At 37.2% G+C, this 72,089-nt stretch overlaps 2 protein-coding genes across 2 annotated transcripts; one reads left to right on the top strand and one right to left on the bottom strand.

Moving 5' to 3' along the window:
- Positions 1-30,141: 30,141 nt before the first annotated feature.
- Positions 30,142-32,935, top strand: LOC113296662 (protein trichome birefringence-like 34). Its single transcript, XM_026544968.1, has 5 exons — positions 30,142-31,222; positions 31,294-31,465; positions 31,557-31,753; positions 31,869-32,030; positions 32,112-32,935. Exons 1-5 carry the CDS (start codon positions 30,876-30,878, stop codon positions 32,455-32,457), a joined length of 1,224 nt encoding a protein of 407 aa, XP_026400753.1. The 5' UTR covers positions 30,142-30,875; the 3' UTR covers positions 32,458-32,935.
- A 1,346-nt stretch (positions 32,936-34,281) lies between these two features.
- On the bottom strand, positions 34,282-37,426 carry LOC113296660 (serine hydroxymethyltransferase 4-like). The gene is made up of 4 exons (XM_026544966.1): positions 36,650-37,426; positions 35,327-35,717; positions 35,069-35,170; positions 34,282-34,861 (listed from the first exon to the last, which is right to left on the bottom strand). Exons 1-4 carry the CDS (start codon positions 37,325-37,327, stop codon positions 34,617-34,619), a joined length of 1,416 nt encoding a protein of 471 aa, XP_026400751.1. The 5' UTR covers positions 37,328-37,426; the 3' UTR covers positions 34,282-34,616.
- Between the last annotated feature and the right edge of the window lie 34,663 nt (positions 37,427-72,089).

The following is a 72,089-nucleotide window of genomic DNA, read 5'->3' as shown; positions in this document are numbered from 1 at the left end:
AAATACCAATTAAATCGTTGCTTATTCAACCAGAATCAATCCAACTGAAATCAACAACTGACCTCTAAACTGGCTGATAGTTAACCCTAAAAAAAAAAAAACTAAAACACAAAGAAATAACAAACGATCTATAACCACCTAAAATACCAATAATTAACCCTAAAAAAAAGAAAGAAAACTAAAACTCAAAGTGCTACTAACCTTGTTCTTGGTTCTTCATCGTTCCCTGTTGTTCCTTCTCACCCCCTGAATGCAGGATATTAATTGTTTGATTCTAAAAAAAAAAAAAAGGAGATAGACTACTTGATACATTGTCTGAGTCTGAACCTAAAAATTGGTGAGCTCTGCGTAGCTTATATATATATATATATATCTACCCTAAACTTCACGCAACTTCCTTATTTGTTTCGATTCAATAGAAGTGCAATTCTATCATAGTTTGTACGTAACCTCAGCATTAACCGCCAATTATAGCATTTCTTTCCATGGAATAGGCATGCAAACATACCATAGTTTGAATAGGATTTTCGGAAGCTTTTAGATTTCATTCTTGGTTTTCTGGATACTTACGTGAACTCAGCATTAACTGCTAATGATAGCATTTATTTCCATTGAGTAGACATGCAAAAATACCATAGTTTGAATAGAATTTTCGGAAGTTCTTATATATTATTCTTGGTTTTTGGATACTTCATTATTTATTTTTTTAAATACGGAAGTTTACAGATTTTTTTCCCCAAAATTTTCTTTTTTATAAAGACATTCACTTTTTTTTTTTTTCCGTTTTTTACAACAGCCAATCCGAAGGTCCAGATTTTATTGAAATCATGTAAACGCGGTGCAAGAATCTGCTAAGCTATCACTCAGTTTGGAGTGTCAGATCAAACCAATTATATCAAAATTTAACGGCCACGAAATGTAGGGGGTATAAGTTGTTTTTCAGCCAATCAGGAGTGAGGGTTTTGTTCACCGGCCAATGGGAGGGGAGGTTACCGCAACTCTCGACGTGGAGTGAGAGATGGCGTGGGGTTTTTAGGTTGTTGATCCGCGGTTAATCCGCATCCGGTCCGTATCATCCGCCGATCCGCGGATGTCAAATCCACGGGTGATTGGAGCTGACACGATTGGATTTTTCAAATCCGCGACTTTGACAGATTGGACGCGGCTGACCCTAATCTGCATCTATCCGTCCGTTGCACATCCCTAATTAAGAGTGTCACGGAAACTAAAAATAATTTTGAACCTGACAATAAAAATATTTTATTTTTTTTGGGTCTCCGCCTAATTTCCCCCTTTCATAGCCGCAGGCAAAGATGAAGCCCATCTTACGACGTAGGCCAGTATGAAGCCCAATATCGTGTCCATCTTAGTTGGCTCTTTTCTATCTGTCTTCTATTTTGACTTTGAGGAAATGATAGTTTGCGAGTTTTTGGCTGAATGCAAACCAACACGCATAATCACGAAAAAGACAGAATCGGAGTCATGAAGTCTAAATTAAATTGTATTCCAATCCATTACGGTGAATTTCAAGATCACCAAACTCATTGTTCTAAAGAAAATTAGTTACTAAATCATTACTACTTTATTTTGTGCATGGAAATATGAAGAGATTAATAACTACTACAGACGAACAGATATTGAGAGTCCAATGCCTGGCTACGAGGACTAGAATTCGCTTGCCGGTTTGCATGGGTATACTGAAGCAGTTTCTCCTCACTGAGTGATCAGTGGCGTTTTTCCTTTTTGTTGTTGCATTACTAAATGGCTTCTCTTTCTCCCGTAAGCTGAATAAGACAGTGTGCTTACAGTTCAGTATTATTCGATTAATCTAAGCAATTGTTAATCAAGAATTTTAGCGAGGTCTTCAGGATAGAAAATTCAACGAAACCAATACAACAACTTAATCAAAGATGTGAAAGCCTCATCTAATGAACTTCAAATGACTAGAACTAAAATAATCTCAAAAACTAGGATGAAACTTGTAAGAAACTTTCATGTATCAAGGAATTTTAGTGATCGCCCTTAACTATTAAATAATGGAAAGTGTGAATGAATTTCTTCCTTGACCAAGTTTCCTCCACTAAATGTCTTCTTCATTCACATTCCTTCTTCCTTCATCTCCATCAATACAACATTTCAATGGGGTTACCTATGCTAATCTCAATTATATTCTACGCGATAAGTTCAGCTATAAACCTTGTGTCTTTCATAATCTTCAGTGTTTTAGCACGGTTTATTGTACTAGTGATACACGGTCTTAAAGTGCCTGGTGAAGGATTACACAACTTGTTAGAAACTGTAACGGGTTTCATAAGGTCAGTTATTGAATATTTCTTGCATATTTTAATCGAATTCATCACAAGTATTGTCTCCACCGGTTTAGATTATCTTAAAGAAGCTGTTTTTGGGACCATAAGTTCAACGGGTGGGTCGATTTTCGAGTTGCTTGTCGCATCCAAAAAGGCGTTCCAAGGAATGACAGCTCCGGATTTTTCAGGTTTTTACGAAGGGTTTGCGGAAATGATTTGGTCTGTTGTTGGTGGTTTGTGGGAAAATTACAAGGGAGCTTTAAGTTATGTTAAAGAAAATGTTTGAAATATTTTTTTATTTTTTTTGTTCATTTGAGTTGTTTTATTTTTTTCATGGACATGATATTTGTATATTGATCAGGCGAAAATTTGATTACGATATTTGTAGTTACTCATGTACTAATTTACCCCAAACAAACTGGTACCCCTGTTAGGGGTGTAATGGGTGGTGGCGTGGTGCATCGGTTTTCCTAAAAATCTTATGAATTTGTGATAGCTCATTTGAGGATGCAGATTGACCATTCGTAAATAACAGCCAATAGTTAAAAGAACGTCCAATGGCCTTCCAAATTAACATTGCATTTTTACACCGCAAAAAGTTTTACCTGCTCCATAACCAAAATTTACTAAATAAGTGAATCAAGTTAGCTTTCACCACCATCATTATATATGGTGGGATAAACGTTCACCAATTAAAAATCTCATCCTAATATATACAACTCATAAACATATAGAGTTCCAAGTTTTCAAGAAACAAAGAGATAGGTACAATGGGGTTCTTCTGCAAATACTTGATCGTATCATTGATGATTAGCTTCGTCGTGCTTAACAGCAATGTCGCTGAAGCTGCTGAAGAAGCCCCTGCGAAGAAGTATATTAATCTCCCAGAATTTACTCAATGCGAAGGTCCCAATTGCCCCAAGAAACCTCCTACGCCCGCAAACGAGTATAGACGTGGTTGCCACAAGTCTCAAAGATGCCGCACTGATTAAAATGGTTGATCGACATTGTTTCCACACTGTGATTTTTGATATATTGTATTTATACTAATCTAAAGAAAGAATAGCCGATCAAAAATAAATACCAAGTATGATTATACCCTGTCCATCGGCATTGGACCTATATATACGTGATGCTATTTCTTAATTTTCTTAGCAATTAAAGTAACAATTTTTTGATAAGAAATAAAGGTATATTCCCATTCTTGTTAGTCCATTTACTTGCTTGCCAATTCTAGGTGATTTGTGAGAATAGTCCTGCATATGCTGCATTTTTATTACCTCATTAGGTGATTTGTAATTCTTTATCTGTCCTTACCATCTTGGTAAGTGATTGATCTTTTTTTTCATCTTGCCCTTTTTGAGTAAAAAATATGCTGCATTTTTATTGACACGGTTAGTAGAATTTGCGAACTTATATTCAACTAGTATCTCGCCAGTGCGTTGCACCGGAACGAATTGATCATTTCCGAACCCAAGCAACTTCTTTTTGAGAGTTCATCCTAAACCTCCACACTGAAGGCAAGCTCTAGAATGTTAGCCTGTTGTGCATCTAGGCTACTGATGTTCGACTTCAAACCTAGTCTCTAACGCAAGCAAACACCAATGAATTAGATAAAGTGCACACAAATATAAAATGAATATAGAGTCAGACTTTTCTTTAAATACAAACTAATATGCAAACTAACCTCAAAAGGGAGAAACGGAGCTGACCAATGATAATGTATTCAGTAATCCCGCTATTAATCTAGTTGCATAAACAACAACAAAATTGAAGGACAAACCCCACAATTAGATTATTTTTCCTTTCTTTCTTTTTACAGAAATGGGTTATATAGCCAAAACGACAAGTTTTTTGGGCCATATGGACTGGTAGGAATTAGGCCTGGATCAAATGTCCAAAGGAATCTTTTAATGGAGAGAGACTAAATTACCCTCACTTTTCTTCTTCCTCTCTAGACAATATTGATCTCTTATGGAAAGTTACAGAACAAAATCACTCTTTCTTCATCTTCTCCCTTTTTAACTTCAATTGAGTCCCTGATTTGGTTTCGATTACAAACCCACATCCTCCTGTGGATCTTCGTTTCAACACATACACTCTTCCATCTTTATACTAACTCCAAGCAAAACAATATATAAATCGAATTTCCATTTGGAAATTAGAATTAGGGTTTTCGAATTGATCTTAGTTCGATGTAACTGAATCTGTTTTTCACCGAGAAGAAGCTTTTGATACTTGATTTATTCGTTCTCGTTTTTGTATTTTTGGTCATATTGAGGTAAAAAAGAAAATCTGAGTTTGGATAGACCGGGTTTGATTTTCATCTGAAACTCGGATTTCAATTTCAATTACAACCCTAATTTTCTTTAAACATCAGTTTCGGTTGTAAACACTAACTTTTTTTTTCTTTAATTTCAATCTAAGACACTTTCAATTTCAGATAGTTGGTTGTTTGTTTTTTTAATTTCAATCAACTCTCAATTTAAATTCCAATCTTCTCTCAATTCAATCACCATTTTTTGATTTTGAATCTGTGTGTTTGTTAGTTTAACAATTATTTGTTTGTGAATTTGTTGCAGGTGAAAACGTGACAGGACAAAATCACTTTAAACGTTACAGAAATTTAGAGAAATTCTTCCTAACAATCATAGCATCCTGGTTAGTTCCCTTGTCACCTTTTTGATCCACAATGAAGCAAGTCTAGGTATTCTTTTCATACCATCCTTGTAAAATAAAACTTGATTCTGTAATAGTGGTGGCTATGTCCATGATTAAGTTCATTCAAAAATGATGGTGGTGATGAAATTAGCGAATTAGTTTGTTTTGAAATTGATTTCATCAATGTTTGATAGTAACATGAAATTGGTTTCATCTGTTCTGGATTGACCTGAAAATTATTTTCATCCATGTTATACTAGGATGAAACTGGTTTCATCTAGTTACAGTCTGTGATGAAACCAGTATCATCCTATTTTAAATTGACCTGAAAAATATTTTCATCCATCTTATACTAGGATGAAACTGGTTTCATCTAGTTATAGTTTGTGATATACTCAGGATGAAACTAGTTTCATATAGATCACTCATTGATATAACTTAATTTCGTCAAAATACTCAGGATGAAACCAATTTCATCTAGTTGTAGTTCTGGATTGACCTGAAATTGTTTTTATCCATGCTATACTAGGATGAAACCAATATCATCATGTTTTGGATTGACCTGAAATTATTTTCATCCATGTTATACTAGGATGAAACTGGTTTCATCTAGTTATAGACTGATATATAATTGTATTTTCGTCAAAATACTCAAGATGAAACTAGTTTCATATAGTTTACTCATTCATATAACTTAATTTCGTCAAAATACTCAGGATGAAACCAATTTCATCTAGTTGTAGAATGTAATATAACGGTACTTAAGATATGATAGAACCTTGATGTTGATTTACGTCTTCCACATGTTAGGTTTGTGTTTTTGTGATGATTTTAATAAAAGTTAAAGCTTACAGTTTAATTGTGTGTGTACTCTTTACTCTGAATTGATTTTCTTTCAATAAAACGGTACTTCTGATTGTTGCGTTAATCACTTATCTGCATATTCTTCACATTCTTATAATTTAGATGCCAAATGACAGGCAAGAAAGATAAAAAGATGAAGAATGTAGATTCAATAAAGCAGGGGTTGTACATGATTGTGGTGTTCTACATCAAATGCCACCTTTGACCAAACACATATAAGTATACAAATGATAGGTGTAGTTTGTCTTTGAGAACACTTTTACAGGTATTGTTGTCATTCTTTTCACATGTGCATAAATATAGATTTTGTATGAGAAAAATCTTGATTTTCCTGTCTATAACTGTTTCACTTGTTAGATTTTGAAGGAGATTGCTCTGTTTTTGCTGAGATTGCAGATTACTCTGTGTTTTTTTCCAATTGTTGTATGGTGTATCCATATACCCTGTTTTATGTTACTTTGTTTTATGAGATTACTCTGTTTTTTGCTAAGATTACTATGTTTTATGAGACTACTCTGTTTTCTGAGATTACTCAGTTTTATGAGATTTCCCTATTTTATGTTTCTCTGTTTTATATTGCTAAGATTACTCTGTTTTTTGCTGAGATTGCTCTGTTTTATGTTACTTCATATTTTCTTTTTTGCTGAGATCGAGATCAAGTAGAAGTTGGTGTTGCTGTTATTCATGAAGTAGTGTTTATCGTGGAAGTGGGTGGACTAGTGATGATATCATTTGGACTCGATAATCAACTGAAATGGCTGTAATTATGCGTACGTAGAAGGAGATTACTCTGTAAAGATGCATAGTACTCTGTTTTTCTTTTTCCGACATTTACTAACCTAGTAAAGATGCTCTATCCATTTGAAGAAGATAGGGACATATTTGTCTGTTCAGGTTAATTAATAAAAAATATTCTGGATGAAATATCCAAATTGACTAATTAAACAATATATTTCTGATTTTTGGTTATATAAACAGTATCAAAAGCTATAAATCTATTTCACCCAGGAATTATTTGTTTTGGTCTTTATGACCAATTTTGTGTTCTTTTTACCTTACATTTTTTAATGCGAAAATGTATATAGTTAGTTCTATTAACCGTGTGAAGCATCACTTCTCCTTATTGCGTTGTATTTGTGATTCTCAACGACTATCCACAGTGGCATGCATAAGGAGGAGTAGCATGTATTTGTCTTCATCGGCATAATATGAGGTTCTAATGGTATAATATAATGAGGTCTATATTCTGGTAGTAAATGTTATCGTCCATCTTAATTGAGTGAGTTGTTGGAACCCACCGAAATTCATACATTTTATTTGCTTCATTTGCTTCCATCCTATACCCTGATCCTATATTTTCCCTCTCCCCTCTCTCTCTTCTCTCTCACTCCTTCTTCTTCTCCAACAAAACCATCAAAAATAACCTTTTTCTGCTCAGATCTAGTCCAATCTTCATTATTCCTTGCTTTCTAGGTTAGTTAGTAGATTAGTTTATTTTTTATTATGTTTTCTACTTATCTACACCATTTTGACGGTTTTATCTATTCTTTTGAGGTTTATCTACGCTTTAATGGTGATTTTGGGTTATTGAGTTGGGTCCTAAGATCAATAATGATGCTCTCCAACGACGAAATCTCCATCTTTGTTATCTCTGACGACGAACGCTTCATCGGAATCTTCATCATCAACTTATCCGACGAAAAAATCTTCATTGGTGGTCTTTTTGACGATGGAAGCTTCATCACTATTTACAAGAGATTTGAGCAAATCACTCCTACTTTGGGAGCATTTCTTTCTAAAGAAGAAAAACAAACTAAACTGTTGGGATTTAATTCCGAGAAAAACCATCTTCTTCTGATTTAATCGGATCTTATTCATACTTGTATTTGTCTTACTCCGATAATCCCTCTCTTTGCTCTTGTCGGATTTCTCGGTATTGTACTTTTATGGTATATTCTTGTTATTTTTTATTCTCTTATTTTCGATCTTAAACTCATTGTAACCTTGAAATCCCATTAATGAAAAGGTTCCTTGTTTATCAAAAAAGATAAAATAATAATAATATCTAAAAAAAATAAGAATAATAATAGGCTAGTCATCGCTATTCAAAAAGGTGTAGGAGCTCAACTTGTCGCTCGGGTACCTCCCATTGATGTTCCTAATGACGTGTAATGAACCTATTTTTATTTATCATAATAATAATAATAGTAATAATAATACCCTGATCCGATGGAATTTTTATTCCTTTACAAAACAGTATGAAAAGGCCTTGGAACCATTTCCAAGAGCTTCTCATCTACTGATAATTAAGTGAGCATTTCCAGGGTGTGGGGTATTTTTTCGCCATGCTACACAAACCCAATGAACCTGTAAAAAGAAATCAATGTTCAAACATAAAACCCCAATAAGTATTTTCAAAACTTCATCGAAACCAAACACGCACGACGTCTCCAGTTGAAAAAATAATAAAACACTTGTTGTCGTTTTAATATACGACGACTTTCTCAATGATTTAGAATATTAACGTTCAGTTTGTTTTCATCATAAGCTTAACTGCCTCATAAAGTTGAACTTATTTTAAGTTATATGTTTGAAGCTAAGAACATCCTAAGAACCATGAAAGAAATAAATATGGGTAATGTAAACCAACAATTACCAAAAAAAAGGTCTAAAAATGAGTTAGGCTACGATTTGTCGTTGATCATCTAATGTTGGTAAGATCTTCTCCCGTAGATGAAAACTACTGAAAAGACATCAAAAAAGAGAAGTTTAAAATCATCTCATAAGACCCTGTTTCACAAAACTAAAACCATATCAAACTAGTTTTTTGTGCTACAAACTTTGAAAATGTCTAAAGGAAGAGAAGTTAAAATCATCTCATATGACCCTGTTTCACAAAACCAAAACCATATTATATTAATTTTGTGTGCTACAAACTTTGAAAATGTTTACAAGTGTAAAGACCAATTCCTCCACTTGATACTGTCCCAACTTAGCCACTGCGGTTATCCGGCAGTGTGGAATTCTCAACGGGCATCGCTGCGGTAATCCAGTAGCAACTTTCCGGGAGGTCATCCATCCCTGGATTGCTCCTGTCCGAGCACGCTTAACTGGAGAGTTTTCCGCCAACTCTAGAGCCACTTGTGTTGAAAATCCCTCGGTGATAGGAAAGGATAAACCAATACTTATAATACATTCGGCCAACCACCACCACCTTAAACTGGAGTCGTCTTCGGCTCCAGAATATATTCGAAATATCAGATCTCCGACGTTCCCTGCCCCTCATGAGAAGCACTTGGACCAACCCTTTCCAACGTGCCTTCCCACCCTCGGCAGGTGAACCGTCGTCATCTCTGATACCATTTGTAATGACCCGTCCCTCTATCGATACTGTCCCACTTGGCCACTATGGATATCCGACGGTGTGGGGTTTTCAACAGCAACTTCTCGGGAGGTCACTCATCCCTGGATTGCTCCCGCCCGAGCACGCTTAACTGGAGAGTTTCCGCCAACTCTGGAGCTACTTGTGTTGAAAAGCCCTCGGTGATAGGAAAGGACAAGCCAATACTTATAATCCATTCGTTCAACCGTTACCGAATATCGGGGTATTACAATACCACCACCTTAAATTGGAGTCTCTTCGGCTCCAGAATATATTCTCAATCCCAGGTCTTCGACGTTCCCTGCCCCTCATGAGAAGCACCTAGACCAACCCAGCAGCAGCTTCTCGGAAGGTCACTCATTACTGGATTTCTTCATCCCAAATACACTTAACTGTAAAGTTTTCTGCCAACTCTGGAGATAATTGTGCTGAAAAGTCCTAGGTGATAGGAAAGGACAAACCACTACTTATATTCCATTCATCCAACCGCTACCGAGTATCGGTGTATCACAATACCACCACCTTAAATTGGAGTCGTCTTTAGCTCCAGAATATATTCGCAATCCCAAATCTCCGACGTTCCCTTCCCCTCATGAGAAGCACCTGGACCAACCCCTTCGAGTGTGCATTCTCACCCTCAGCATGTGAACCATCATCGGCTCTCCCCACCCTGTGCAGGTGAACTGTCGTCGACTCTGATACCATTTGTAATGGCCCGTCTCTCCACTGATATTGTCTCCACTTAGCCACTGCAGATATCCAGAAGTGTGGGATTTTGAACGGGCATCGATGCGTTCATTCAGCAGCAACTTCCCGGGAGGTCACCCATCCCTGGATTTCTCCCGCCCGAGCACGCTTAACTGCAAAGTTTTCTGGCAACTCTGGAGCCAATTGTACTGAAAAGGCCTCGGTGATAGGAAAGGACAAACCATTACTTATATTCCATTCGTCCAACCGCTTCCGATATCGGGGTATTACATAAAGCAAGTAGAATCTGTTTAAGCGGGACTCAACAGAGCAAGGCTGTAGAAATGCCAAATGCAATACTATGGTATCCAACTTTTCTTTAACCGAGTCTCTCTGGTCTTCTTAAATCCTGTTTTGATCTCCATAGATCATTTTATAGAACTAAAACAAAACACAACAACTACGTACCATAAATTAACAAATTAGAGAACAACCTAATCAAAAATGGGAAAATTCCAGTAAATTATCATACAATTCAAGCACCAAAAAATAAAAATTTCATAGTAACATATAACAAATGGGAAAAAATCAACTTGAATTAAACTGAAAATTTACTTGGAATCAGATCCATTTTGAAATTTATCTTGTGCAAAAATTGATAATTAAGATCTAGTGTAATCTTACATATTCAACCATAGGAAAATATAAAAGAGAACACTTACCTTATTTATGGATCAAGACACTTATCAGTAACTCATTCTCGCCATAGTGAGAATTGAGAGCATTCGAAGCCATTTAATCCACATCAATATATTCTTGTAGTTCTGACATCTTTTCAACTATAGACTCTTATTAGATGCAAGATTCCGTTGAAAGCAACAGTAACTCCTTGTGTTTCCTTTATTTATTCTTAAGAAGCATTACTATGAGTATATACACTTTTACGTGACATCGGGGATATTGAAAGATAAATTAGGCGTTATACACCAAATATTCTAGAGTTGTTCTACTCTTAGTGAAACATCACATGCTTCCATGGCCAAATCATGTTCGTCCTTATGTCAAATAATAATATAAGAACTAATCTCCAACCAAAACAATATCATGAGTGCACAAATCAATATGAATACCCTACATGTTATTCATATGAAGTCGTGGGACAATCCAATTGCTAAGTAAAATGTAGAAAGTTAGTAAAAAACTATCTTAGACTCTGTTCTCCTTAAAATATTACCGTAATTTCAATCCAAATTGGATTATAGAAAAATTAGGAGAAATCCATTACTCGTAGTCTTTATAAAATCTCTAAATGTGTCATATTATAGACTATAGACAACCATTTCTGTAAGCCAATTAACTTCTTAATCCAATTATGGAAGACAATTCAAAAATAAGAGAGTTTATAAAGTGGGATATATTGGGATCTAGAATTTAGGAGGCTCACCGGATTCGTTTATGAGTTTAAATATTATCTACCAAATGCCTGAAAACTTTTCCCGGTTTTTCATTTTGCATTAGTGATTTCACCTGAAACATGTGAAGGATGATGGAAACAATCCAAGTTAAAGGTTTAAACCACAATACCAAAGGAATTTTATTATGCTCATTCTAACCCTTTGAAGTCGAAAAGAAACTTTTGAAACTGTATCCAAGCCATGCATAAACATCAGAATTTGGATTCTTTCATTACTGCATTACTACTCTGCAGTCAGCATTCCATTTTGGTCTCATCGTCTTGGTGTTGCGACATGACCCTAACTGATGAAATATATCATATTCTGTTGATATGTACAGAAGAAAATAAACAAAGGACTAAAGGAGTAGCAGTGATTACTTCCAAGAAGCAATAGTCAAGCAACGAACAAAGAACCAAAAATCACAAAACACAGCATCTAAACAAAAAGCCTTCATATTCTTACTTGTAAAAGGCTCAATCTCTGCACACTTCGATAGTTCATCTTCACTTGATTTCATTAAAACCTAAGTTCAATGCTATTTGATCTTTAAAACAACACTGAAAAACACAAATTAAAATAGCAATTGATAATCATTAACAAACTATATCGTTTGTCAATTGAGATTACTCATCGATTATTAAGCATATAATTTTACCCAGGGTAGCATATCCTAAATACCTTCTACCTCAATCTCAAATAGTTCCAAAACAACCACGAATAGCTCCAATAGCTTCATCTTTGTTCCGTTATTAGTAGTACCTTCACGAAATAATTTAAAAAAAAAAGACTTAAGAAAAACCCCTAAAAACCTGATTGAATTAACAACATGGTTTTATTGCTTAACCAAATTTATCACGTTTGTTATTGTAAACCCTTTGAGATTAAAAAATGAAAAACATAGAAAAATGGTCGACAGAGACTTATGAACAGAAGCGTCAGAAGAAGATGGTGGTGAAACATGATTTAGTGGTGGCGAAGGAGGTGTAAGAAAAGATGAAGAAGTTGGGGTTTTGTGTAAAACGAGGTTTTGTGTCTTGAAAGTGATTCAGTATTCATTTGTCTACCCACTATATTATGCAAACCCAGTTTTCATTCATGAATATATTTCACAGTTCAGTTTATAAGAACATGATCTAAAAAGTCACAAAAATTACTTTGAAAATAAAACAAAACAAAACAAAAAAAAAATAGTTCAAAAGAGCAAGGCAGGAAAACTGGAACCTTTGTGACGAAATTTCATTCTCCATCATGTGTTTATCTCGTGCAGCGTTAAAAAGAGCACAAAATAATAATGTAGAAAAAAGATCAGTAGCGAGGAAGAGGATATAAAGGGTTCGGTGGAAGAGAAACTCAGAATTTAGGGTTTGAAAAAAAAAAAAAACGTTTGAATCCCGAGAATACTAATGTATGCAAGTTTGCTCACCATTGCATGTGTGGCAAAACAACACCCGAAAATATTTCAAAACTCTCAATTTCAATTGGTAGGGAGCACGAGCTCTAGAATTCAAGCTTTTGACCTAACTTACAACCTGAGGCCAGCAATTTCCTCTCAAATTATATATACAATGCAAAATGATAATAGATCATGTATGATGTGTGATGAAGAGACCCCAATACCACCGAATACCGACGTCTAGTCTAACTGTCAACCAAAATGACACGATAATATCATAACTCATAAGAAAAACCAGCAAAAAAATATACATCATTTGTTGTATTTTTGTAGTCTATATTTTATAGTGCATGGCATGTAGTTGCAGGAAATCCTACACTACATCCCTCATATGATTTCATTGTTGATCAACTCATTTTTAGGTTTACACTCTTAATTTTATTGATTAATTTTTAAATGTTCTTACAAGAAAGATAAAGAAGTCAAGAATGATCTCTGCTCTGAACTTTGTCTCTCCTATTTACTTGTTTCTTACTCAAAAAGATCCCCCCTTTACAACTCGAATGACTATTTATAGGGAAATACATAGTGGATGAAAGCTAATCTGTCCTTTATTTTCGGATATGGTTTGCGACATTCTCGCAACCTTACAAATTTTAATTTCGCAAGCTCTCATATTTTCGCAGGACTATCACATATTTCTCATGATCCTTGCTGACGTCGTTTCTGAAATTGTTCTGCGACGCTATTGTGTTGTATCATTGATAATTTCGCTGAGACATAATTGTTGCGAGATTCTGATCCTACATCTTGCCTCTTCTCATATCTTTCTCTGCAAAGTAGAGAATGATGTGAGAAATGCCGCAGCTGCTTATCTTTTCATATTCCACATTTATCACACATACTCTCTCTTCCATTTATTTCTTGACACGTCTTCTGTAACCGCTACTTTTCAACCACTCACGTCTCTTCGTCTTAATGGTGTTTATTTCTTCGAGTAAAATTTTTTTATATACTCTTCTCCCCCCTTTTCCACTTTTCTTTTTACTTTCTCTTCTATTTTTATTCTCTCATCTCTGCAACTCTGTTATTCTTCTGCAAATTCTGCTGCTGTAATTTTTTCTTCCTTCAATCCTTTTACTTTCCATACATTCCCATACTCTATATTCAAACATGGCTCCAAGTGGTCATAGATATGAGAAGAATTTACAAGATGTCCAAAAAGATCTTGCTGATAAAGGTTTTACACTCTCCACCATTCCTGGTGAGAATGCCAAATCAATTCTTTCTGTCAAGCTTTTCTCTAATCAAAATTGTGATGATCAATCAATCATAATTTCGCTAGGTCAGATTCTCGCAGGTCTCCCTATTCCTCTTTATAACCCAGATCTTCCTTTATTTTATGAAATTCTCGCTCATCGGGATTTTCGCGAGCCATCTTCCAACTAAGTGGGGACTGCATCCGTCTGATGCTAGAGTTCGCTAATCGTGGTGCTGGTAGAGGATCTCTTTACTCCAAAGAACTTAGGGATCCAAAATTCGCAAACCTAGAGATAGTTGCTGAGAAGTATACAGTGGCGAATTTCTTTGAAAACTACGAACTTATCTCCATGAAGAAAGAGAATACTCGCTGGGGTATTCGATTAAGAAGGAAAGATAACATTGATGAAGCCAAAATTCTTATGCAAGATATTGACTGGCATTCTGGTAAAAACACAACTCCTCGCCAATCCAAAGATGATAAATGGTGTGTTTTTCCTTTAATGTTAAAGGGACCCTACATTGCTGGATCAAACGTTCTTCCTGCGAATCTCGCTGCATATCAACCTTGGGTTTTCTCTTGGCCCGAGAAAGATAAAGAGGTATGTTTTCCCCTTTAACTCATTTTATATTTCTTTATTGATTTTTACTATTCTGTTCGCTAACTCTTGCGACATTCCGCAGATCCAAAAACTAAAGGATAGTTATAACAGGACTGGGAAATCTAGTACTCTGTTAGCTCTTCGCTCATACACAGATGAGGTAAGAAATTTTCTCTTATGACTTTAAATAGTACTGTTATTCCCATGCTTCCATTTCTTATTTCTATCTGTGTGCGAAGATTATTGCTGAAGTAGAAGAATCTGCTGATGCTGCGAAGATTGGTGATAAAGGTAAAGGTGCTCTTCGCAGGGAAAAATCAACTGGTCCTCCTCCAAAGAAAAGAAAAGTTCGTTCTTCTTCTCCTTCAAATGTTCTTCCTAACGAAAATTCCGAAAGTGACAAGGATGATGATCTTGCTGCAACTGAAGATTCTCCACCTGAATCTTCTATGGCTAAGCTTTCTGGCCTCTTTTCTGATTCTCTACAAGGAATGGGAGATAGCCAATTCGCAAATACCTGCAAAGCTCGCTACCCTTTGTGATGTCCCTTTACTAGATGGTGATAGCTCTCTTCGTGGAGTTTCTAGATCAGTGACTCCCGACTTCTTGCATTCTCTCAATAGTCTGGTATACTTTTATCTTTTTACTTCTTCATTGTTATAACTCAAAATCTCTTTCTATATTAATATTTTTTATTTCTTTTCGCAGGCTGGAAAAGCTTCTTTTGCGTTGCCTCAGATCTAGAGAGAAGACGCGAAAATCTTGAAAAGAAGAATCTTCAATTTCGCAAAAGAATGAAGAATTGGAAGTGAAGTTAAAGGTCTTCGCGAGAAAAATAGACAATTAGAAATTGATTCTTCCTCTATAAGAACAAAATTTCTAGTCTTCAACAAGCTAATAATCAGCTTTACGGTATGTTACTTTTCTCTTTTTCTTTATTCATTCATCTTTGTTTTATCTTATTTAAATGATCCTTTTAGACATTTATGGTCTTTCTGATGAAGCTACCCTTCTTCGCTCATTTCCTAATGCCTTGGATAATGATACCCTTCTTGAACGTCTTAACAATTCCTTAAATTTTCAAATGATAGAATTTCATCTCTTTCTCTAAATGAACTTAGATCGAAATTTCGCCTCTTAGAAATTGATCATAGATCCAGTTTAGGCTTAGCCAACAGATTTAAGCGTCTCCTTATTGATTCCAAAGAGAAAACCAATGAGTTAAAACAATTAGCGGTCTCATAGATGATAAGGATCGTATCTCTGATCAAGGTGCCAAGGCTTTGGCGAAATTCCAAGAGGCTCTCCTTGAAGTTCAACTTGAGCGAGATGAAGCTAACCGCAAGAATATTGAACTCTGCGAAAGGGAAAATCAAATTCGTTCTCGTCTTCTCATAAGTAGTGAGGATGAATTTGTCTGGGCTGCGAAAATTTTAGATGATGCTAGAAAAGATTTAGGCGTAAATGTTAGTCTCCAAGTTGAACATACAGCCTTGATTAGAGACATGATTTCTGACAGAGAAGGTTGCTAATTGCTCTTCTTTACTAATCTTTTGCTTCTTATGAATTTTCATCAAGTTAATAATTGGTTGTCTTTTGTTCGCAGATTCTGAAAATAAATATCGTGAAAAGATTGAAGAACTTGAAGCTGAAAAGGAGGAACTCGCAAAGAATCTTTCTTCTCGCAACGACAAGTATTCTAGATTGAAGAATCAAATCAAGATCACCGTTGCGAATTTTAAGAATGACGCTATGCATTTTCGCAATCAAACCATCCAAATGGTTTGTGATGATCATAATATCCCACATTCTGATTATCCTTGTCTTTTAGAAGAAATCCCACTACTCCCAGTTTGATTATCTCTGATAGCGAAGCTGACGATGAAGAATCTGATAGTGATGGAAGTTCTGATGGTGATGAAGATTCTGACGCAGATGAAGAAGGAAACAAGTCTGATGAAGATAATGAAGAATTAACCAAGAAATATTCTTTACTTCTTTCTTTGATTCTTTGTAATACTTGTACATTTATTTCTTCTTTCTGTATATTTGTGTTTCTTTCATTTTGACCTGCGTAAATGAAAACAATTCTTCTTTGCAATACAGTTAATCAATATAATCATTAATTCTTGAATTTTTGAGTAAATCTCTCATATGGAGATAAATAACATTTTCTAATTTCATACATTCCCATACTTGCCTCTGTTATTTGAATCCAAATGAGAGATTTCATAAAAAAAATTCTTATTGTATAATTTCGCAACCTTTTGCGAAGTGAATTTTGTTTCTTTTCAAAATCTCATTCCTGTGTGGTCTTATTTTTCCTTCCTAATTAAAGGTCTTATTATGCCACCTCTTGTCATTGCGACAAAATCGCAGGACATCCTTGCATTTTCATGCAAAAACCCATTGATCTTGCCTTAACTTTTTCTTTTGTATTATGGCCTCTTCAGGAATGTTGCGACAATATGACAGGCCTACATATTCTTGCGAAAATAAAGCCCCATGACATTGCCGTCTTGCGACGAAATCGCAGGACGTCTTCGCACTTTCATGCGAAAACCCATTGATCTCGTCTTATCCTTTTCTTTTGTATTATTGCCTCTTCAGGATTGTTGCACAAATATGACAAGCCTTAATATCCTTGCGAATAAAAAGCCTCATGACATTTGCGTCTTAAGACACTTATCAGCTCCCTAATGGAGGGTGCCGCCCTTATCTCCCCCCTGGTTGCCCCTTCAAGGAGGCGTATGATAGACGCATTTATGTGTCTAATATATCTCAATTGTGTATAGTGTTAGTTCTCGATTCTATACTTATTTGGTTATTTTATTTATTTGTAGGTGTTTTTAGAAGAATAAGGTTTTGCGGCGAAATTGGCTGAAAATGCGGCGTTTAGACCTCCGTTGATAGAGTACCGGAAGCACCTCAGAAATACCCTGGAGGAACCCCGAAAAAGTGCGGAAAATGTCCCAGAAAACTCATTATACGGACCCTCAATTTTGGATAAGGGGTAACCTAATTACTAAGGGGTGACCCATTTCCAGGCAACTGCTAAAGGGACACCGGAGCTGGATAGGGGGCATCTCTTCTTCACATTTCAAATGAAGTTTTGGCGGGAAAGTGAGTTTGTTAACTGGCAGTTTTTGATCGGAATTTTTGAAGGAGCTATAGTGCGATTAAAGGGCTGGAAATGTTTGGGCTTACTCTATGGACTTATATGAAGCTAACAGGGGTTATTTTAAGGGCCATAAGTGGCTGGAATGACCGGGAGAAGCAATCAAAGTCCAAACAGGACACGTATGTTGATGTTTACGTTCAAATATTTTGTGAGAAATTTTTGGGAGACTTTCACGCTGGATATACATGTATCTAGTTTTGTTCAAGTCAGGAGAGAGTTTTGTGGCAATGGGATAGCTAACAGACGCGTACAGAAGAGAGAAGAAGATAGAAACCCGTAACTGGCAGAGAAGAAAAAAAAAGAGATTCTATCGGGATTTTTTTTGAGCTGTGAAGTATATAAGAGGTGGAGAGAAGTTAGAGAAGCTTTATCAAGAGTTTGGGGTCGATCCAGAGCCAGGAGGAGCGAAAAAGAAGGAAAAACAGCAATGTTCACCTGCTGCTGCTGCTGCCATTAAAAAGCTTCAAGAACACGAAGAACAGACTCTCCAGGGCATACTTATTTTCAGCAGCGTCAACAGCATCAGCGAGGTGTCGCAGTTAGCTACAGTTATCCTTTGTCATTCTTCTTTGGACGCCTTCTGTGAGTCTCAGAAACAATGTTTTATAATTTTTAACTCTTTTCATCATACTTTGAGCATCAAATACATTTTGAGAATATAATTATTATGATTAGCTAAACCTCAACACTGGGATGATGGAAGAAGCCATATTTCACGCATAAATAATTTATTATGACTTATTGCACTTTTTATAAATAGTTTTATGATTTTTCTTAATTGATTGTCATTTCTTTTGATGGTTTATGCTTGGTCTTAGTACTTTTGATATGCCATGCTTCCGATTTACAGTTAATCTTCTAAAAATCTACCTTGGCAAGAATTAGAGTCCCTATTTTTATGTGAGCTGTATTGTTTTGGGAATAAAATATATTGATTATGTGAATGATTATGGTGGAATCCTGAGTCCTAGTGTCTCTTGATCCTGTGACAAACGTTTGTATATATTTTTATGTTTTTAAATCTTTACAAGTCCGAGCAACGAACCCTTATTTACCGCACGAAAAATACTCCAACAGCGTACTTCTACCATACAAGGTTAGCTCCTCTCATCCAGTCTTAACAACAACCAGTTGTTTTCGCAGCCTCTTATCCCTTTTGCCTATAGGGCTTATGGTTACGAGACTGCACCCTAAGTGGGGTTTTCTTCAAGACGAGTGCATTATGAGCCAAGACTTGTCAAGAATGGCAAGGACGCTTCAAACGTCCCTGGAACCCTTGACTCAACCGTGTACCTCGGCGCCTTGATCAGATATGCACCCCTTGGGAGAGTCCTTATTACCTTAGTCGCCCAACTTAAATCATATGCTTAAGTTGAGAATCCAAGGTGCCTCTCCCGGATGGGCTTCATTGACCCCAAATCTCCATGACTCAGGTTCTGGTGGCGGTGTAGCCTTTCCCTGAATCATGCAATAGGTACCCCCTTATATGACGTACTTTAGGTCTTAGATTTGCCTCTTGAGAAATTGTATTCGCGAACTAGGGTGTACGCCATAAAGGTTCGCCTCTTTCTCTTTTGTCATTCTTCTCTGATTATTTTCTGTAACTGCGAGAGTCTCGCAAATCATTACATTATATCTGAAATTCGCAATCTCAATTTTGTTGTTCAATCAAATGTATTTTTGAGAATTTTACTTATTGCGAGATTATCGCAACAACTTAATCATTCATACATTTCTTGTTTTTATTACCTTTGCCATCCTATGCTTCTTTATTATTTTCTGCTAATGCTTCCTTGGTAATGGTATGTTCATCCTTTTTATTCTGGGCTAGCATTAATTTCGCAACATCTCTTCTCCTTTCTTTTCGATTGTATCCACCATCAACCTCTCACTTCTTTGTACGTCTTTGATTTTGTGTCGCCAGTTTTCCTTCTTGTTTGCTCTTCCTTCGCAAGATTCTATCTCAGTTTCATAACATCTCTTTCCTTCAACCCAATCTCCTTTTATGATTCCTACACCATTAGGGTGAGGTAATTTGATGCATTGGTGGAAAGTTGAAGCTACACCTAGAATCCCATGTAGCCAAGGTCGACCAATTAATGCATTGTAGGGTGATTCTACATCAACGACACAGAATGAGATTTCAAAAGATATTCCCTTCAATGGAATTCGCATGGTAACCTCCCCTTTAGGCTTGTTAGCAGTACCATTAAAACCATATATCTTATATGTTGATGGTATAAGATCATCATCTCTTCCACCCATGGTTTTATAAGTATGATAAAATAAGATGTTCACAGAGCTTCCAGTATCGACTAGAATTCTATTGATTACCCATGAATCTTCAGCTTCATCATCCTCATCTTCTTTCGGTTTTGGATTAATTTCTAATTTTATTACCAATGGATTGTCATGCACCTCTTCTCCTTCGAGAATTTATTCTGCGGTAAAAGAAATGATCTGTTTTTGCCATTCCTCTAGTCGCGAGATTTTCGCAATATTCATAATTTCTCTTCCATTATTATCTCTTGCGAACACTCTACTTTAAAAATTATCATGAAAAACTTCATTTGTCTTATATGAATGTACGATAGAGTGACAGAATAGATTTTTTGCTTTTGCACCAACTTATATGAAGAATGTTTCTTTCTTTTTCATCGTATTCACTTTGTGATGTTCTGGCGGTGGTGGTAATGGTTGAGATTGCGGATTCCCTACCAGAAAGTCGTTTATTTTTCCTTGATCTATCATTCTCAAAATAATTCTCTTTACATTTCTGCAATCATTTGTAGTATGTCCATGAAAATGATGATAAGAACAAAATTCATGACTTCTATGGTTTGGGGGTGGTTCCGTTCCCATATTCCATGGTGTTGGTATATTCTCCATCAAAATTATAGCTTCCCATATCTTCTCCACACTTGAATTTAGAGGTGGCATCTTGATTTATTCCCATATTACCTTGTGCCCTCCTTGTCCTCTATTAAAGTTTGGTCTTTGATCTCCATAAGTTTCTTGCGGTTGATCGAGTCTTTGAATCTTATTATTTCCTCCACGATTGTAGAAATTTCTTTCTATTTCATACTCTTCTTGATCTCGGCTCACCATAGCTACCAACTTCTGCTGATTGTTACCTGTCACCTTTTCTTGTTGTACTTGCGAAGTATTCGCCACTGTGTTTATTAGCTTGGGTAATAAGCTTGCATTTTCCGTTTGTGAGCTGGTGTTCGATTCCATTTCATTTTGTCTTTCCTCTAAAGCAATGTATTCTTCTTGAAGTTCTCGCAATTCAGTCATTGTAATCGTATTCTTGACTCTGAAAATTTGGACATACAACAGGTTTGTTGCAAACATAGCATTGATAAATGATAATATGAGATATCACTCATTTACATGGCCAGCCAGTTCGCTACACATAGTTCTCTATCTTTTAGTCAAGTGTTTCAAACTTTCGCCAATCCTTTGTTTTAATCCAAACACATCTTCTATACCAGGTCGTGAGGAATTATTACTTATATATGCTCCCAAGAATGTGGTCTGTAAACGATTGAAGGAGGTTATTGTATTCTTTGGTAAACCATCAAACCATTTTAACGCTTCTCCTGTTAAGATGGATGTGAAATATTTGCACAATACCGCATCATGATTCTCCCATTGTAACATGCACCTCACATAAGCTTTAATGTGCTGAATTGCACAAGTTGTTCCATCGAAAATGCTGGTTAGTGCGGGCAAATTGCATTTCGGTGGTATTCCTCTTAATTGTACTTCATTGTAAATGGAGTTTTCGCAGCTTCTTCTATTGCTTCATCCAATTGTCTTCTACCTACTTCTCCTTTGTTATTTAGCATTCCTCTCATTTCTTCTAATTCTTTCAAGATTTGTTTATTTACACATGAATCTTGACCCATTGGTCTCTTTAATTTTGCTTCTCTTCTTCTGCGTTCACGTCTATCTTCTCTTGCGAAATTTTGTATCTCTTCTTCATTATCCTCATCTCGTCTTCTTCTGCGATTCTCTTCCTCATCTCTATCTTGAATTCGCAAATGATGATGTCGTTCATTTTCCCCTCCATAATTTTGTTCATTTCTTATCAATTCAATTCTCTGTCTTTCAACCATTATCTTTACTCTATCATACTCTTCATTGAGATTATCGTTATTCCGGTTTTGTATACGCCTTCTTTCTCGATTGTCATGATTGTTCTAGCGAATTGTCTCCTGAAGCTCTTGTTCTTCCATTTCCGCTCTCAATCTTTCATGTTCGCAGATTAAACGTGCTTGTTCAGCATTATGTCTTTCAATTTCTTCTTCAATTGTCTGTTGATTTCTGTGAGTTTCCCTCACATGTAAAATTCTTCTTCCTTCCTCCTGATTTCCTTCGCCATCCTGGTTATTTTGTCTCTGATTTTGCCCGTTCTCTTGATTTCCTCCAATATGCCCATCATCAAAAGTTTCATTTTGTGGAATGTAACGATTATCAGTTCTTTCTCTATTTTCACGATATTCTTTATTAGGATTTGATGTTTCTTCTTGAATATTATTTCCAGCATTGATTGTGGGTGAATTTCACCTCATTTCTCTTCTAGTCGATCTTGAATATGATTATGTGATACTTCTCGATCTTCTATTCTGCAGTCTTATATTCTCCATCCTTAATTCGTGATTTTGCCTTGTTAAATTCGCACGTTCTTCTGCCCCAGCTCTTCTTTCTTCATGTATTCTTCGCCTCAATGTTTCTAACGCTCCAATTTCCTCATCTCCATGAATTATTCCTTCATCTAATTCTTGATTTCTCTCTTCCTGTCTATAATTTCTATTTTGTTGCTCTTATTATATTTCTTCTGCTGAATTTGATCGCCAAGTATGTACCCTCACTCTGTCATAATCTGTATTCCTCTCTTGAACTAGTGTTTGTTGAATTGGCGATTGAATTAGATTTTCTCTATTATTTCTCATTCTAGTAGATTCTCCCATTTCACTTCTTTCTCTTCCAACAATTCTTTTGCTTCTTCTAATAGTAGTTGGTTGTTCGGATGTATTTCTTCTTCTAGCCATTTCTTTAATGTTAACAGTATTGCAAGAAATTATGAAAAATTCTTAATCAATCACTTTAAATTTTCAAAAATCTCAATATCAATCTTTAGCTTTTTCCAAAATAATCTTCAACTCCTCCCTGTTTCTAGCACCATTATGTAGTTGCAGGAAATCCTACACTACACCCCTCATATGATTTCATTGTTGATCAACTCATTTTTAGGTTTACACTCTTAAGTTTATTGATTAATTTTTGAATGTTCTTACAAGAAAGATAAAGAAGTCAAGAATGATCTCTGCTCTGAACTTTCTCTCTCCTATTTACTTGTTTCTTACTCAAAAAGATTTCCCCCCCCCCCCTTTACAACTCGAATGACTATTTATAAGGAAATACATAGTGGATGACAGCTAATCTGTCCTTTATTTTCGGATATGGTTTGCGACATTCTCGCAACCTTACAAATGTTAATTTCGCAAGCTCTCATATTTTCGCAGGACTATCATATCTTTCTCATGATCCTTGCTGACGTCGTTTCTGAAATTGTTCTGCGACGCTATTGTGTTGTACCATTGATAATTTCGCTGAGACATAATTGTTGCGAGATTCTGATCCTACACGGCCCTTAGAAGGTGTCATTACTGTTAGCCAGTCGTTATATTATTTTCATAAAAGAGGGACAAACCTCAAACATACAATGACATTAAACGCCTTCGGTTGAAGTCGCTAGTGTTTGTAGCTAGTACATTCCAGTTTTGTGTATCTAAATAGATCATTATGGATATCAAACTTTCATCTCTCCAGTTATTATGAATTTATAATCTATCACAAAAAACTGACAAATTTGTTGCCCAAATAATGTCATATCTACTTGTTAAAACAAAGGCCATAGCTTTAAAATTTATATCAAAGTGCGAGTTGTTTCCAAAGTTAGAGCTTTGTTGGAATCTTTTTTTTCTAGCTTTAGCATACATTTTTATGAGTAACGTGAGAGTGGCTGCGAATCGCTTTGGAAGATGATATGGTAACCACTCATTTCAATTGCCCATTTGAAATCCTCCTCAGCTCCTGCCACTTCTAATTGTTCTCTGATAGTACATTTTGTCCAACTACCCCTAGCTTCAATGGTTATACCTTCAAAATCAGTCATTGTTAGCCCAACTCCAGAAATGGTGATATGATCATGCCTGGATAAAGCTACATTTATCCGTATTTCCATGTATCCTGAAGTGTCATGTGGTTGGCTGCTAGTAATAATCAAAGAATCGTTATTTAGTGGATTGTAGTACAAAATTTGCAAGACATTATAGTCTTTTATGTTAACCCACATAAAACTATCTATGAATTTAACTATCTTTCTTGTTGTTTCAGCACTATTTTGAGTTTTTTTTTTAAACAACGTATTACATCTTGCCTTCCAAACATGCCATGTTACAATGCTACAGAAAACTTTTAATTCCATTTCGTTATTTTCTCTATATTTTTTAATAAACCAGCCATTTAACCATTCATGAAAAGTGTTAGCTCTTTGCATTACATTATCTCTATCAAAGTTAATATGCATCCATACTTGTCTGGTAAAATTACATTTCATAAATAAATGAGTAAGAGATTCATGCTCCTTATTGAGAGTTTGTAGCAAACATCTATTGATGGTACTATGGAAGCAACTCTCACACTATTTGGAAGAATAAAGTGTGATGCCTTCCAGATAAAGGTTTTTATAGAAGGAGTAATTTTCATTTCCCATATTTTGTTCCGTTGCATGTTAGTTTCACCATTGTCCACTGATGTACTATTAATCTTCTTGTATAAAGATTTAACAGTGAAAATACATGTGTTGCTTAGAGTCCAGTGAGGGGGATCTGTTACACCATTGTTAGGAATTTGTATCTTCCTTATCTTGTCAACAGTAACTCTATCGAAACAACCGGTTAATTTTGCTATATCACAAGTTTTTTTTGTTGTGATCAAATAACTGACTTTAGTTATACCTACATTCCATGTTAAAGGTTTATTTTCAGTTGGCTTTACATCTGGGATCCAATGATCATCCCAAATATCAATATATTTTCTCCATTTCCCAATTTCCAAACACAATATTTCTGTAAGTAAGCTATTCCTAGTAATATATCTTTCCATATCCAACTGTCACTTTGGTTTGGAACTGTATTTATATGAAGAATATCGTACACAGGGTAATACTGAGCTTTAAGAGTTTGTGCCATTAAAGAGTAAGGACTTTCATGCAATCTCCATCATATCTTGGCCAACATAGTTAAGTTAAAAAAATTCATGTTCTGAAAGCCTAAACCTCCCTCCTCTAAGGATTTACATGCGATATTCCAAGTTATAAGACAGATACCTTTTTTACTTTTCTCGTTCAAACCATTTCCATCATTTCCCCACCAATAATTTCTTTGCAATTTTGTAATATCATTGCAAGTCTTAAGAGGTATTTTAAAACAGTTCATTTGGTAAACACAAGTAGAAGAACAAACTTTTCGAATCATTACAGTCGTACCCCTGGGATTTAGTAACTAACCTTTCCATCCTATCAATAACTTTTTCATTTTTTCTACTAGCGGTTCAAAACATTTTATTTTCGGAGTATAAGTAAACAACGGGGATCCTATATATTTATCATTTATAGGTATTTCATTAACCCCTAGAATTTGCTTCACATTATTCCTAACTGTATGATCAATTTTAGGACTAAAGAAGACCCCATACTTGGTCAGATCGATTAACTCACCAGAGGCCTCCCCAAAATCCTTAAACAGTTTAAACAGATTGTTGCTAGTAGGATCATCAGCATCACAAAATATAATACAGTCATCGGCAAACATCAAGTGACTAATGGAAGGTGCATTGTTGGCAATTTTTATTCCTTTTATTTGGCCTTGGTCTTCAACGTGCATTAGAGTTCTCGAAAGCGCCTTCATGCAAAAAAGAAATAGGTATGAAGATATGGGATCCCCCTGTCTTAAACCCTTGGTTGGTTTAAAGAAGTTAGTAGGGGAACCATTTATAAGAATATCCAGAATAGTAGTAGAGATACATTGGTGAACAAGATTACACCATTTTCATTGAAGCCCATTCTTAACATTATTCAAATTAGGAAATCCCATTCCATTGTGTCGAAAGCTTTCGACATTTCTATTTTTAGACCCATCAAGCCTTTCTTTTTACTTTTATTCTTTCTCATTTTATGAATTAACTTATGGGCAATAACGATATTTCATATATTTGCCTTCCAGGAATGAAGGCAGACTGAAATTAGGATATGATTTTTCTAAGAAGACCGTTCATTCTATTTTCCATTAGTTTAGAGATAATTTTGTAAGTTGTGTTAGCTAAGTCTATGGGTCTACATTCATCTGGAGTGATTAGGTTCAAAGTTTAAGGATGAGAGAAATGAATGAGACATTCATTTCTTTCGATATATAACATGTTTCAAAAAAAAATACCTGGATCATTTTAGTTAAATCAGCGCCCATGGTTTCCCAATTCTGTTGAAAGGGTATAGGCGGGAATCCATCTGGCCCGGACTTTTGTCAGGTTCCATAGAGAAAAGAGTTTGTTTTATTTCAGTCATAGATGGTGTAGTGCATAACATGTCCTTATCAGCAGAAAAAATACTAATAAGAATCCTATCAATCATGTTTTGGTCCAAACAGGGATTTACAATAGTAGTTATCTCATGAAAATGTTTAGTAGTACAAGAGATAATTTCAGGTTTACTATTAATCCAAACATCATTTTTGTCTTTTAAGGTATCTATCTTGTTTCTTCTAAACCTCTGTTATCCCTATTATGAAAGTATCTAGTGTTTCTGTCTCCTAAGAGAATATTTTGATCCCTACTTTTATCCTTCCAAAAAAATTCTTGTATATTGTACCATTATGTAAGTTTGTTTCTAAGGTTCGCAATATCCCTGTTTTTATTAGGATAGTTATTTCTACTATTTGTTTTCTTTAGGTCGACTTTATTCTTTTCTATATTTGTTCTTATGTTTCCAAAAGAGTATTTATTCCAACCTCTAAGGGTATGTTTGACAGAAGTAATTAATCCCTTCTATATTTGTTCTTATGTTTTCAAAAGAATATTGGTTCCAACCTCTAAGGATATGTTTGACAAAAGTTATGGTGGGTTTGTTTGCAGAATTCACGATTTCCAGGAATTTCTAATCCCATGGGATTATAAATTCTGGGAATCATGTAAATTCCTTATGTGTTTGGTAACTCAATATAAATTCCTAGGATTTATAGAGTTTTCTTGTATTAAAGTCCTTGTACTGTTTGGCGTTACCTTCAAATCTTAAAACTACATATATATGGGATTTAGAGTTAAAAAAAAGTGGGTTCATAAATCTCTTGATAAGTTTCCCAACAAATCTTAGGGGGAGGGGTCGGACTCCACATGAAGGATTTGCTGGAAAACTGGATCCCGTAGGAAACGCGATTCCAAGGATTCGAGCAACCAAACATACAGAAGGCAACGTAATTCTACCAAATCCCCTAAACCTATGAATTCCACATTTAAAATTCTACATCTAAACCCATCATTAGTTTCTTAGTCATTGTATGAGCATGAGAGCCCCTGATCTCTTTTTCCCAACAAGCCTGGATTAAAGGCCTGCACTCCTCATGTTTTAACCAGTCGCCAAAATACTTAAACGGGATAAGCCTGTCATTCCAAGTATTATAAGTGTTAAAGAACTATAGCACGTGATCAGAATCAAGGGGTCCAAGATGTTTAATACTATAAATAGGAGCTAGTGATTCACGGGGTCCTAAAGTCCTGTCAAGTATCTGTTCTATAATATCATTATCTTTTTTGTGATTATTCTAAGTAAAAATGTAACCAGAGAAACCAAAATCGTTAGGACCGCACAAGTTATTCACCCTTTTTTTCTCGGTGTACCAAAATCCAAATAAGACAAAACAGTCTTCACCACCGTGATGATACATCTCAAACAAATTGGTACCTTATAAGGAATGTAACCGAGTGGTGCATCAGTTTTTCTAAAAATCTTTGAATTTGTAATAGCTCATTCATTGACAATTCGTAAATAACAGCCAATAGTTAAACGAACGTTCATTGGCCTTCCAAATTAACATTGCTTTTTCACACCGCAAAAAGTTTTACCAACTCCACAACCAAAATTTACTAAATAAGTGAATGAATTAGCTTTCAACGCCGTCATTATATATGGTGGGATAAACGTCCACAAATTAAGAATCCCATCCTAATACAACTCATAAACATATAGAGTTCCAAGTTTTCGAGAAACAAAGAGATTAGTACAATGGGGTTCTTCTGCAAATACTTGATCTTATCATTGATGATTAGCTTCGTCGTGCTTAACAGCAATGTCGCTGAAGCTGCTGAAGAAGCCCCTGCGAAGAAGTATATTAATCTCCCACGATTTACTCAATGCGAAGGTCCCGATTGCCCCAGGAAACCTCCGATGCTCGCAAACGAGTATAGACGTGGTTGCCACAAGTCTCAAAGATGCCGGCACTGATTAAAATAGTTAATCGACATTTTATCGCACACGATGATTTTTGAAATACTGTATTCATATTAATCTAAAGAAAGAATAGCCGATCAAAAATAAATACCAAGTATGATTATAACCTGTCCATCGGCATTGGACCTATATATACGTTATGCTATTTCTTAATTTTCTTAGCAATTAAAGTAACAATTTTTTGATAAGAAATAAAGGTATATTCCCATTCTTGTTAGTCCATTTACTTGCTTGCCAATTCTAGGTGATTTGTGAGAATAGTCATGCATTTTTACTGACACATTTAATAGAATTTGCGAACTTATATTCAATGCAAAATGATAACAGATCACGTATGATGTGTGTCGAAGAGACCCAATGCCACCGAACACCGACGACGTCTAGTCTAACTGTCAACCAAAATGACACAATAATGTCATAATCAAAACCAGCAAGAAAATATACATAATTTGTTGTATTTTTGCAGTATTTTATAATGTGCATGGCCCTTAGAAGGTGTCATTAAGTACTGTTAGCCAGTCGTTATATGAAGGTTAGGTTCATGTCCTTCTCAATGCTCTCACTGCACCTAGTTTTATATTATCCCTATGATTTTATCCTGGGGGAATAGCATCCTTGTCGACGAGTTTGCACAAAAACAAACATGTTTACACAGTGGTTACGGCAATATCTCTGTGTAACAACGCAAAATCATTATCGGACTCCAAAATTTCCCCACAACTTTTTTAATTAAAAATGACTTTCATATGGGATCCATCATTTTGAGACAGAACTTCAGGTGGGATCTGCAACGTTACCACACCGTTCTCAAAGCAAGTTACAGATTGAAAACTTCTGGTGCAAAAGTAGTTCCACTAGAGTGCCGGCCAAATGTGGAGAAATCAAATAACTAGTTGGGTCTCCTCGGAGGACTTATTGTTAAGAATGACGGGTTAGATCATATACAATGGCAACGTTTGTAACAAGATTGGAAACGCCCATTCAACTTCTCAATTTGACTACTTTAATCTTCTTTCTTGTCGTGTGGATAAATTAATAGTCTATATAATCCTTTTGCCATTGACTTCATATACCGTTTTTATGATCGATAATTTCTTTGTTTTTCTCAACCCTTAATCATCTTCTTTCTCATTGCCAGAAATGATGGTGTTTAAACCAGAACTGCACATACAAGCAATCCGGTTCTTTTTTTTTGTTAAGGAAATTCCACATGTTGTACTTCTATGCTTTCTGCAAATACTGAATCGTACCATGTTAATGTCATGTCAACTGATCGAACAGTGTTTTTGTCTATTGACTTTACTACTGTTCGAGGAAATTCAATCTCAAGAAACGGATTTACCAACGTCGGAAATTCAAGACACGGAAACATTATGGCCGTGGGCAGCCCCGATTCCGACGTACAGGAACCGGATTAATACGTACATGTTAGAGCCATTAAAGGAGAAGCTCCCTGTAATAAAATTCGGTGAGTCTCGCGAGAAATCAATGTCATCTAACGATGAAATTGTTGCTTGCACTGTTTGCTTAAAACACTTGCAAATAATGGATGAAATTAGAGAGTTGCCAAATTGTTGTCATGTGTTTCACAAAGAGTGTCTGGATATGTGGATTGATCAATATCATTTCACATGTCCTTTGTGTAGAGCTAAACTAGATTCTGCTCAAGGTCACTTGGGTTACGACGAAGATGATCCTTGGAGCGCGGAGAGGTTGCAGTTGTTATACGGCGGGGATGACAATCCATAACCCAAATTTCATTCCTTGTAAAATTCGGCACATCATGTATGTCAACATTGACATTTTCTCATTTTTCTGGTGTATGTCAGTTCATAAAGACCTTAATAAATTCAAAACTGTTGAGTGCTAAAGAGATTGCTAATGAGCTCGATTGTCAGCTCAACAAATAGTGCCCAAGATTTTGCTTGATGAGGTTAGTGATTGTTATTAATTTTGCTACCAATATGTGGCCACCAGGTTGCCGACTATTCCTGCAAGAGAAGCAGAGTCCATAAAAACGCATGTCAGGCATCAATCTTTTAAGAAATTCAGGTGGAGGTGGCTGGCAATGCGAAAAAACTGGTTTGAGGTTGTGGACCTAGTGGTCCTATAGCTGGGTTGATTCAGGTACCAGAAAAGACTGGAAGGTAATAAGTGGTGCACGGAAGCATACAGCCTAATAGTGAGTTAAGACTGACAGTTTGGTGAAGCTCAAAGGGGACCATCTGGGAGGGCACTCACCTCACAAAACTAGGGGGCCTTCAAATAATGTTTTTGGTGAGAAAAAAAAAGAATATCTTGAATACAAAAGGATATGATTGCAAGTTGCACCTACTGTCCATGCAAGAATTCAAATCCTGACAATAATTTAAAGACCTTTTTTTAAAGACATGACATGACAAAGTACTATTAGCAGTTCTAGTCGCTAAGAAGAAGCACAGTGAGAGAGATAAAGAGATGCAGAAACAGTTTTTCTAGTGGAAGACACTACTAATCAAAGACGATCATAATGATGATGCCTGGAACTTTCAGGCTAAGTTTGCATAGCCTAGCAACAATTATAGTCGCCATTTTTGTTGTGGTTGCTGTTTATAAGATTGGCGAAAGTAAACGGCCATTCTTTGAAGGTGTCAGTACAATGAGAAGAACCAAGACGAAGAGTTACAATAAGACGACATTGCCGTTAAGTTGTGATCTTTTTTCAGGTAAATGGGTTTACGATAATTCGACAAATCCTTTGTATTCTTGGAAGGAGTGCTCATTCTTGCTTGATGCGTTTGCCTGTGAGAAGTTTGGAAGAAAGGATTTAAGCTATCAGAAATGGAGATGGCAACCCAACCAGTGTGACTTACCAAGGTTATTACAGTTCTTTATAACTAATTTTCTTGATGTTTTGCTTTGATTCAACTAACTTTGAGTTAAGCTAGGTTCAATGCCACAGCATTCCTAGAGAAATTGAGAGGCAAAAGGATGGTCTATGTTGGAGATTCAATCAACACAAATCAGTTCTTTTCTATGGTTTGTATGGTGGAATCCGTAATTCCATCAACACTCAAATCTATACACAACAATGGATCTCTTGTCACCTTTAAAGCCATTGTAAGTTCTATAAAGACTAGATTGCACCAAGAAAATATATATGCACTGTGGATTTTTTTTTTTATCTATGGTTGACAACAAATATGTGTAGGAATTCAATGCAACCATTGAGTTTTACTGGGCACCATTGATGCTCGAATCAAATTCGGATAATCCGGTGTTCCATCGAGTTCCACATCGAATAGTTAGAGCTGGAGCTATTGAAAAACACGCGATTCATTGGTCTGATGCTGATATACTTGTCTTTGATTCCTACCTTTGGTGGAGAGTACCAGAGCTGCAAGTCTTGTAAGTTTCACAAACCAACATTTAGCTAAAAGCATTGGATTTCTTGGGCAATTTGCAAAAATGGACTACTAATGTCCTTCACTGAGCTAATGAAAAAAATCATGTTTGGGAACAGATATGGATCCTTTGAAAAACCAAATGAAGGAGTTTACAAAGATTTAGGAATGGTGGGTAACTTTGAAATGGCTATGAAAACATGGTCCGATTGGATTGAAAATCATATCAACCGTACAAGGACACAATTGTTTTTCAACAGCATGGCACCAACACATTACTGGTACCATTGCTAGTCCTCTACTCAACTCTTAATTAACTGTAAGTTCAAATTTATGATCTCTCAATCATCAAAATGTTGCAGGGCAGGTGAATGGGGAACGAACAGAGAGGGAAATTGTTACAACGAAACAGAACCGATATTTCAAGAACATTACTGGGGTCTAGGGACAAATCCAGACATTTTGAAAGCTATGGAGAGTACAGTTAATGAATTGAAAGTTAGAGGCGTTGATGTGAAAATACTGAATATTACGCAGCTATCAGAATACAGAAAAGAAGCACATACTTCTATTTACAAAAGAATGTGGGATACTTTAGCTCCAGAACAAATAGCAAACCCTGCTAGTTATGCTGATTGCATGCATTGGTGCCTCCCTGGAGTCCCTGATACTTGGAATGAGCTCCTTTATGCTTACATACTGCCCTGATGAGTATGTAAGCTGTCTATCTTTGTGAAAGGTTCGATAACTGCTTGGGACTCTGGAGCTTGCCAGAACTTTTGGAAGACTGAAGGGTGCACGTCCATCTTTGCGGTAATCAGAGAGCTGGGTGATGTTGAGAACAGAAACTTTTGAGCTCGGCCTGGATAGAATTGTGTCCACCATTAGCATTGTGAGTAAATTTGAACCGATTCTCCAGTAAGTTTCCATGCTTATGGGTGTCCTCTGCTGGTAACAGTTGCCTTCTGTCACTGGTTCCCACTCTCAGCACATGAATTACATGCTCAGGTAAGCAGTGCATATTTATTAGCCAAAAACAATTGTACATGTAGAAATGTAAAACTAGATGATGAAAATATACAAAGTTAACCCACCAATTGTTTTAGACACGCTCGAAATATACTTTAGCAATGTATGAAGCCGGTTGTGATGATCCCGTTAAGTATTTGCCAATCGTTGATGTCTGCAAAGGTAATAGTTGCAAATGTGTGTTTGCAGCCATAATGTAGTATCCCGTACTCCCATTTCATTTCAGAACCATACACTTAGCAGCCGTACTGGATATTCGGATTACCACCAAAATCCGCTAAGATATTATAAGAAGTTGCAAAACCTACTTGGCTTTTCTTTTTTGAAAAAAAAGAAGCATACTTTTGATGCTTTTTGTGGTACCTGCTGATTTGTTAGACCCAACTAGATGTTATTGCCGACGCTATTTACTGTAGAAGTCATTGTGCACTCATGCTGGTGATAGAATAGGTACACTGAATGAATGTTGCTTTTTGTTGTACTGCTTGCATGTATGATTGAACGGGGTGTGTAGGATGAGTTAGATAGAGAGTGTTATTGCAATGTCTTCATGCTGCAAAGAACATGTGGTTTTATTTCCATTCATGGCACAAGGTCATCTAATCCCGTACTTAATACGCCATACCAAAGCTTCAAAAATCACTACTTCCAACTTCAGCAGCATCAATCTTACTGTTCTCATGTTCTGATCATAATCTACCACCAAATTCTGAATACACTGATGTACTACCCTACCCAATCATAACCAACCTTCTTGAATCATTACATTCTCTTAAACCCCATTTTCACAAGTTCATCTCAGAACCTTTGGTTCCTCCTCTTTGTATTATTTCTGATATTTTCATGGGATGGACTGTTGATATTGCTCAAGAGCTTGGGGTTTTTCACTCTGTTTTGTTACTGGTGGTGCTTATGGTATGGGAATTTTCTGTTCCATTTGGGTAAATCAACCTCAGATTAAGAATGATTCTAAGGAAATTTTGATTCCTGATTTTCCTAATAGTTTGAAGATGCAGAGATCTCAAATATCCAATCTTCACCTCCAACTAGCTGGTAATGACTCATGGTCTGGGTTTCATAAAACAGAGCTTCCCCAGACATTTAAATCTACTTCAGCCTTTTTCAAGTCATTGTGGATGGCCAATTTCAATTTTGGAGAGTTTGAGCAAGCTATAATCGTTCCTTCATAGCTTACAACTCTGCCTCAATATTCCCCATAGCTTAAAATATGCTTTTGCAAGCCCTACAGCAAACCTACCACAATCAGCTTCAATTCCTGCACAAAGACCCCCTTTGCAGCCACATAAACATCAAGTTCCAGTTAACTTGGACGATGTCCTTGGATAGAAAGACTGCACTCTGGAAAATTATATGCATCTTGCCACTTCTTAGCAGAGTAAAAGCAGAGATTGGAATTGCGTATTCACCCATTTGTTTCTATGCATGTGTGATCAGACTTTGCAGGATAACAATAGCTAATTCATTAAAATTCAACTCCTGGACTTCAAATACATTTTTTTTTTTTTTCATTTCTTGATTTCTTGTAAAAATTCAAAATCCAAATAAAGATTGGTAGATTATATCTAGCATGACAAAGAAACTTTTACATTTAGGAAGAACCAAAAGAGAAAAAATAAAACAAATAACATTTCAGGTTCAAGCAGAAACCTAAAGTTATTCAGAACCCTCAGAAAAACAAAAGAAAATATAAAACTTAATTTGCTTCAATAAGAGCAGCAGAAGTAAAGTGGGGTGTGAATTGAAAATTTAGGTTTCAAAACACGTAGCATTGAAGACTACATTACCTAGTAATATCCATATTAAGATTTTACTTCAATCTAATCCTTGTACTTCATCTCAGACATAAGGAATCCAGGCATGTCGTAGGAAGCTGAAAACTTCTCAACGGCTACTTTGAGGTCTTCGATTTCCTTGTTGTTCACAAGTCCCTTGTTGAAATCCTTCAAGAGCTTTCCATGTTCTTTCTGGATTTTCAGGGTAAGTTGAACGGCCTGGTGAAGGAATTCACCAATCTGCTCAAAGTCCTTCTCCAACAAACCTCTAGAAGTCATGGCCGGTGCTCCTGCAACAGAAAAAAAAATTTAAATCAAGAAGAGGATTACAAGGTAAAACTGCAAATTATTAAGTTCCTAAAATTAAGGAATTCGATATTTTTGTTAGTAGTGATATCTGGTCAAATTAGCCATTAAAGAGAAGAAACAGTATTACTGCTTAACTCTCACGAGACTACGATGGAAAATCAAAATGTTTCCCAAAATATAATTCTTACCAACTCTAACACCTCCAGGGGCCAAAGCACTGCTATCACCAAAGACAGCATTCTTGTTCACAGTGATACTACATAAGTCGCAAAGCTTTTCTACTTTGTTTCCTGCAAATATCATATCCAGGAAAAGAGTGAGTAAACAAAGAATGTTAGGACATAGCTGAAGTTGCTATGCGTACTCATAAATATTAAAAATACTAATATTCATAGAACTCAAGTCGTTTCCAAAGAACTAAAAATGATTATCATTAACAAATTTACCAGTCAAGCCAAGAGGACGAAGGTCCCATAGAACAAGATGGTTCTCAGTCCCGCCAGTGACGAGCTTGTAGCCCTTGCTCATCAGGTAGTTTCCAATGGCCACAGCATTTGCCCTCACTTGCTTAGCATAGGCTTTGAATCCAGGACTCATAGCTTGCTTCAAAGCAACAGCCAAAGCACCAATCTGGTGATTATGTGGACCACCTTGAAGAGCAGGGAAAACAGAGAAGTTGATTTTGTCTTCAAAATCGTATTCAGCATCAGCAGGCTGACCCTTCTTGGCGGGCTTAGTACCCTTCCTGAAGAAAATCATACCAGCCCTAGGTCCCCTCAAACTCTTGTGGGTTGTGGTTGTGACAACATCACAGTATTCAAATGGGTTGGCAGCTTCCTACATAACAAGTCAAAAAAATAAAACTATGAGATCCCCAGGATTCATTAATTCGTTGAACCAAAATGAAAAATTAACGAAGATCCAAAAATAAGGATAACAAATTCACGAAACAGTTTGATGAAACAAGCTAAAACAGTGTACCAGATGTCAACTACTATTATAGCAAACCAATGATAAGATGCTGAAAAAAATACTAGAAACAAAACTATGGGCCCAAATTCAAAGAGGCTAGACCTTGCATTCAAGTAATACTATGTAACCGCCTTATTTTAATTTTGATTTCTTTCTTAGTGAACATCGGTGTGCCTTTTACCAGAAAATATAAAATTAACTGTAGAACAAGTTCATTTACGAATTCCAAATTCTTATGGAAGGCTGAAATCTTTCACTAAGAAATCTGAGATAGCAAACAAACAAACATACTAAAGACAGACCCATTAGATCCCTCCTCCCTTGAACCCGACATTTATCTATCCACTCTACATCAACTCTTTAAACAAAAATTTCAAGTCCCTAATAAAAGTTGAACCAATTATGCAACACAGAACATCAATCTCAGAGAGTGGAACTTGAATAAAAAAATTAAGCAAAAAGGTGACAGTATCATGCATCAAGTAATACTAAAGCTAGAACATAAAACTTTTAAGATCCTTTCAGGGTCACATGCTACACACAAACAAAGATTGCAATCTTCATATATGGAGTACATCAGTATATAATATATACACTAAATCCAACTAAAAAAACAGGATCCAGATCTCAATAATTAAACATGAATATACTAAAGTGACCAAATCAAACCAAGATGTAGATCCAACAACAAACACATATTGAAATCCAAGATCCAGATCACAATTAAATCGAAATAACCAGCAACAATTAAATCACAATTAGATCACAATTAAATCAAAAGGGTCAAATAATTTTACCTGAGCAGCAACAAGACCACTAATGTGAGCCATGTCACAAAGCAAAAGAGCACCACATTTATCAGCAACAGCTCTAAATCTAGCATAATCCCAATCTCTAGGATAAGCACTTCCACCACAAATAATCAATTTAGGTCTGAAATCCAAAGCTTTCTCTTCCAACTTATCATAATCAATATACCCAGTAGTAGAATTCACCTTGTAAGGCAAACTCTCAAAGTAAATTGAAGTAGCAGAAATCTTCTTACCACCAGATGTATAATAACCATGTGTCAAATGACCACCTGATGGTAAATCAAGACCCATAATTCTATCATGTGGATTCAACAAAGCAGTATATGCTGCAAAATTAGCAGGACTACCAGAATAAGGCTGTACATTCACACCCCATTTTGCTGGATCACATCTGAATACTTCTAAAGCTCTTGAACGACATAGATTTTCAATCTCATCGATGAATTCATTACCTCCGTAGTATCTGTTACCGGGAATACCTTCTGAGTATTTGTTTGTTAAAGCACTGCCAAGTGCTTCAATCACAGCAAAAGATGTGAAATTTTCAGAAGCGATTAGTTCGATACCTCTGCATTGTCTTCTCTTTTCTTTTTCGATTAAATCGAAGATATCTGGATCTGCAACGTTTAAGGGTGTGTTACCCCATTCATTGACGGGATCCATTAGAAAGGGTTAGATTGGGAATTTAGAAAGAAGATCAGGAGATTTCTGAGGAAGAAGAAGAGGGGTTCTCTGGTTATTGAGTGAGAGATGCACGGGGGTTATCGGGAGAGGAAATGAAGGTTTTAAAGGATTTTTTCGGTGGTAGAAATGACGATAATGTCCTTTGTGTATATTTTTAGGTAAAACTACTCTGGATGGTCAGTGTAGGGCTGCAGAGTATTATGAGTATATTTGTGGTTGGTAGTCTTGGACATTGAGGAATTTTAGCGGTATTATACTTTCTTAGTTGAATAATAAAAATGATCGGAACATTAACACAACACTTTCTCATTTGCGACGTAGTGTGCTGTTTAAAGGCTGTCTGAGCATTAATATAAAGAAATTTCTGCTCAAACGCAATAAAAAGAAACCTATTATAGGGCTCCAAGAAAAGAGTTTTGAGGGCTCATAATAGCATCTCCAACAGAGGGTGGATTTATTTATTTTTAGTGTCACGTAGGATTTTAGACCCCCATTTGACATAAATCCATCGCCAATAGTAGGGTCCTACAAATTAGGAGGGACCAACTAATAAATACGAAGGTGTTCAAGAAAGTGTTATCTACACTTCCGGTTGCACCTCCACGTCATGTTTTTAACTAATTTTCTTTTAATACTAAGTGTCGAAACCCTCACTGTTAGAGATGGTTTTTTAAATATGAGGTCCTATATTTACTCTATGTGTAGACCACATAAATAAAATGACTAAATAAAAAATCCACATAAGATTTTCTCCACCTTCTCTTGGAGATGCTCTAAGGCTTCAAATATTTTTACAATGAAGATAAGTGGACCTAATTCATAATAAAAATACTAAAATACCCTTAACCTATTAAATATTGAAACCTAAAACTAATTTGTTTTCATTCCTCTCTTTTTAACTCTTCCATTTTCTTCTTCCCCATCACCTTCATCGCCTATTTCTTCGATTAATCATCAGTTCTCAAAATAATTCATTATCGGTTAACACCACTTAGTCCACCCGCAATGACTTTAATAAGATAAAAATTAAAAAACCCATCTTATTTCATTAGTTTTAATGCATGGATAGACGGAATTGATCGAGTTAGGTTTTTGAAAAAATAGTTTCCTACGGTTTGGTTTCCCCACCGTACGCGCTGTCTATGGTTGGGAAACCAAACCGTAGGCACTGTCTACGGTTGGGTTATATTTTGGGTTCAAAAATCCTACGGTTTGAAAAAATCATATTTTCATATCGTAACTTGTACTTACGGTTGGGAAGTATGAATTTTCCCAGCCGTACGTTAGCTTATAATTCATGGAGGGTAATTTAGCCACTACAAAAAATAGTTGGATATAGGATTTTGTTGATTACTATTTCATAACCCGATTTTGTCATCTTATGAGCCCTCAAAATCCAATGTTTAGAGCCCCTATAATAGGTTTCAACAAAAATGTCGTCGTCATGGCGTGCTCCAGAAACTTGTGCATCCACTAGTAATTAGCAAGTGAAGAGATAAATTAGATGATCATCATGGAAACTAATTAAGTGAAGTAGTTTTCTCATTTCCTTAACATAAATTAGATTTCATGACGCGGTTTAAAGTATTAAATGTATATTAGATTTGAAGCAAGAATGATACGGTAGGTGAAGAAATGCATCTTTTTGTCATTTGAATGGAGATACAAGTAACAAGCATATCGAGAATATTCAACTTTTAAGTACACAAAATTATTATACTTGATTGACTGTGTAGAGAAGAAGATACTTGCGGTGAAAGGGTCATCCAGGAAAGTTGGTGTTTTTTTGTTGTTGGTGTCGTCCATGGAGTTGGTCAGTGGTAGGTGAGGCTGTAAAACACCCTGAGTTCAAAGATTCGAATCTCAAGGCCCCTCCAACTTGATACTAGATATCATGGATTTTGATTTTGACTCACTGGCTCTGCATTGCGAGGCTTAAAACCAAATATATTGGCCCAGCCCAGAAATACATAAATTCTTCCCCTGAGGCATTTTTGGATGAATGGGATTTTTAAGCTCTAAATTCGGCGGGCGATCAATTGTGGAACTAGTTTTCACCCGAGCTTTTACTCCACCTTTGGTGCTCTGTCTGGTTTGTGTTTGAGTTTTGGATTTTGGATTAGTTCGGGGATAACAATTTATCCAACATCGTGTTAAGAAATGTCAACATTAACTACTGATCAGCGGTGATCGCTGGTGCATGTGCTTCAACCTGGCCGACACGATCTATTTCCCATAGAGTACTAGGATGGTACACCCAAGGCTTACCTACTTCCACGTAATGCAATATTCTGACTTTCAACTGTCAAGTGACATGAATAATTTGTAGGCACGGTACACGACGGAGTTGATGTATTTGTTAATTTAGTAATGTTTGGTTGAGTGATGTTGCACATACCCGGTCTGGGCACCGTGAGAATCACTGCGTCTCACAGTCTCTGGGACCCACTGAAGCTTGTAGGATGGGCTATGGGTCCCGCTGTGGGTCCCTTATTTTGTCGTGTCTTGTGGTGACATTCACGGGACTCATTCCCCGATGAATGTAGCATTATTGTGCTTGGTTTGGTGGCGATTGCTCGCAGCTGTTTTGCCCATTCTTCATCGATAAGGAATTATGTGAGGATGAGTTTCGAATTCGGGTTACTGGTGTTATTGTCCAAAAGTTTTACCTATACTATAGTGACGTTAGTTTTTCTCCGAGTATGTTCGGTGACTGTTGCATCTACCTTTTATTTTAACATATGAAAGAAATGTTGTTTTCCACCAAAGTCAGCGAAAATCAAATTCGTAAAGTGTCCTTGCACGCGAACAGTTTCAGGTGGGCTTAAAAGCTAAACATGACTTGGGCAAACACACTGGATTACTCCAAGACTCTCCAACAGGAAATGGGTGTCACAACGAATAGAAGCAATGTACATAAATAGAATAGGGCTAACCCAAAGTTGACCCCAGGTTAGCTGTCCCTTTAAGTCATGGTTATAAATATCACAATATGTCAGCCACCGAAAAAAGTTCTTCTACCAAAAGTCCAAACCACAAATATGTCGTGATGGCCCTTAGCCAATTGTTTGTGGGAACTTCTTGTGTGTTTACTCGTACAAGTACACCCATGTGGTTAGTCGAGTTTAAGGCATGACTCCTTACCCGTTAGCTTTTTAGAGGTGTGTTGAAGAAAAATCGTCTAATAAAGATAAAGATATTATGATTGATCGAGCCTATAAGCCTATAAGGGAAAGCTTCTTGCACATATGCAGAAGTTTTATAAGAAGATTGTTGTCAAAGACTCAAACAAACTTCAACATGCATCAACTTATTTATGGATGTAGGTATCAACACTAAGCACTCTAGGTTGTACATGCTACAGTTGTAGACTGTACCGGAACCGAAATCATGAGTAAAGGTTTCTAAGATCCTAAAACAATTAGAATAAGTTTGGAAAGCAGTTGGTTCAGAACCAAACTAATAAGTAACAATTTGGTTCATTAAAAGAAGGGTACCATGTATACTACCAAAAAAAAAAAATCGTTATGGAACCTAACGACTATTCCCTGTGTGAACTTCAATCAAAGATTAAAGCAGACAAGATATCCATGGATAACGTCGAACAGATATTCTTAAATCATAATGATTGATTAACAGACAACCTGCTTAAAATGATGCAGTCCTCAGGTACAATTTCATAAATCGATAGAAATCAGTTTCTGGGTTTCCACCATAGTGACTGAAACAAAAATAAGACTATTCAGGGTTTTGAAACATTTTCATCGAAACAAACAGGTTCAATAGTTGAGAACTCAAGATCAGAAGAAATATTAATTTAACTTTTTAGCTGAAAACATGCTGGACAGAAAAAGAGATAGTTGTCTCTCTTCATTACGCCAAAGACTTTTTCTAGCTAGCTTGGACAAATTTCATAGATTTATTTGAGATTTATGATCTACCAACTTAACGAGGATTAGCCACAAATTTTCTCAATGAATCTCAATTTTTTTGTATATATCTTGGTAATCAGAAAAGTCGAACTTAATCAACAGAAACACGCTTAATCAAAAAGAAAGAAATATAGACACTTTATCATTACAAACATAAAATGTAGTATCCCCTCATCAGGCTCGATATCTTTCTTATCTCAAACAAAGATCATAGGTATTTTGGAGCTTCTAAATCCTCATTTGTGATGAAGACTAACCACAAAGTAACTCAACAAGATGCTTAACATCCATGTTTCTAACGCCAAAATGTGGTTATAGAAAATCTATCATTCAAGATGATTAAGAATAAACCAAAACAAGTAAAGGAACACAAAATTGACACCACACGAGCATATATGTGGTTCATCATGATTACATACGTCTACAGGGTGAATAGTTGTTCTTATTAGGTTTTTGAAGATTATCAAGTTGCTAGGCTAAGATATGAATCTTAAGAGCATTTCTTAGTCTAGTTTCAACTTACTCTCCCACTTAAAGGATGTGGCCACTTTATATAACTTAGACTCAAATATAGATGAAGTGCTCATACAGCTGTGTTACAGTGTGGAACATGTGGATTGTGTTAGAGCACTGCTCGGTCGAATTCGCAAGCGTTGTTATCTCAAGCTTGTTTGTCAAGTTTAGTTTTCAAAACTATAAGTCTTGATTTCTAGTCTACTTATAGAAAAGTCTCGGATTAGGATAGAAAGTGTAGTTGAGCATTAGCCTTCACAGCGTTCATCGATTGAAGACGAAGAACTACTAAGGGGAGCTTGTGGAACTTCATCAAAAAAAGGTTTGTGGAGACTTAAAATCATCTATCACTCAAAAGTCTATTTACTATATCTCCTATTTGAGACAAAAGTCGTATAGCTATATAGACTTCAATTATACACATTTGATATTTCGAGCTAAGTTTAACTCGCTTATATATTTCTCGAAATATGTGTTGGTAAGCTTTCGTTTTTAACCAAGTTTATCTTATATTCTTGACGAAAGTCAAAAGATGATCATGTGAAAATCGCCAGGTAATATCTTACATGATTTGTGTGAGACAATCATTTGATGTAGACTTAGAATGTTTCTTATTGATCATTCGATCACTTAAAAATTGCTTTGAAGCTAATAGTTTGTGTGAGACAGCTATTGTCGTCTTTCAAGAATGTTTCAATGATTGAAATGGGAGTTTAGAACGATTAACCATGATTGGATATAAACATCGTATGCGTACTTGCATATGTGTAGTCCAATACCGGCAATCTAGTATGCATACTCGTATGCGTACTGGTTGGTCAGGTGAAGTCCGGGAGATATAGTATGCATACCCGTTTGCGTACTGGCGAAGTCAATTGAAGTCCGAGAACTTTAGTATGGGTACCCATATGCGCACTATATTCAAATAAGTTCGGATGTGAACGACAGTGTGCGTACCCGTTTGCATACTGGAGAACACAATCCAAGTCTGGCTACTGAGGTATGCATTCCCATTTGCATACTTGACTAGGTTATGTTCTAAAATCGGTTTGTTCATGAACTAATACATTTATATAATAAGGAATGTAATCTTTTGCAAACCGTGGCTATAATGTTCATGAACTGATTCGAGTGAATCAAAATCAATTTTGCGTCAATTGTGTCTTGTATACTTCTATGAGAATATAAAAAATTTAACAACTCTAAAACTAGTTTCATTTGAGTCATTTGAGCTAGTTATGGTTAAGATGAATATGGTTGATACGAAAGTATTCATATGGCTGACTTCGGTTAACTATTGTTGAGCCGACAAGGTGCACACGTTTAGGTACGGTTATTCATATCTAAATGAAGTCACTTTTCATTTTTGTGTAACAAACTAAGTTCGGTCTAACGATTGAAAGATATTAGCTTGAGTCTAATCAGGTTTTCATCTAACGGAAAATATTGAATGCTTTGTTACTAAGGTAGCATTGATTGCAAACCCTGATTTGAAGACTATATAATGGAGAACTCTAGCAACTGGGAAACCTAATACCCACACCTCTTGTGTGATACTAGTTGCGACTAGAGTCGATTCTCCTTTAACCTTAGGTTTTTTCCAAAACCCTGTAGGTTAACGACTTGGAGAATTCATTGGGATTGTGAAGCCATACCCAACTATTTCTCTGTAGTTTCCTGTTCTGATCTTGTTGTTTTCTACCGTGATTGAGTACTACCTTCTCTAATATTGGCTCGAGATTTAATCTCCGATAGGCAAGATAAAAAGTAGTCACAAACATCTTCGTCTCATAATTTGTGATTCCACAATATCTTGTTTCGCTACCATACGATTAAGATTATTGTGAGGTGGTTGATATTTATAGGTTGTTCTTCGGGAATATAAGTCTGGCATATCAATTGGTACATGTTCACCTTGATTTATCAAAATACGGAACAAAACTCATAGGTATATCTATGGGAGACAGATTTATCTATTCAATAGACTTTTCTGTGTGAGACAGATTGGTTTATCAAGTCTTGGACTTTGGTTCGTAGCAACTCTTAGTTGTGGGTGAGATCAGCTAAGGGAATCAAGTGCGTAAAGTCCCGCTGGGATTCAGAGACGTAAGGAGCGCAACTGTACCTTGATCAGTGTGAGATTGGTTAGGCTCCACTACATTCCAGTTCGAAGTTAACTTGGAGTTAGAGCTGTCAATTAGTAACTCGGCCCGCAGGTTGACCCTAGCCCGGCTTGTTTCAACCCGGCTCGGCTGGGATTGTTTCCTAAACGGGCCGGGCTAGGTCTGTTATATCTGACCCTAATAGAAAACAAGCCGGGCTAGGTCTAACCCGCGGGTTACCAGCCAACCCGTTAAATTATGACAGTAACCTAAAATCGGAGGTATCGGTTACATTTTACCTGCTACCCAGGTAACCGGGTACTTCTCATAATCTTATCTAAGTTTCCCAAAGAAAGAGAAATCAGAAAACTTCTCTTAAGTTTTAGATCTGGACTGGAGGGTGGAGGCAGAGCAGAGATGCAGAGCAGAGGTATTCCGTATTCGTGTTCGTGAGTTCGTCTCTTTTTCTAACTTAAAAATAAATAGGGTTGTTTTTTGATTCTGAGTTCTAGATTAGATTTTGAATCTTTGATATTTAAGTTTACTGTTTAACTATAATGATCTTTTTTTTTTAATTTTCTAACTCTCTGTTATTCTGTTTGATTTTTAGGGGTTATGGTTAGGGCTTTACTCGTAATCAACTAACCAAGTTTTATCCTTTAGGTTGTTTTTTCACTTCTAAGTTAGAGATTAGATTTTGATCTTTAAGTTTAACTTTAATGATCTTTTTTTTTTTTAATTTTCTAACTATCTGTTTGATTTTCAGGGGTTAGGGCTTTCTTTAGACTACCGTTGAAGAAGAATAGGAAAAATTGGGCGATGATTTTACTTCTACTTTCCTAATCTAGGTGAGTAGTTCTAAGTTTTTAAATTTTAATGCATAACTTGTTTTAAGTACTGTTAGGTGTTTGTGGAAATGATTCTTAGAACCCCAATCCCCTTTTCACGAATTTGTGTCATTTATTGTTAACTCATGACTCATGAGTCATGTCTCTTAATGTCAATCTATAATAAATTAATAATGCATAGCTTGCTTACGTTATGCAGCTTATGCTTGTGAATATTTATTTGAATTACAAAGGTTTACACTGATTCTGAAAATGGAAATGAACTCCATATGCAGCATGTCAGAATCAGAAAGCACATGTTTTATTTTGGATTACATGAAAGTGTAAAAAAGCATACTTTTGTTGGCTTTGCCTTTGCCAGTTTGGGATGTGTACTTGTTGGGATGTGTAAAAAAGCATACTTTTGTTGGCTTTGCCTCAGAATTCGGGTACTGTAAATGGTGGGAATTCTGGACGCAATGGAAGTGCTTTTATACAGGTGATATTTCTTTAAGTTTTAACTGCTTGAACATTTCTATAATTGTCCATATATAACTGGTAGTTAATTGTTGAAGTTTTTTGATGCAGGAATTTGCCGCGGCAAAAAAAAATGGTGGTCAACAATCTGACAAGTCATAACTAGAACAATATCTAAGCGAGTCATCAGGATCAATGCCAACTGATTTTTGACATCTTGAAGTATTGGAGAAGCCAAGAACTACGATACCCTAATCTTACAAGAATGGCAACTGATATTTATCAATTCCTATTTCAACTGTTGCTTCGGAATCTGCATTTAGCCTTAGGGGAAGGGTACTTGACAGATATCGCAGCTCCTTATCACCTGAAAGTGCCGAGGCATTGATAACAACTCGTGATTGGATATATGGAATCGGTAAGAGGCTAAGTGTCTTGAATCTTGATTGAGTAATATTTAAAATTAGTTGTAAGTCTATTTAACAATATATATGAGATTGATAATTACTTATTTTCAATTATATGTAGGAGCTGCATCAACTGATGTTGAGGAAGTGAAAGATAATGATATTAGTGAGGATGTATTGGCATTTGAGCCAGCAAACAACAATGAGGCAGTAAGTTCTTATGCGTCTAATTAGTATCTGTACTTCAGCGATATAAAGCGGGTAATTATGAAAATTCTATTTATTTACATTAACACATCCTTTTGTTTGATATACTTTTTGCTGGAAATTATAGATTCATACTGGAGCATTTTGAAGTGATACACTTCTAGACACAATTACAAAGATACATGGAAAAAGAACATTTTTTGGGCACTGATTTAGGAAATATTTTGGACTTCCATATGATATCACTGTCTCCTATTTTTTGTATAAATATGAAGGGAGACACTAACGATATATATTGTATATGTGACTGCATATGAGGGTTTAGGACCTTTAGGTTGTGATTCAAGATTTCAAAGTCAGTTCAGTAGACGGTAGCCGTAGCTTCAGTTCAGTACTTCAGTTTTTCCACTTTTGTATATAAAAGGACAAACATAGATAATAGTTACTGTCACTTTGAGGATTCTTATATGAATCACAATCCTGGACCTATATCCTTAATTCCTTATTAATGAATATGATACTTTTTGTGCAGGAATAAGGAATTGGTTGTTATTATGGTCTCCTCTTCACTAAGGTTGAAGTGTTTTAGACTTTTAGTAGGTGATACTCTGTGTCTCTGTCACTGTGGTAAACTGGTAGGCAGTAAAAGTGGAAGTTTGTATTTTTTTTTGGTTTTATATATGTATGTAAACAGTAAACTATGTCTATATGTATTCCACTCCACAACTTTGGTTTGGCTCATTTCAAATTTTCAATCATGACATGTGATGTTTAACTGCTGACACCATAGGCATTGAGTTGATAAAAAACCTCAACTTTCTTGGTTTAAACATAGTACGGAATAGAATGGATATTTGGTTCAGAAACACCATCAGTTAACTGATGCCATAAATTTACCAGCCAACCCGCAACCCGTCAGAGCCAACCCGTCTAGGGATAGGGTTGGGGTTTTGGGCTTGTACATGAACAGTGCTAGGGCTAGGGTTGACCCTAACCCGTCCGTGGCTTGTCAAGATAGGGCCGGGTTGACCCTAGCTTGCCCGTTTGACAGCTCTACTTGGAGTAGGATAGTGTCTGTAGCGGCTTAATAATGTATGGTGTTCAAATCTGGACTAGGTCCCGGGATTTTTCTGCATTTGTGGTTCCCTCATTAACAAAACTTCTGGTGTTTGTGTTATTTCTTTTCCGCATTATATTTGTTTATATAATTGAAATATCACCGGTTGGGCGTAAGTTCAATCAATTGTGAATTCAACCTTTGGTTGTTGATTAAATTGATTGACACTTGTATATTGGTTTTTGATACCGTCCAAGTTATTTCTTATATTCAATTGGGCTCGCAAATTCCTATTTGTTTGTTTGCAGATTGAATTGAGAAATTGGGATATAACTCGTTGATATACTTTTCTTAAGATTGAGTCTGACTGTCTAGTTGATTCTCTTGAAAGTGTATTGGAGTTAGTCCATACAGATTGCTAAACCAAATATTGGGTGTGGTTGTTAGACCCCCGCTTTTTCGATTGGTATCAGAGCAGGAAAACACGTTTAAGACCTTATAAGTCTGTATTTGTAGCTATCTTTCTCTATGGACAATGGTGTTATCTCTGACAACGCAACACCAGTTCAAAAACACTCTGATTTGGTTCAAATCCATGAATCTCCTGAGAAATCTCTCACATCTTCTCCATGGACCAAGACTGTGTTCGACTGGTGAAAACGCCTAGATGAACAGTTGGATGATCTTTCAGATGAAAGTGATTCAGAAGAGGGACAAGATGTCGATGAGTAAGTCTCACAATATATCAAAAATTTTGACCATATCTTTAAAAAAAAGTCAACAACTTGCTTGGCTGAAAACCTGAAACCTCTCTGTCTAGAAAACAGGAAATTGAGAAAACTCTTTAAGGGATATGATTGTGGTTACAAACTCTTACAATCTCTTCTTAAATATCGTGAAGAAGATGTGCGTTCAAAGAATTTTGAATGTGATAATCTTCGACGAAATCTCTTTGTGTTGAAAGAAAGACTTGCAGAAACTGAAGCAAGATATGACTCTGAACAAAAATGTTTTAATGACAGAGAAATCAGCCTTCTCTCCAGAGAAAAAAAAATTGGAGGTTGATCTAGCTGCTTCCCTTGACAAGGTCAAATCACTGGAAGAGAATCTGAAGAGATTCAATGCTAGTTCCAAAAAATTATCCCACTATAATGGGACCATGTAAAGAACATTGTGATACACGTGGTCTGGGCTATAAAGGAATAGACGCCCCAAGTGCTGGTAAGATCAATTTTTTTTGTGCTAATGACAAATTCCCATGTGAAAATTTCACTACTATCAAAAGTGAAAGACTACCTTCAACAGCTCATATGAGAACAGTCAAAAAATTTCTCTTTAACTGTTATTATTGTGGAAACAAAGGTCATATTGAAAGGAGATGTCATTTTCGACTACGGAATGAAAAACTTCATAACATTCTTATATGGATGTCTAAAGAAGTAATCAAACCTGCTTCTCATTATGCTGGTATTAAAGATCTAGTCTACAATCAAGAAAAGTGATGTGATGGGACACTCTTGGTTGTAAACATGACACAAAATCTGTTCGTAATCATAACAGAGAGAATGTCATATGGACGTCTGACTCTTTAAATAGTTCTGTGAAGAGAAAAAGTCATCGAAGGAAGAAGAAAAGTTCAAACTCCTTGCCACTCACTGAAGAAAGTCTTGAAACAAAAGTGTTTGTTCCCGGATACATTAACATCAACATGCCCTGGTAAATTTCACCTCCAAGACTTTCTATATGAGAATTTGGATAATTCCACTAACATTTTTGTTAGAGCATTGCTCGGTCGAACTCGCAGGTTTTGATATCTGAAGAAAAACTATATCTTGATTTCTAGCATAATAAAGTCAAGCCTTGGACTAGGTTTAGATGTTGGTAGTTGAATATCGGACATCACTAACCTTTGAATATTAAAGACTGAAAATCAATGAAGACATTTGTAGAACTTCATCAACAAGAGGTATGTGAAGACTGAACTATTCTATTTACTCACATGAATTATCATTCTATATATATGAGACTATGTTGTATGACTTCTAGTAGATCTAATATTGCAAACAAGAAATTTCGAGTCAAGTTTGTCTTGTTAAACATCTCGAAATATGATTAAAGCAATAGATGTTCATATATCCTTAACAATCTTAGTTCAGAACAATTTATCGTTGAAGAACTGTGTTTGTGTCATATGGATCATTTAAAAATTGCTCTAGTAATGATATTTTATATCCATGGCATTTGGGAATGTTTCAAAACATTAAAAGAGAGTTTCAAGAACTTACTGAAATATAGACTCAGGGTAAGTACACATACCTAGTACGCATACCATAGACATTCGAGGTTCCAAAATATAGGTAAATACACGTACCTCGTACGTGTACCTTAAAGGTTCTGGATTCATGAATGTGGAAAGTACACGTATCTAGTACACAGAGTATATTGATCTGAGTTCGTGAACAACTAAGTGGTACACATACCTTGTACGCGTACTGTTGGTCCCTAAATTCACGAACTGATCATAGGTACGCTTATCGTGTCGCATGCATACCCAATACGAATTATGCATATGCTTATGAATTATTTTTCTAAATATGTTTAGCATTGATATGACTCTCATAAACACCTCTAAGACATAATTAATCACTAAAACACTTTGTGTTGAGAATCATGATTTAAATCTTAAGTGTTTAAATGAACACGATTTTGCTTTTAAGTTCGAAAGGCAAACTGTATTTAACAAAAAACTATCATTATACACGGTTCCGGTGCCCGGACCATAGTGCTTATTCTTTATGTAATTGCAAGATATATTTCTCACATGCTTATATGGACTCCTCAAAAGAGTTTCATCTAAACAGAGAAAGTATATAAGAGTTGCTTTTGAATTCTAAGCAACCCAGTCTTGAAAATATATAAAAGAGAGAGACTCAAACAACCTGGAAATTCAATTCCTAATACTTTTGTGTCCTAATTATTTACTAGAGTCATCCTCTATGAATATAGGCTTCCCTGAGAAACATAATTAGGTTTACAACTTAAAGACTTCACTTATGGGTTCATGAAGCCAGGCCCGACTATCTTTACCTTGATAGTTCGTGTAACCTGATCATGTTCATTATGTTATCGAAGTTTTAGTAATCTCTTTAAGGAATGATATAGATGGAAATCACAAAGCTCTTTTCGTCTGAGACTTTGTGATTCTTCAAGATATCTGAAAGACTAAGTGATTAGATTTAAGGTTGTTCTTGAGAGGTGGCTAATAATCCATACTTTTCATCAAAATGAGTGTAAGTATTTCGTATTTGTGAGGTTCCTAGATTTGTCTATTGCAACCAAATTTCCAAGCCTTGGTCTATTAATCTAAAGTAAAATCAAATAGGCTTATTTGTTAGAGGTAGATTGGTATCAAAAGTTTTCACTTAGGCTGAAGAAACTTTTAGGATGTAAAGGACGTCAGCTAAGGGAATCATTGTGCAGAGCCTTGCGAGGTTCAAGAGACGTAAGGAGCACGACTGCAACTGAATTGCTTGGAGGGTGAATTCGGTCTTAACTACATTCCATTCTGAAATATGATAGTAGACTAGTGTCTGTAGCGGCTTAATACATATCGGTGTTCAAATCTGAACGAGGTCTTGGGTTTTTTTCTGCAGGTGCAGTTTTCCTCGTTAACAAAACTTTCGGTGTCTTGTGTCTTTTCCTTTTCCGCATAACATTGTTTTATCTTTGTAATATAAGAATAATACAAGTAGTACATAACCAATTCTAATAGATAAGTTCATATTAATTGTGATCGATTACGAGACTCCTTCTTGTAGAATTCTTATCTTGAAAGATAGATAACAAGTTTCATACTTAGCAGAATTCAGATTCAATTATTTGGATACGACCAGATTGGTCTTGGATATTGATTTTTGAGATCGTGCAAGTACCCTTCAAAACAATCAGGTTCACGGACTATATTGTCTAGACTTTCTAATTGTGAAGAGATAGAGATATAAACTCTATATACATATTGTCAAGGATCATTAAGCTGGTCTACTTGCAATTGTATTAGGTTTTGTCTATGCAGTTTACCGAACGAAAAAATTGATGGTATACTTGGTGCCCTCTCCTTTTCAATTTCCTCCATTGAGATGTCCATATGGAGGTTTGCCAGATTCCCTTCACTGAGAATTGTAATGCCTCCCTCTTATTCACAAAGAGAAAAGAAGGGTAATAAAATCCATTGTGTACTCTTAGTGAATTCAAGAGAGATTGAGATCATAGAGGCTACAAATTTGCTTCAGGTTCTGAGGAGCCTAGTTACGAGTCCAATATATCTAAGCGATCGGTAAAGAAGTTTGCACTTATGGTATGGGGACTTTGTGACATTGGAAATCCAGAAATCGATTATCTAAGGAAGGGAGGCAGGTCAAGCTGCACTAAATGTCTGTTTAAGATGGTCGATTTACTTCCTAATCAGATTTCATATCTAGTGGGTTTTTGCGGACTCCATAAGAGCCATTATGGAGAGATGGAATCGAAAAATAGGATAGAAGGTTTCACAACAAAATTAGGAGTTTTTTTTTTACCCTTCCCGGTAAAACAAAATAGACAAGAATCATGGAATGGGATACACCCTCCTTGCGTCTCAGAAAGTAATGACTGCCTAATAGAGTTTTTACCACAATTAGAAAAACCAAAAGTGGAAAAAAGGAGATCTACATGCATTAAAATAGTTAAAGACTGTGGGATTGCAGAATTAAATATGCGGAGAACAGAGGATAAAAAACAAAGGGAAACTTTAACCGCCGCACAAGATTTAAAGTTGTTTATAGTACTAGTAGTTTTTACTTTTTAATGTGGTTTCACTTTTCTACTGGGGGTGTAGATCTACATCTGGTTTCAGCTACAGCGAGATTTTACTCCAATTCGGTGAAGCTTTAAATGTTTGCGCCTTTTATGGGCCATATTCTGCATCACTGGTTTCAGTCACACACAGCGCAACAAATGCCACCGACAAAATACGGTCGATGATCTTGTGTCGGCCGCTTTTATGTCTCCGAGTTGAGTCTTAATTATGTAAGACAGTTAACCCATCAGTATCATCCTTTGAAATCTGAATGTTGCACAGTGTTTGATATTTATGTACCTCCTCCAAAATGACTCGAGGCTTTTAAGCAAGCTGTGTAATTCAATCTTGCCTTATTAGAACAAAGCTTTAGATTGTGTTGCTTGAGCCAAATGGCAAGAAGAAAAGAAAAGGCCAAAAGGGTATTTTGGACATACATGTAATGTATGTACATCACCAAACAGTTGACACCGACAGTACGGAACCCATGTTCTCAAGTTCCCATTTTTCTTAATGTCAAGTTGAGGTTGGTTGGTTGGTTTACGTTGATATCACAGATTTACAGGTGAATCAGACAGTGGATTGGTCAAGTGTGAAATCTCAACGCACAACTCTAAATATGTACTCGTATTAAACTACTAGTGTTGAGGTTGGAACCAGGAGCAGCGACATGGCTATCTCACATCCACCAAACACACTTTCGCTCTCATACATCTTGCATTACAGGATGATGATGACATACTTCTAAGTAATGGTGATCCCAATTTAGCTTTAAAGTATGGCCAACAATGGTTGGTGTACCACTTTCGTAACATATAAGTTAGTAAAAAGAAATTTTGATCATTCTTTGATTTTTGCGCATTACATCCGTGCATAACAAGGTCCGCTGGTAACCTACACATGCTCTCGTTCGGTCATTCTCGTGGGATTGTCAGCAGATCCCACGCATGCCATGAGACATGCTCACGTGAATTTTTTTAATTTAAAAATGTCAACAATGATAACTTTGAAGAAAGAATTTACGTTTGCTTTGGATTTGGAAAGCAGATGTAAGTGAGTGGTTTGAAATGATGAATTTTAGATTTGTGATTGCGAGGGTTTATGGATATCCAGATTAGTGAAGTTGGTGTAATCTTCCACGTTTTGAAACTTTTTCCTCTCAAACTCCACCAATAAAGTGGTCTCCATCAATTTAAAGTTGTTTAAACCTCTCTAGTTAGCCTTGAGATTACAAGATAATTTTTACTATAATGTTATACCTAGTTTTTTTTTTTTTTTTTTTTTTTGAGAAATTGGGTGAATGATCCAAATATTTTTAAAACATGGTTTTATGGACGAGGAAAAATTAGTACGGGTGAAATGAACACCAAAAAAATAGCAAGAATGAAACTGGATTTATCCTGACTTAAACTTAAAAAATAACGATGGTGAAACTAGATGCATCCTGATGTAAATTAAAAATAAAAAAAATTATTTGGAAATGGGTAGGATGAAACTGTTTACATCCTGACTATTTTTACATTCTCGTCCATTTAAACAGTATCAAATTTTACATGTCTTTTTCACCCATGAATTATCGTTATTGGGTTAATTGACCAATTTTGTGGTTTTTTTTCTCTCTAGTAGATCACTTGACAACTTAGAACTACAATGGTTTTTCCGGTTTTATCTTATCTAGGATTGTAGATACCAAGCTTCATTTTTTGCATTATGCAGTTATGAGTATGTAGAACGGAAGTGTAATCATGCAGGTGATACTTAACCTAAAAAAGCCTTTCTGTTTCTCCAAGCATTGGCAGCAACAACGGTAGTGTAGGTGTAGATAATCCACAGGGCTAGGTGGCAAGATCCTAAGCTGTGATACAACAAAGAACAAAGAGCGGCGAAGCACAAGATAGAACCAAACGGCACAAAGAGCGAGGTATCACGTGGGTCGGACGTGATGGCCCAATAGTTGTCGGATGTGACGTGACCCTTATCCTCTGACAGGTCGGGCGAACAATCAGAAAGCACTCGGTCAGTGATAGACACATTTTTGTGTCTAATTTGTCTCGATTCTATATATTGATAGTGCTCATTTTTGTACTTATTATGGTGTTTTATGTGTGTGTAGGTATTTTTGTCCAATAAACATTTTTGGAAAAATCGGCTCGAAAAGTTGTCGAAAAGCGCACCCGGAGGACACTTGCTATTCGGACTCTCACTATGGATAAGGGGTACCCAAATTACTAAGGGCACCCTCAGGACACCCTCAAGGCAGCTTCTATTCGCACCCTTGCTCTGGATAGGGGGCACCTCTTCTTCACAATTCAAATGAAGCTTTTTGGCGGGAAGCTGTTGCAGCAGCGAAGCAGATCTGGAGATCGAATTTTGAGCGATTTATAAGGAGATTCAATGGCTTATTTTCGTTGGACTGGACCTGTGATAGCATAACAGGGTCGCTGTGATTGATTGGACCCAACCAATTGGGATAGATAGGCCGGGAGAAGCAAACAGAGGAGGTGAAGTTTATCGGAGTTGTTATCGTCTTTAGGGTGAGATTATGTCGGAGTTTGACGTGGAGATGGATTGGGATTATCTTGATTTATCGAAACAGGGTTGGTAATCCCTTTAGATTCGAAAATAGAGGAGGAAATCATCGAGTTGGCTAAAACAGGGAGTTCCGTGTATTCTCAGATATTTTAGTTTATGTGTGGAAGTACCTGAGGATTTTACGTTATGAATTGAGTCCTTATTCAGTCTACAGGGAGTACTTGAGAGTTTGGAGAACCAAGTTGACGCGTAGATAAGCTTGGAAGGGAATGAAATCCCGAGACTTGAGGTGGAGAAAAAGATAAGAATAACCGAGGATTTCTTGAGATTCAATCACTGTTGGCTATAAAAGGTTGCTTCAAGTCACAGAGAGGGGCAGACAACTTTAGGAGAGGTTTAGAAGAGAACAGAGAGCAAAAATCACGAGTTGCAGGAAAGCTGTTCTGCTGGTGCTGCTGAAGAACACGAAGAACATCAACCCACGCCCAACTGTCGCAGAACACTGTCGTTGTTCTACAGCACTCGCTTCTATCGTTGTAGCAGACTTATTCCTTCTGTTTCTTTGTAACAGTCGATCTGCAACACATATAAACGTTGCGATTGAACTGTTTTACTCCCTTTGAGTCTCTTCACCTTTGAAAACACCTTTTGAGCAATGGAAAAATATTTTGAACCTGTTTTTGATATGAGGAGCTAAACCCCATTGCTGAGGCGATAGAGGAAGCTATTTTTCCAATAAAGAGTGGTATTTTCTATTTATCTTATTTATTACAATTATTTATATGATTATTTGCCTTGTTTGAGAATTGTTTTAATGATTTTTATTCAACAATTGTGATTTCCATTGATGGTATATGCTTGGACTTAGGTTTTTGATATCCCATGCTTTGATTTACACTTGTTATTTTAAAAATCTACTTGTTGCAACATCTTAGAATCAAATTAAACGAAAAAATTGAATAAATATAATATTGGATTTAAATCACTTTGAACTTGGAAAATAGTGGAATCTTAGCCTCAGTGTTCTTTTAATATTGATAACAACATCATCTTTGTTTGAGTTTTCTATTTTTGTTTTAGAATTTAAGTCTATATTTTATCCTTCGCAAGTCTGAGAATCGAACCACTTTTATCACTATCTACAATCACATCAATTTTTGGCGCCGCCGACGCGGATTTGCTTTTAGGGTTTTAGACTTTTTTTCTTTTATTTTTTAGGTTTTTATTATTTTTGTTCTTTTTTACGTTTTTGGGTATTTATCTTTTGTCTACAGGTTTTGGATCATAAAGAGAATTGAGCCAAGGAGTTTGGTGATTTCGTAAAGATGGATCTTAAAGCATAAAGACTTGGAGCGAAAGATTAAAGCGAAAAGAACGGAAAAGAAACAATTTCTTTTTAGTTATTTTTTTCTTTATTATTAAAAAAAAAAAACTGTATTAGGTTTGTTATTTTTGTAATTTTTTCTTTTCTTTTTGGACACTTGGACATTACTTTGGACATTATTATTTTTAAACCCTAAGGAAGGGTTGGTTTAAATATAAACTGTGTGCAGAGAAGGACGGTGATTACGATATCGCCTCGGCCCCTCGGGTTCGTACATGACATAGGAGTCGTGGCCCGAGTCGACTTCAGCGGTTCTTCGCCCGTCTGGTACGGGAGGTAAGTTTTTCGAAACACCCGAATCCCCTGTCAGCGGGTTTACTGTATTCCTTCGTTTGCATATATGCTGAGGACTTGAAAACGGCTGCTTTAATTTCCTAGTAAAGGGCAAGGACTGGCCATACAAGATAAGGGTTCGGATTTCATCACCGTTCTCTTCTTGCCCGCCTTAGGAAAACGAAACCAAACGCGAACCTAAGCCTAAAATTTTGACTAGAACGAGACCTATAGGTAACGAGCTTAATAGGAAAGTCGTTCGAAGAATATTGGTTACTCTTTTGAGCATACTTCGAAGTTCTTGAAGGTTTCTGTGAGTTGAATGCGTGACTGCGCCGCCTTGTAACCGGTGAGGCCTTGGGTATCAAAGCTCCACTAAGCTTCCCTCGCCTCGATTCAACTTACTTTGACTCGGATTGATTCCAGAGGGGTTTGCTCAGATTGTAACGAGTTCCTTTTCGAAAGAATAGAAGCTGGTCTAGAAACAATCTAAGTGGAGCCATCATGCTTTTTGTTTGCTAGAAATTTAGGTTTGATTTGGTTGAGTCAGCCTTGTTTTGTGTTTGCATAGAATTCCCTACCTTATTCTGTTGCATGCCTGAACGTAAAAGAGACGCCCTAGGTAGATTTGTTAAAGAGAAACCTAGTAGTTCTAAGCGTCTTGATTACCTCAATTTAGAAAGTCCGATTCGTGAAGATTCCGTTTTGAACGTCCGTTTGAGGAAAGAATCCCTGATAGTCCAATAGCGCCAGAAATGGCAACTTTGAAAGCCTTGTTGAATCCTACTAGGACTACTCGTCCCTCGTGTATCAGGTTACCTGAAACTGAAGCAAATTATGAACTTAAGCCTGGAACCTTACAGTTGCTCCCAATCTTTTTAGGAAAAGAAAATGAAAACCCCTATTTCCATGTTAGGGACTTTGAGGAAATTTGTAGTACCCTGAAAATTAGAAACCTTGATGATGATGCTTTAAAACTCAGGTTATTCCCCTTTTCCTTAAAAGATAAAGCCAAGTCGTGGTGTATAGTTTGGCTTCCGAATCAATTGAAACCTATGAACAACTTACATCTGCCTTTTTGAACAAGTTTTTCCCTAGGCACAAAACCTCGTCTATTAGGACGCAAATCTGCACGTTTACACAACAAGGGAGAATCTTTGTATAGGTATTTGGAAAGGTTCAATGATTTATTAGCCCAATGTCCTCATCATGGTTTAGAAAAGGTTAGGTTAGTTCAGATCCTTTATGAGGGTTTAGATTATCCCACCACAACTACAGTAGAGTCCATGTGTACAGGTGGGTTTGAAAACCAAACAGTTGATGATGCGATGACATATTTGCATGAAATCGCCGAAAAGACCCAACAATGGGAAAGCAATAGGGTACCCCAGAAAAATTCTTCTAGGCAGAGGAAACGTTAATAGGGTAGAAGGAAGCTTTGAATCAGATGCCAAAATTGCTGCTATAGCGAAAAGGTTAGAAGCTTTAGAAGTGGGTCACACTAGTGGTAGATTGGAGCCTTTTTGGGAAGGCCAGAATAATGAAGAGCAAGCCAATGCTCTCTATAATAACACTAGGTATGATAACCGTCAGAAGTTTGACCCATATTCAGAAACCTATAATCCTGGTTGGAGAAACCATCCGAACCTTTCATGGTCTAAGGGCCAGAGTCAAGGTCAGTTTAGTAATTCTAATGCTCCCCCAGGTTTTGGTTACACTAAGAATTCATCAGGCCCAGAAAAAAAACGACTAGCTTAGAGGAATCTATTAAGATGTTAGCAAAAACTCAGGATATGTTAGCACAGAGCCAAATTAGTTTTCAACAGGAAACCAAGCAGAACTTTCAAACTAATGCTCAGAGCCTTGCTAAGCTAGAACTTCAAGTCGGCCAAATAGCTAAGACCTTAAGTGAGAGAGATAACGGAAGGCTCCCTAGTCAGACTACCCCCAACCCTAGAGGAGTTCATGAAGTAGGTGCAAAACCATCGAATCAATTGAATGCTATTAGAACCCTTAGGAGTGGTAGAGTAGTAGACAATCAGGTAACCATGCCCGATAGTGAACATACTGTAGTTCACCCCTCAGGATCTCATCCCTCAGGACCACTAACTGAGGGGACTGATAAAATTTCCGATGATGCCAATTCGGTTCCTGAGAGGTCTGATTCTGTGCCTAGAGCCCCATTTCCCCAGCTATTAGCATCAACAAAGAAGGAATCGAACTTTAATGACATATTGGAGGTTTTTAAGCAAGTTACCATAAACCTTCCTTTATTAGATGCAATTAGGCAAATTCCTGCTTATGCCAAGTTCCTTAAGGATATGTGTACGCGAAAGCGAAAACTTAGCGTCCATAAGAAAGCCTTTTTAGCTAGTCATGTAAGTTCAATCATTCAGAACACTACCACTCCAAAGTACAAAGACCCAGGTTCCCCAACCATTGCTTGTACAATAGGTAAACACCGGGTAGAAAAAGCTTTACTTGACTTAGGAGCCAGTGTGAACTTCTGCCGTACCATGTGTACTTACATCTAGGACTTGGTGAAATGAAACCTACTCAGATAACACTGCAGTTAGCTGATAGGTCTGTCAAAATTCCTCGAGGTGTTATCGAGGATGTTCTTATTGAGGTCGACAAGTTTATTTATCCAGTGGATTTCGTGGTCCTAGATACCCAACCTGTCCCTGACCCAGAGAACCAGATACCTGTAATTTTAGGTCGTCCATTCTTAGATACGTCTAATGCGATCATAAACTGTCGAAATGGTGTGATGAATTTATCCTTTGGTAATATGACTATGGAAATGAACATTTTTAATGTCAGTAAACTACCTTATGAGCTAGATGACACATGTGTTAAAGAGGTGAATATGATAGAATCCTTAGTTCAGGAGTCATTACCAAACATCTTGTCTGAAGACCCATTAGAGAGTTGTTTATCCCATTTTGGTTTAGATTTTGACGATGATAGTACCATTGAACAAGTGAATCCTCTATTAGATTCTATCTTTGTGTTAGACACTGATAGATGGAAAGCTAGGTTCGAACCATTACCAGCTTCTGAGACTATCTCAGTTCCTTTCTTAGAAGAGCCCCCTAAGTTGGACCTCAAATCATTACCAGATAACCTGAAGTATGTGTTCTTAGGCCCATTTGAGACTTTACCTGTGATTATTGCTGCCGACTTGGATAGTGATCAGGAAAGTAGGCTAGTAAAAGTACTTCAAAATAATAAGGAAGCTTTAGGGTGGTCTATAGAAGACATTAAGGGTATTAGTCCTACCGTTTGTATGCATCAGATTCATTTAGAGGAAGACTCCAAACCGTCTAGGGAGATGCAACGTCGAATGAACCCTAACATGAAAGAAGTAGTTCGAAAAGAGGTGCTTAAGTTGTTAGATGCAGGTATTATCTACCCAATTTCAGATAGTAAGTGGGTCAACCCCGTTCAGGTTGTTCCCAAGAAATCAGGTATCACTGTAGTCTAGAATGAGGATAATGAGTTAATCCCAACCCGAGTGACCACGGGATGGCGTGTCTGTATCGACTATAGGAAATTGAACAAGGTCACAAGGAAGGATCAATTTCCCCTTCCTTTTATCGACCAAATGCTAGAGAGATTAGCTGGATATAGTTTCTATTGCTTTTTAGATGGCTTTTCCGGATATAATCAGATAGTTATTGCCCCGTAAGACCAAGAGAAAACCACTTTTACCTGTCCCTTTGGTACATTCGCGCATAGACGCATGCCTTTCGGGCTGTGTAATGCCCCTGCGACTTTTCAGCGTTGTATGATGAGCATATTTTCTGATATGGTAGAACGGTTTTTAGAGGTCTTTATGGATGATTTTTCAGTGTTTGGTTCATCTTTTGATGAGTGCTTGCATCATTTGACATTAGTGTTGACTAGGTGTAAGGAAAAGAATTTAGTGCTTAATTGGGAAAAATGCCATTTCATGGTTAAATCAAGAATTGTTTTAGGGCACATCATTTCTTCAAAGGGTATAGAGGTAGACAAAGCCAAAGTTGACCTTATTAAGACTTTACAGGTCCCAAAAACCGTAAAAGACATTAGGTCATTCCTAGGGCATGCAGGTTTTTACCGTCGATTCATTAAGGATTTTAGCTTGATTTCTAGACCTCTTTGCAACTTGCTTGCAAAAGATGTTCAGTTTGTCTTTGATGATGATTGTTTAGAGGATTTTGAGAAGCTTAAAAATTTACTCACTACCGCTCCCATAGTCCAGGCACCCAACTGGAACCTACCCTTTGAGATTATGTGTGATTCTTCAGATTATGCTATAGGCGTTGTGTTAGGTCAACGAGTAGACAAATTACTTCATGTGATTTACTATGCTAGAAAAACTCTGAATGATGCCCAATTGAACTATACAACTACCGAGAAGGAACTGCTAGCCATCGTGTTTGCCTTGGATAAGTTTAGATCCTACCTATTAGGCTCTAAGATCGTAATCTATACCGATCATGCTGCTTTGAAATACCTTTTGTCTAAGAAGGACACCAAACCTAGATTGATTAGGTGGATCCTATTGTGACAAGAATTTTCTCCAGACATTAGAGACAAAAAGGGTGCTGAAAATGTAGTAGCAGACCACTTATCCAGGTTAGTTGTTAGTTCCCCTAGTGATGCCCTTCCTATAAGGGATAGCTTTCCTGACGAACAATTGTTCTCTGTTTCCCAATCACCTTGGTATGCAAATATAATGAATTATCTTGTTACTGGCCGTACCCCTCAACATTGGGGTAAACAAGATCGTTCTAAGTTTTTAGCCGAGGTTAAGCATTTCTTTTGGGACGATCCTTATTTGTTTAAGTATTGTCCCGACCAGATTATTAGGAGATGTGTACCTGAGAGTGACCAGTCCAGTATTCTCTCCTTTTGTCATGAACATGCTTGTGGGGGTCATTTTAGTGCTAAGAAGACTGCTGCTAAGATATTGCAATGTGGATTTTACTGGCCTTCACTGTTTAAAGACTCCCATAGTCACTGTGTTTCTTGTGATCGTTGCCAGAGGTTAGGAACCATTTCCCGTAGAAATATAATGCCTTTGAACCCTATTTTAGTGATTGAGGTCTTGGATGTGTGGGGCATTGATTTTATGGGTCCATTTCCTAATTCTTTAGGTTATCTTTACATACTTGTCGTTGTAGACTATGTGTCTAAGTGGGTTGAGGCGGTTCCGTGTAAAACAAATGACCATAGGGTCGTAATTAAGTTTTTGAAAGAGAATATACTTACACGTTTTGGTACACCGCGAGCTATAATTAGTGATGGGGGTTCACACTTTTGTAATAGACTGTTTGCTCTGTTAATGAAACAATATGGTATTACCCACAAAGTATCTACCCCGTATCACCCACAGACTAGTGGTCAGGTAGAGGTTTCCAATAGGGAAATTAAGCGTATTTTAGAGAAAACAGTTAATCCCAATAGGAAAGACTGGTCGTCGAGGCTTACTGATGCCTTATGGGATTACCGTACCGCGTTTAAGACACCCATTGGAATGTCACCCTACCATTTAGTATTTGGCAAGGAATGTCACTTTCCTGTTGAGTTAGAGCATAGAGCCTATTGGGCTATTAAGCAGTTGAACTTTTCACTTGACAAGGCAGGAGCTCACAGAAAGCTTCAGCTCAATGAGTTGGACGAGATTCGTAGAGATGCATACGATAGTGCTAAGGAGTATAAGAACAAAATGAAACTTGTGCATGATAAGAATAATTTACGGAAGTCATTTTCTCCAGGTCAAAAAGTTCTTCTGTATGACACTCGTTTGCATATATTCCCCGGGAAACTGCGCTCTCGGTGGACCGGTCCTTTTGTGGTCCGTACTGTTTTTCCTCATGGCGCTATTGAGATTGAGACATCAGATGGTACTAGTTCTTCAAAGGTTAACGGTCAGATATTGAAGCCCTTTTTAGAGCCTTTTCCTACAGGTGATGTTGAGGAGGTCCCTCTGGAGGACCATGTTTACCCTTGATTGACCATCGAGGCGATTTGTATGTTGTATAATATTTTTGTCAGTTTTTGGTTTCACTTCACCCAGGTACTATCTTTCCAAACTCTCTCTTTACTATTTCCTCATGTTACTTATATTTTTGGTACTGTTCTTTCATGTGAAACATTGAGGTCAATGTTAGATTTAAGTTTGGGGGTGGGGTAGAAACTTTTTGTTTTAAATAAACTCCAGAGCCTAGAAATTTATGCATATTAAGGATATCACTAACCAACCTAAGTGGATGGAAGCATTTTTGTTGTAGGAGTTGAGGAACCAATCTGATTAGATGGAAACATCTAGAAGAGTCTATTCATAAAAGCACAGAGATCAGGTGTTAGAAATAACATGATAGTTTCACCATATCTCGTTGAGTCCTTTTCACTTCTATTTTTATTTTATTTTGTTTTTTTAAAACTATGTTACTCTAAGAGATTAGGTGGGGCTCACGATTCAAGTTGTTACTAATGCTATGGTGAATTAGAGTGGTTGAGATACCATGAAAAAAAAATTGAGACCAGACCATTTGACCAAAAGGAATAAATTCAATAAAGTCGACCACTGGTACCCTTGTATATGCCATTTGTGTTGACCTAGAGTTAGGTTATCGACCACTGGTACCCTTGTATATGTCAGTGTGTTGATATTAGTCAGACTAGTATCTCAATCCATTAGGATAGGTTCATTTTTGCGGAGGCCTTCAGACAGATATGGGAAACGCCGTTCACTTAGTAAACATCAAAACCATCTATGTTTTTCTCTATATCCATGTTCTTGATCTATCCATGTGATTAGTTTTGACTCCGGATATTGATGTCCATAGTGCGACTATCTGAGTAGAACTCTGTCACTTTATATGAATTTTAGTATGCTTGAGTGCAAACTCGTGCACATCAATTGGAATTTCGCATCAGGGTACTTCCTCTTGTAGTCAATAAGTATGCCAACCAAGGAGATTCTTTAGTGCCTTCCAAGGTTCTGCGTAGATAGTTAGGGTCTGGAGTAAAGGTTATGTGGGTATATCTCTGGTAAGCCCTACCGAGACTATAACTCGGCCACTAGGGCCACCTAGGGGTTTAAAGGCTTATTGCATACGCTAAATGCAATCGACGATGCCTGCGTCAGTGAGTTAGGAATTTCTTTTTCTCATTTATCTTTGCTCGAGGACTAGAAAATAATAGGTTTGGGGGTATTTGATAGACACATTTTTGTGTCTAATTTGTCTCGATTCTATATATTGATAGTGCTCATTTTTGTACTTATTATGGTGTTTTATGTGTGTGTAGGTATTTTTGTCCAATAAATTTTTTTGGAAAAATCGGCTCGAAAAGTTGTCGAAAAGCGCACCCGGAGGACACTTGCTATTCGGACTCTCACTATGGATAAGGGGTACCCATATTACTAAGGGCACCCTCAGGACACCCTCAAGGCAGCTTCTATTCGCACCCTTGCTCTGGATAGGGGCACATCTTCTTCACAATTCAAATGAAGCTTTTTGGCGGGAAGCTGTTGCAGCAGCGAAGCAGATCTGGAGATCGAATTTTGAGCGATTTATAAGGAGATTCAATGGCTTATTTTCGTTGGACTGGACCTGTGATAGCATAACAGGGTCGTTGTGATTGATTGGACCCAACCAATTGGGCTAGATAGGCTGGGAGAAGCAAACAGAGGAGGTGAAGTTTATCGGAGTTGTTATCGTCTTTAGGGTGAGATTATGTCGGAGTTTGACGTGGAGATGGATTGGGATTATCTTGATTTATCGAAACAGGGTTGGTAATCCCTTTAGATTCGAAAATAGAGGAGGAAATCATCGAGTTGGCTAAAACAGGGAGTTTCGTGTATTCTCAGATATTTTAGTTTATGTGTGGAAGTACCTGAGGATTTTACGTTATGAATTGAGTCCTTATTCAGTCTACAGGGAGTACTTGAGAGTTTGGAGAACCAAGTTGACGCGTAGATAAGCTTGGAAGGGAATGAAATCCCGAGACTTGAGGTGGAGAAAAAGATAAGAATAACCGAGGATTTCTTGAGATTCAATCAAGTTGTTGGCTATAAAAAGGTTGCTTCAAGTCACAGAGAGGGGCAGACAACTTTAGGAGATAGAAGAGAACAGAGAGCAAAAATCACGAGTTGCAGGAAAGCTGTTCTGCTGGTGCTGCTGAAGAACACGAAGAACATCAACCCACGCCCAACTGTCGCATAACACTGTCGTTGTTTTACATCACTTCGCTTCTATCGTTGCTGTAGCAGACTTATTCCTTCTGTTTCTTTTGTAACAGTCGATCTGCAACACATATAAACGTTGCGATTGAACTGTTTTACTCCCTTTGAGTCTCTTCACCTTTGAAAACACCTTTTGAGCAATGGAAACCTGTTTTTGATATGAGGAGCTAAACCCCATTGCTGAGGCGATAGAGGAAGCTATTTTTCCAATAAAGAGTGGTATTTTCTATTTATCTTATTTATTACAGTTATTTATTTGATTATTTGCCTTGTTTGAGAATTGTTTTAATGATTTTTATTCAACAATTGTGATTTCCATTGATGGTATATGCTTGGACATAGGTTTTTGATATCCCATGCTTCTGATTTACACTTGTTATTTTAAAAATATACTTGTTGCAACATCTTAGAATCAAATTAAACGAAAAAAATTGAATAAATATAGATATTGGATTTAAATCACTTTGAACTTGGAAGATAGTGGAATCTTAGCCTCAGTGTTCTTTTAATATTGATAACAACATCATCTTTGTTTGAGTTTTCTATTTTTGTTTTAGAATTTAAGTCTATATTTTATCCTTCGCAAGTTTGAGAATCGAACCACTTTTATCACTATTTACAATCACACCAGTCAGACGAAGGAAGATGGTCAAACAAAGGAACGAGAAGAAAGAAGGGCGACATCGTGTTAACCAGACGATTAAGACTCGGCCTCGGGTGAAGAACTATCGGTCAAACCAGAAAGTCGGGCGAGCAGTGAAGGTCCGAGAGGGAACAACTAAATTGATGTAATGTGACCAACATTGTAATTCTGTTGTATGTCGACCTTGGCCTATAAATTTAAGGGCAGGTCGAGAGAGAGGCGGGTTAAAAAAGGAGAGAGGAACAAGTCATCATACTTGAGTTGTGAGAGTTTCACCACTTGAGAGGGAGAGAACAACTTGTAATCAAAGAAGAGCAATAATAACATTCATCCTTTCACCCCATGGACGTAGGTAATCATACCGAACCACGTATATCCTTGTGTCTACATTTGTTGTGTATCTTCACTTTGTCATAAATCATCTTCTACTTCGTTGGATGTGGTGTGTGGTTTTATGCCACTACATTCTGGCGCCGACTAAGGGGAACGTCTAAGTTCTCCGGATACCTTGACTGCATGTGCCGACAGAGACGATCCAAAAGCTCCTAAAAACACTTTGCGTGTTAGTTGATGCTATGTGATGAACTCTGCTCGGTGAAAGTCTGTATATGATCGTCTGGTTTGAAGTCTGTTGATATAGTTAAGTTTTCGTTGTTAAGATCGAGTCGTTAGCAAACATTTTCAGTTGGGTCGATCCCGAACAGTCGACTAGTCTTGCTTGTAGGCGAGTCTGTTTTCGTGTCTTAATCTTCGTTTTCATAGTATTTTTCGCATTTGTCTTCGTATTTTGATCTTAGTTTTTGTCTTGCGAGTTCAACAACGGAATACCCATAATCTCCCAAATAACATCTTTGATGTGTGGTTGAAGTTGCTTGAGGTTCCATGTTGGCTGGGGAAAATGCCAAAACAACATCACGGCGAGATTATTGGTCTCCGCTGAAGGAATCCAAGGAATCAAGGGAAGACATCCCTTTGTAGTTCCAAGGGATTGCATAAGTCTTAGTCCAGTTTTTGCCGTGGCGTGCTGACCTCATAAAAGTACGAATTTGGACCTTTTACCCACAGAGAACTAGATGTTAATGATTTGGAGTCTAAGGAATGCAGGACAAATTTTAGTTAATGCAGAGTCATGGTACTGAAAGTGACGTCGTGGAACTTTGAAAGCGACGTAGCATGATACCCGTCTAAAAGGAAACACTTAGAGTCTGAACGGGACAAATTGGCGAGGTCAGCATGGCAGAGTAGAGGGAATCGTACTTTTGAAACTCAATTTTAGTGTCAGTCACCTTTTTCTTCTAAAACTGTACGTACTATAGAAACTTTTCAAAAACAGGTCAAAGTAAGGTGTTGTCTGTTTTCACTGACGTAGGTAGGGAAGACTCTCGGACTAACAACACACTGTGTCCGATGGCTAGCACGTCAGGGATGGGAAGAACTCTGAGGAACCGCACGATCTCCAGTAACAGCATGCAAGGAGGAGTAAGTGGGACGAGGCGAGGGAGTGACGGGAATCCACCACCAGAGGAATCACGAGCTGCTGCAAGGGGTATGCCAACTGTGGAAGAGGAGATCGATCTGGGACGAGACGATGACCCATCGCCTCTGGAGCGAATCGCCTCGCCCCCAAGGAGGGATGATCAAATAAATGGACTTACCGCGTCAGACACGGAAGATGATGAGGAAGCATTAATCCTGCATGCTCAGAGACAAACATCAGACGACAAGCTGAGTATCAAGAATCCCTCGGGCGAGAGCAAGAACGACTAAGGCGAGTACAACTAGGACGAGAAACAACTATCAGAATCGATCCCGCGACATCGACTCAGATACCCCCCACAGTACCACCTCCACCACCTGTGATGTTGGCACCACCCCCTGCCCATCTAGGTCATCCAAATGGTCACTCTAGCCATGAGAGTAAAGATCCAACACTATTCGCAATTCTAGAAAGCGAAAGAAGGCAAGAGGCGGCTTTAAGGGATCTTCAACAGAGGAACCTAGCTCTAGAGTTCGAGAACTATCAGCTACGGAACTTAAGGTCGAGGTCGAGAGGATCTTCTAGCCGACGGACATCAAGACACCAAGGCCGAATCTGGAAGGTACCACCTGCAGTAGGACCAAGAAATTCCGGTCGATCAGGACCACCCCCAACACCACATATCGGAAGATACGGTCTACCCGAGGATTCATCGACAGACGACGAAAGGCATGAGAGGAATAATCAACAGAGAAACACAAGGTCCGACAATGCAACTGAAGCCAAGCTAAGAGAGTTAGAGGAAAAGATAAGGAAGTTGTCAGGAACCGGAGAAGAAGATAAGCTCGCTGAGGTCATAAGCGAGGCCGAGAGGACCCCTTTCACCCAAGAGCTAGAACTAAGGGCCTTCCCACCTAAGTGCACACTCCCCATCTTCCCATCAAGGTTCGACGACACGGAAAACGCAGTTGATCATTTGAAGATGTACACAATGTCCCTAATACAATGGAAAAATCATGAGGTGGTAATGTGCAAGTTCTTCCCTGCAAGCTTGGAAGGCGAGGCAAGGAAATGGTTCTACAACCTCGCACCAGAAACAATCGACCGTTATGAGACTCTAGTCGAAGCCTTCCTTGAAACATACATGCACAACAGCAGACCTCGACCCAGGGTCAACAAGTTATTCACCTTGGCCCGACGGTTCAGAGAACCTCCCAGATCATTGACCGATAGATGGAGAAATTTGTGTACAGAAATTGGGAAAGTACCAGTCGACCAGCAGATATTCGGGTTCGAAAACGCACTTGGGAGGACGAATCCCATATGGATAGCCATGTTCACTGAAAAACCAAAAATATTGAAAGAAATGAGGAAAATGTAAGAACATTTCATCGCCCTAGAAGAAATTCAGGAAGAGTCAAGGGATAGGGGAGTGCAAGAGGCTAGTGCGACGCCCGAGTCGACATCGTTCGATGTTCAACGTCGGCCCGAGAAGAGACCGAGCCCACCTACGCGAGGAAATGGGAAGAAGGAATGGTTAGCTAAAGGAAAGAGGCATAGGCACGAGGCGAGAACATACACCCCTTTGAATGCTCCACTAGATCAAAGAGGTCGAGAAAAGGAGTGACATCATATATTCATCTTCAAGAGGGATACAGTTCGAGGTGACCAAGGATCACCCAGAGTATTGCCATTATCATCAATATCGAGGCCACTATACAAATAACTGCCGAGAAGTAAAATACATCATGCAACATCTTATTCGAGACGGTTACCTGAGACAGTTCGTCCGACACCCGGCCCAGATGACCGCAGCGCCCGATGCACCCGTCCACCAGGTCAGGATCGACAGATCCACGTAGTTTGTCAACACGATTTCACATCGGCCACTCAAGCGTACAATCTGAATCCTGGAATCATGTCTAGAACCACAAGAGGGATCATAATGAGAAGGAAATTTTTAGTGTAGCAAAAGCTTTGCCGATGGAACCCTGGATGGTGCAACCTATCTTTTTCTCGGCTCAGGATGTCCCGATGAACGGCCAAGCTCACAGTGATCCCTTGCTTATCACCCTGCTGATTGAGGAATGGGGGGGGGGGGGGGGTAAGAAGGATACTAGTGGATAGTGGGAGCTCAGTCGAAGTTCTCTTCTACGACACGTTCAAGAGGATGGAGTTGTCAGATGATATACTCGTCCCATCTACATATCGTATCTACGGTTTTAATGGGACCGTGACCATCCCAAAGGGCGAAGTAACCCTAAGGGTATCGGACGGAGGTGGTTACCTAGATACGTTAACTACATTCTGTGTGGTCGATGTCGCCTCGCCCTGTGAAGCTATTATCGAGAGACCGTGGATCGCGGGAATCAAAGGAGTGGCATCGGCTTATCATCAGAGGCTACGATTCCCAACGTACAAGGGGATAGCTGAGGTCGTAGGAGATTCACAGGCAACCCGACAGTGCATGCAGGTCGATACCCAAATAAACGAGGAGCGGCGAGCACGACAAAGGAGAGATAAGAACAAGGCTAAAGAAGCCAAAGCGGCAGAGGACTTGGAAAAAGTTATTCCGCAGGCGGTCATGGCGTACGAAACACAAGGAAGTGAACCTTCATAGCAATTAAAGGAGACGACACCGATGAAGGAACCAAAACCTCTTGGACATTGGACTTGGACATTCTTTTATTTTTAAACCCTACGGAAGGGTAGTATTAAATATTAAATTTGCATAGAAGGACGGTGATTACGATATCACCTCGGTCCCTCGGGTTCGTACACGACATTGGAGTTGTGGCCCGAGTCGACTTCAGCGGTTCATCCCCCGTCTGGAACGAAAGGTAAGTTTGTCGAAACACTCGCGAATCCCCGGCAGCGGCGCCAAAATTTGATGTGTTTTTCAATTGAGTTGTAGTAAAAAGGTTCGTTGAGACTTGTGAAGGAAGATTTTTTTTAGACTTAATTTTTAAAAATAAGAATATAGCAAACTCAAATAAAGTGATATCAAGATATTGGGAATAACCAAAACACTAGAATCCACTATTACACATGAATGAATGATGTCAAATATTTCATAACTCTAATTAGCCTTTTAATCCTTTATTTCTTAATTCACAAATAATCAAACATATTCTCAAAAATTAATTGTATCCCCTAAGCATATATTATCTAAACAAAGCATAACCTATCTAATTGAATCAAAACTAATGAAGAAAATTATGTAAACAATTAAAAAACTCTGCAAAAGCAGTGATTGAGTGAATTATAATTAAATATTAGAGAAAATGAAATAGTTACCCATTATTCATGTGTGAATAGCTTCATCCATTTCCTTGGTTACGCGAGAATTTAGCCTCTCATCATGTTGTTGGAAACACGCTAAAAAATCATTATTATTGCTCAAAGGGTGTTTACAAATGATGAAAATGGAGAAATAATTCAAAACCGGGTTTGTAACAATTATATTTGTTACAAACAAAAAAACAACGATACATAGGAAGTGTTAGTGTTACTGTTGTTCTAAGACCCACGACTCTGTGTCGCAAACGCTGTAGCAAATAAGTCTGCCTCTGATGTACGACCCTCGGATGTGAGTCGTTGTCACTGTTGGAAAACGACTGTCCTGGTAAGTCTGTTCTTCGTGTTCTTCAGCTATGCAGCAGCAGAAAAGAATTTTCCTGCAACTTGATTTTTCGACTCTGTGATGCTCTGTAATCTCCCAACCTCTCCGCCTTCCATCTCTGTTATCCCATAAACTATTTATAACCCAACAACCTCAAAATATCACGCAATAACTTCATTGAATTCTCCATTACTCGGCATTGATGAAAAATATTCTCGGGAATATTTTCTTTCACTTTTAGATCTTTCACGCGTATACAGCTACTGAGTCTTCCTCATTTAACTTCTCCAGGCTTCTGCAGAGACCCAACTCAATCCAAACACGATCAGCACACGTTTAACCACGTTGTAATCCCGTGAATATCTCATCCAGCGTACGTGTTGCTCTGACTTTTTCTTGCGGGTTATCTAGTCAATTTCAACCGACGAAATCAACCATATCCTGCCTGTCAACCTTAATAGAATCCCCCCCATCAATATGAGCCATTGAGTCTCTGTACAATGCCTTCCAAATTCGAACGAAAATTCTTCAGGTGAGAACCATGCTTTCCCGCATTTTTCAGAATTCAAAAGATGAAGATGGGTGCCCCTTATCGCTCTGTGGGATGAAAATAGAAAATAGGTGTTGTGGACAAATGGGCTACACATATCCATGGGTGACACATAGCAAAACTGGGGGTCCGTATAACAAATGTCCTCCGGGGGTACTCCGAGCAACTTTTCGAGCCGAATTTTCCAACAATATTTATTTCCAAAAAAATACCTACAGACACACAAAATACCATAATAAGGACGAAAACAAGTACTAACAATACGAAACATTGAGGACAATTTGGACACATAAATGCGTCTATCGAATACCCCCAAACTTATTATTTGCTAGTCGTCGAGCAAAACTAATAAAAAATAAAACCGAGTTAATCTCTGAAGGGTTTACCAGAGGTGTACCCACAAAACCATGACTTCTAATTGGTCACAAGTATCCAAAGAGCTATGAGGACATACAAATTCTCAACCTATCTCCAAGTAACTTGAATGCCAGAGAAATTAAAGGTGCCAGCTCTAAAGCTGACTAAAGAAAAGGGGAGACACATCCGCAACACTGCTAGATAAAGAGATATCCGCTACACAGCTAGATAAACATTGTAAGATGCTTCCGCTGATTTACAACTTGATAAGATTAGGAGAGAGATAAAGATGAGAGGGACATCTGCTACACAGCTGGACTAATTACGTGTGATGAATTAAACCAGTGCTAGAAATATCTTGTGCCATATTGAAAGCGGACTAACAAAGCAACCAAATGTATCTTTCTTCGACTCTCTCATAGTGCTCAGTAGAAACAACGTCTTCTTCGGGCTTCAACTGTTGATGATAAACTATCGAACCTCATAGAACCTTGACAATTAACTCTTCTCTTCGATTTCTTGCTTGACTTAAAAATTTCTACTTCCCTATGGCCTTATTGAAAAACTAATTATAGAACAAAAAGAACGTAATGATTTATTTTATTTTTGGAAACATACAAGACAAAAATTTACATGGCCATGAGAGAAGGACTTTAAAACTTGGATCTTCGCAACTTGTGATGTCTTGGTATCATGAATTCCAACAACTTATATCATTTGCTCTTATAACTTCTTGTAAATAAGTCTTCAACTTTGATTTTTGAATTATTCTTTTCGATTGTTGCTTCTAAACCTTTAAACGTCTTCAACTTTCTTCATAGATTTTGATGTCTCTTCGCTTGTTGATGATGATAAGTTTCTACTGAGAGAGAGTCGTAATCCAGTAACTAAGACTACATTGTGAGGTTGCTTTGTTTTTATGGCATTTCCTGACCTACTTTCCTTTCCATCATGGATGGTTAGGTCCATCACGGTTACCCTCTAAAAGGAACAAGTTATCTCCTGAATTTCAAGGATCTCAATGTCTTTTTCTCTAATGTCTCAATAGGTTGTTATCCCTAGCATTCCAATTTCTATATTTTCGGTGAGAAACAGTATGTAAACTTAGCGAAACGGATACCATGTGACGCTAGAAGTTTCAAAAGTGCAACTAAAATGTTCTTCCCCATGGTTGAGTCTATGTGCGCTGGTGAGTTCACTAATAAAAATGCTGATGATGCTTTTACCTTCTTAGGAGCTATCGCTGAAAAATACCAACAGTGGGAGTCTTGTGTTGAACCCCCTAAAAGACTCTTGGTCAATAGAAGA

The sequence above is a fragment of the Papaver somniferum genome, chromosome 7, assembly GCF_003573695.1.
Source record: "Papaver somniferum cultivar HN1 chromosome 7, ASM357369v1, whole genome shotgun sequence".
In the NCBI taxonomy this organism is placed as follows: Eukaryota; Viridiplantae; Streptophyta; class Magnoliopsida; order Ranunculales; family Papaveraceae; genus Papaver; species Papaver somniferum.
The sequence above is the reverse complement of the archived record's forward strand: the minus strand, read 5'-3'. Positions and strand labels throughout refer to the sequence as shown.

Bases quoted from the DNA above. Each gene is read 5' to 3' on its own strand.
- LOC113296660 (XM_026544966.1), bottom strand. From the start codon at position 37,327: ATGGATCCCGTCAATGAATGGGGTAACACACCCTTAAACGTTGCAGAT. The intron at 35,718-36,649 runs GTAAAATTATTT...CTTGTTATGTAG, and splicing joins GTGGTCTTGTTGCTGCTCAG to GAAGCTGCCAACCCATTTGA. The intron at 34,862-35,068 runs GTAAGAATTATA...TTTCTGTTGCAG, and splicing joins CCCTGGAGGTGTTAGAGTTG to GAGCACCGGCCATGACTTCT.
- LOC113296662 (XM_026544968.1), top strand. From the start codon at position 30,876: ATGATGATGCCTGGAACTTTCAGGCTAAGTTTGCATAGCCTAGCAACA. The intron at 31,466-31,556 runs GTAAGTTCTATA...AAATATGTGTAG, and splicing joins TTGTCACCTTTAAAGCCATT to GAATTCAATGCAACCATTGA. The intron at 31,754-31,868 runs GTAAGTTTCACA...GTTTGGGAACAG, and splicing joins GTACCAGAGCTGCAAGTCTT to ATATGGATCCTTTGAAAAAC.